At 48.0% G+C, this 71857-nt stretch overlaps 1 protein-coding gene across 3 annotated transcripts; it reads left to right on the top strand.

Moving 5' to 3' along the window:
- The first annotated feature begins 26340 nt into the window (after nt 1-26340).
- chaf1b (chromatin assembly factor 1, subunit B) lies at nt 26341-69129 on the top strand. 3 transcript variants are annotated; one of them, XM_072513339.1, is made up of 14 exons: nt 26341-26437; nt 32779-32914; nt 39061-39193; nt 39878-39998; nt 41290-41393; nt 42619-42715; nt 44987-45065; nt 51364-51457; nt 58066-58135; nt 58223-58314; nt 61316-61472; nt 63185-63628; nt 66697-66782; nt 68683-69129. In XM_072513339.1, exons 2-14 carry the CDS (start codon nt 32789-32791, stop codon nt 68829-68831), a joined length of 1752 nt encoding a protein of 583 aa, XP_072369440.1. In that variant the 5' UTR covers nt 26341-26437; nt 32779-32788; the 3' UTR covers nt 68832-69129. The 3 variants fall into 3 exon arrangements, with proteins under 3 accessions (XP_072369440.1, XP_072369438.1, XP_072369439.1); XM_072513337.1 differs by lacking the exon at nt 26341-26437 and adding an exon at nt 28299-28371; XM_072513338.1 differs by lacking the exon at nt 26341-26437 and adding an exon at nt 31221-31368.
- Nucleotides 69130-71857: the final 2728 nt, after the last annotated feature.

Below are 71857 nucleotides of genomic sequence, written 5' to 3'. Positions count from 1 at the left end.
TGTTTTAATTAGGTCCGCTGGGGGGTAGGTGAACTGCTTGGGGGGTTGATGGTCGGTAGGGGAGATGGGGCCCCACGGGGGGTGGGGGGGGGGGGGGGGGAAGAGGCCTGAGTTGGGGGTAGTGGGACCGGGCCTGGAAAGGGAGCTGCGCCAGGGGAGGTGGGGCTGGGCGAGTGGAAAGCGCGGTTTTTTTCCCCGCGTTTAGGGCTGAAGGGGTGGGGCCGGAGCTGGGAAGCGCGGGCTTTTTCTCCCGTGCTGGGAGTGGAATGGATGTGATCCCGCTGGTGGTTGGGGGGGGGGGGGGGGGGGGGGGGGAGTTCCACACTGGGGGAGGGTCGGGGGAGTGGCCGGGGTCAGCAGGAGTCAGCTGACTTACGGGAGTGCAATGGGGGGAGCAATGCAGCTAGGTGGGGACCGAGCTGGGGGGGGACCGGGTTGCTGCTGAAATGGCCAAGGGGGAGCTGGAATCGAGGAGATCGAGGCGGGGGTCTGCCGCTGTGGGGAACGGGCCATGCGGGGGTCGCGGGCACGTGGCTGGCCTAGGAAGGGATATGGCTAGTCGGCGGGGGAGGGGGGTGGGTAGCCCCCTGATCAGGCTGATAACCTGGAATGTAAGGGGACTGAATGGGCCGGTCAAGCGGGCCCGGGTGTTCGCGCACCTGAAGGGGCTGAAGGCGGATGTGGCCATGCTTCAGGAGACGCACGTGAGGCTGGCGGATCAGGTAAGGTTGAGAAAGGGGTGGGTAGGGTAGATGTTTCATTCGGGTTTGGATGCAAAAACTCGGGGGGTGGGGAAGAGAGTGTCGTTCAGACGTCGAGCATTGTGGCAGACAGTGGCGATAGGTATGTGATGGTAAGTGGCAAGCTGCAGGGGAACGGGTGGTGTTGGTCAATGTATATGCCCCGAATTGGGACGATGCGGGGTTCATGCGGTGTATGCTGGGCCGGATTCCGGACCTGGAGACAGGGGGTCTGATAATGGTGGGGGGGGGGGGAGGGGGGGTGGGGGGGGGGGGGTGGGGGGATTTCAACACGGTGCTGGATCCGACATTGGATCGCTGTAGGTCTAGGACGGGCAGGAGGCCGGCAGCGGCCAAGGTGCTGAGGGGGTTCATGGACCAGATGAAAGGGGTGGATCCATGGAGGTTTGCGAGGCCGGGTGCCAGGGAATTTTCATTCTTCTCCCATGTCCACAAGGCCTACTCCCGGATTGACTTTTTTGTCATGAGCAGGGCGCTGATTCTGAGGGTGGAGGATACGGAGTACTTGGCGATAGCCATTTCTGATCATGCTCCGCACTGGGTGGACCTCGAGTTGGGGGAGGAGAGGGACCAGTGCCCGCTGTGGCGCCTAGAGGTGGGGTTGCTGGCGGACGAGGAGGTGAGCGGGCGGGACCGGAGGTGTATAGAGAGGTACCTGGAGGCGAATGACAATGGGGAGGTGCAAGTAGGGGTGGTCTGGGAGGCGATGAAGGCGGTGGTCAGAGGAGAGCTGATCTCCATTAGGGCACACAAGGAGAGGGGGGAGAGGAGAGAGAGGGAGAGGTTGGTGGGGGAGATGGTGAGGGTGGAAAGGAGGTACGCGGAGGCCCCGGAGGAGGGATTGCTTAGGGAGCGGTGTAGCCTCCAGGCTGAGTTCGATTTGTTGACCACCAGGAAGGCGGAGGCACAGTGGAGGAAGGCGCAAGGGGCGGTAGATGAATACGGAGAAAAGGCGAGCCGGATGCTGGCGCACCAGCTTCGGAAGCGAGAGGCAGCTAGGGAGATCGGGGGAGTTCGGGATGGAGGAGGAAATACGGTGCAAAGTGCAGTGGGTATCAATGGGGTCTTCAGGTACTTCTACGAGGAACTGTACCGGTCTGAGCCCCCACTGGAAGAGGGAGGGATGGGTCGCTTCCTGGACCGGCTGGGGTTTCCAAGGGTGGGGGAGGGGCAAGTGGCGGGGTTGGGGGCTCCGGTTGGGTTGGAGGAGTTGGTCAAAGGGATAGGGAACATGCAGGCGGGGAAGGCACCCGGGCCGGATGGGTTCCCGGTTGAATTTTACAAGAAGTAAGCAGACCTGCTGGGCCCTCTGTTGGTAAGGACCTTTAACGAGGCAAGGGAAGGGGGGGCTCTGCTCCCGCGATGTCTAGAGCACTGATTTCCCTGATCCTGACGCGGGACAAGGATCCCCTAGTGTGGGTCATACAGGCCGATCTCACTCTTAAATGTAGACGTAAAGTTGCTGGCAAAGATTTTGGCCATGAGGATAAAGGACTGTGTGCCGCAGGTCATACACGAGGATCAGACGGGGTTTGTGAAAGGGAGGCAGTTGAATACCAATGTACGGAGGCTCTTGAATGTTATAATGATGCCGGCGATGGAAGGGGAGGCGGAGATAGTGGTGACGATGGATGCGGAGAAGGCCTTTGATAGGGTGGAGTGGGGGTACCTGTGGGAGGTGTTGAAAAGGTTTGGGTTCGGGGAAGGATTCGTCAGGTGGGTGAGGCTGCTATATGAGGCCCCGGTGGCGAGTGTGGCCGCAAACAGAAGGAGGTCAGAGTATGTCCGGCTACACCGGGGGACGAGGCAGGGGTGTCCCCTGTCCCCCCTGCTCTTTGTACTGGTGATTGAACCCCTGGCCATGGCGTTGAAGGAGTCGAGGAACTGGAGGGGGCTGGTGCGGGGTGGGGTGTCGCTCTATGCGGATGATTTGCTGCTACATGTGGCGGACCCGGTGAGGGGAATGCCGGAGGTGATGTGGATCCTTAGGGAGTTTGGAGATTTCTCCGGGTACAAGCTTAATATGGGGAAGAGCGAGTTGTTTGTAGTGCACCCCAGGGACCAGGAGAGGGTGAGCTCCCGCTAAAAAGGGCGGAGAGGAGTTTCAGGTACCTGGGGGTCCAGGTGGCTAGGAGCTGGGGGGCCCTGCATAAGCTTAACTTCACGAGACTGGTGGAGCAGGTGGAGGAGGAGTTTAAGAGGTGGGACGTGCTGCCACTCTCCCTGGCGGGTAGGGTGCAGTCAGTTAAAATGACGGTGCTCCCGAGGTTTTTGTTCCTGTTCCAATGCCTCCCCATCCTGATCCCTAAGGCCTTCTTCAGGCGGGTTAACGAGAGCATTATGGAGTTTGAGTGGGCGCAGAAGACCCCGAGGGTGAGAAGGGTGTTCCTGGAGTGGTGCAGGGATAGGGGGGATTGGTGCTGCCTAACCTCTGTGGGTATTATTGGGCCGCCAACGTGGCGATGGTGCATAAGTGGGTGATGGAGGGGGATGAGGTGGCATGGAAGAGACTGGAGATGGCGTCCTGTGTGGGCACGAGCCTGGAGGCGCTGGTGACGGCGCCGCTGCCGCTTCCTCCAATGAGGTACACCACGGGCCCGGTGGTGGCGGCTACCCTCAAAATTTGGGGGCAATGGAGACGTCACAGGGGGGAGGTGGGGGCCTCGGTGTGGTCCCCGATTTGGGGGTGTGGTGTTGGGTGCTCTGGTGCACAGATGAGCCAACACAGTTGTATGTGGTACAACTCTATTTTATTTTAACTCTTGTATACAGTTCGTTCTGGATACTCAGCACGTGCTGTCTCCCTGAGTGTGTCGTGTAGCAGGTCTGTCCTTGTCCTTGTCTCCAGCTAATACTGACCACCAGGTGTCGTGTTTGTGCTTTTATATCTTTCTGTGATTGGTTGTGATGTTGTGTGTTCTGATTTGTCTGTTGGTGTGTCCATCATGATGTGTGTGTTTGAATATCATGACATCCCCCTTTTTACAAAGATATGTGCCTACGTGGTTATAAATATGATCGTGTCGTGAGTGCATCTAAGAGTGTGTGTGTGTGTTGTGTACAGCGTGTGTATATGACGTAACTATTTACATGGGGCGATGTCGGGTGCGTCACACTAACAAGGTTGTACCATAACAAAACATGAATGCGAGAAAAAAAAACAACTTGAACAGTGGTCCGGTCAGACGATATCTGGAACGATAAACAACAACAGGTTATAATACAGAAGTGTTTGACTTTTTGAACGTATGAACAGCGTTATAAGTCCAGTCTAATGGGTGACCGCCTCAAGAATAGGCTGGTCCTCAAGCCGGTTCAGCTGTGGAGATTTGGGTTCACACTGGTTCACCTTGGACTGTTGGAGGTGATGCTGTTGCCGAAGTCCCTACTTTTCCATTTGTTATACTTCGTGCAGTGCTTGGTTTTTCATTCGTGCAAATATAACATTCAACATCTTTGTTAGTGTTGCCTTGGCTGTGGTTTGGTTTACCAAGTTTTTTTTTGCTGGCCAGGTGTATATTGTAGCGCGTTCTAACAGCCTGTAACACAGTTCCTTCGTGTATTTCTATGTGCTGAGATGTTACTGTAGTTAGTAAGGCCTTAATTATCTGCAACTGAACACCTTCGTCGGTTTGTGGTCCTTGAGAACAACCACATATTGTCTCTATAATTCTATCAATTAATTTCTGTAAACAGTCAGATGATGTGCTGACTATGCGGGGACATTTCGACTGGCATGCCAACTCAAAAGGGAGAAAATACTTGTCTGCTTCAATAAAGTTTGCCCTGGATTTGACAAGTGGCAAGGTCCCAGAAACAGCCTTAGCTTCTGCATGGGGAGGATTTTAGCTGCTGTGGCCTGGTCACGGGTGGCGATGGAAGGGGCATGATCCATGGCATCTCCACGAAGTCATCCTTGGGAACCAGTGGAGGATCCAGCGTGTGCGTACGGTTCAGTTGCGAACGTGGAAGGCGGCGCAAAGCTCGCTGATTGCGCCTACGCCCCAATCCATCCGCCCTGCATGCCAGGAACAAGGTGGAGTCTTTTTTCTTTTTATGTTTGTGGTGGACGGCATCTTGTAGCCGATGGGTCGTTGCCATCGAAGAAGCACCATCACTAATATCATGCAAGGCGATGACTGTGCCAGATGTGGAAGTTGGCCGAGACCGTGCACGCTGGTACCGGCCACCTGCTGTGCCGGAAGGGCGACTCCGCAGAGAAACGTCGAAGCATGTCGCCTTGGAGAGAGATTGTTGCTCGCATCAACGTCTGGCGATGGCGCGAATTGGTGTGTCCGTCTTGGACCGCCGGTGCTGGTCGCCACTGCTGACCCAGTGGGACTGCCACGCGATCCATTCCCTGTCGCCGTGGCATCCGCCGTCACCCTGAGCGTGCCATCACCGAGGCCGCGACACCGCCCGTCCGGAGCAAGGTCTGGCGTGCACGAATCAGAGTCAGCGCTTGGCTGCTCCCCATCTGGAGTCCGGTCTGCCTTCCGTCGATGCTCCCTGTCCGGAGTCCCAACAGGTTCACTGGAGGCAGCCGAGATTCCCTGAAGCTGCAGTTCTGGAGTCGGAACATGCAGGAATGCACCGACCAGTGGCGAGGCTCGAGCCATCGAGGGTGGAAGCGGTGCGCCGCCACCGCAGTTGTCAGTGGTCCCACCGTGATCGTCGAGTGCCTCGGTACGCACTAGGCGAGGTCTGTCACCTTGCACCTTTTGCATGGGAAGTGGGATGCTGTCGTCACTCGTCTCACATCCCGTGGATAGATCCTCATTAGCAGCTTGCTGTTCACTAGGGTTGGGTAAATTGCCAGAGTTTTCATCTGGTGGTGCACACCATGTCGGTGGACTGTCATTGTCTTGCCGTTGTCCTTTATTTGGGCTTTTCTTCTTTGGAATTTTAAATCTTCCCCCAGACATTGCAGAACCTTGTTTATTACCCCCAAATTCTCCCATATGTATGGTCTCGAATATAGGATCCAATGTTTCTATCGACATTGTACTATTTTCCAAAGAACATTCCGTTTCACTTTTCTTCTCAGGTACCTCATATGTATCTTTGTCTAATGTACATTCCTTCATGGTCTCTGGGTCTGATTTTGCTGGGACTGGCATGGTCACAGTCTCTCTTTTACTGTTCTCAATTGCCCACATTATACTCCCCATACATAACTGCTTAATCACTGGGGTTAGTGTGGTTAAACATACAGGTAATTTCTTTAGCAAATCCTCAGTATCCTTCTGTGACCGTGCAGCATTATTAATCTCTGGTTGGCTACAATGATTCTGAAGGTCAGCGCATGAACCTTTTTCCTTCGGGCTTGGAAGATGAGATTCCTTTGGCTTGTCTTCAGTTGGGCTTGAACAGTCATCAGCGCTGTGCCCTTCATTGTAGCATGAGAGACCGTCATGGTCATGCTGCTGTGCAGTGGAGCATGGTAGGCTGTCATAGCCTTCGCGCTGTTCACGTGAGCATGGCAGACTTGCATCGTCTGCCACTGGTTGGTCAGGAGAGGTTGCTAGACCCTCATGGTCTTGTTCCTGCAAGGACTGCGCATCGGAGTCAAGCGTTTCTTCTATCGTGGAGGCTGTCCACAAGCTCTCTGTGGAGGCTTGTGACACTGGAGTCACTTCTTGTTCGTGCAAGGACTGCGCTCTGGAGTCTTGCGTTTCTGCAATTGTGGAGTCTGTCCACGAGCTTGCTGTGGAGGCTTGTGACACTGGAGTCACTTCTTGTTCGTGCAAGGACTGCGCTCTGGAGTCTTGCGTTTCTGCAATTGTGGAGTCTTTCCACGAGCTTGCTGTGGAGGCTTGTGACTCTGGAGTCACTTCTTGTTCGCGCAAGGACTGCGCTCTGGAGTCTTGCATGACTTCTTTCATAGAGTCGGGAACGCTGAGCGGTGCGTGGACCACGCTCTGTGTGGCAGCAGGCCGCTCTCTGTGGGCTTGCACCGCTCCCTGTCTGTTAATGTCAGGCTGCAGCATCATCCGGTACTGATGAGTTGGGACGTCATATCTGCTGGGTTGAAGATCCTCAAATCCGAAAAATGAATCCGCATCTGCGTCGGATTCAATGTGGGGGCCGCCAATGTGCAACACGAAAGGTTCGTCCGAGTCATAGTCGTATAGGACCACGGAGCTATCATTGGGCTCGCGAGGTCCGGAAACACTGTAAAGATCGTCATCGAAGTATTCAAGGTCGGAATCATCGGCTTGTGCGTAGGTAACTGCTTGTCGGAGGGTTCTTCGGAGGTCAAATTCATCTCCTGGGTCAATTTGCGGCAATGTGCTGTCATTCCAGGTGAGGGAAGGTTGTTTTACAGCTTTAACAGATTTTTGTTTTGTTGATTTGGGACGTTTCCCTTTTAAATTGGATTTGGGACGTTTCCCCTTTAAATTGGTGCAGTCTGAGGCCTCTGACATCCTGACGCTCGGTATGTAGCACGTAGGAAGCGACTGCGCATGCTCAAATCGCTGTTCCTTTACTGATGGCCGTTTTCTTGACTGCGCATGCGCAGCATCTCGCGCATGCGCAAACGAAACTTCCGGTTCTGCGCACTGCTCGCGCAACTACGCTAGCGTGATACCTTTAGCAAGATGGCCACCGACCTCGACCCAGCCCTCTCTCAGGCCCGGGATTTCGGCCTCTGGGAATTCGGGCTCCGGGATCCCGGCCACGAGGTGAGTACTGCCGCTTTTCTTACCTTTACTTGCCGATTGGATTGCGTTTTCTTCACAGTACTTGGAGAATTTGTCCAGGACTGCCTGGTAATCGTACCTTTGCTGCCTCCTGAAGAACCTGAACCTTGTGAATATTTCTCTTGCCCTTGCACCGGCGAAGGTGAGGAGAAATTCAATTTTTTCGCTATCATCCAGGTCTTGGAGTTCAGCTGCCACCAGGAACAATTCGAACACTTGCCGGAATCGCCGCCAGTTTTCGCGGAGATTGCCGTGGCACTGGAGCGGCTGCGGAACCGGGAGCTCTATCATTTTGCCTGGGCACTGCTGGTTGTCTGTGTACACGGAGGTATGCCGGCAGGTATCGATCCACTCCTGTACCATGTGGTGTTGGGTGCTCTGGTGCACAGATGAGCCAACACAGTTTTATGTGGTACAACTCTATTTTATTTTAACTCTTGTATACAGTTCGTTCTGGATACTCTGCACGTGCTGTCTCCCTGAGTGTGTCGTGTAGCAGGTCTGTCCTTGTCCTTGTCTCCAGCTAATACTGACCACCAGGTGTCGTGTTTGTGCTTTTATATCTTTCTGTGATTGGTTGTGATGTTGTGTGTTCTGATTTGTCTGTTGGTGTGTCTATCATGATGTGTGTGTTTGAATATCATGACAGGGGGGACCACCGGTTTGTCCCGGGGAGGATGGACGGAGGGTTTCTGAGCTGGCACAGGGCAGGTATTAGAAGGATGGGGGACCTGTTTATGGACGGGAAGTTCGCGAGCCTGGGGGAGCTGGAGGAGAGGTTCGGGCTCCCCTCGGGGAACACTTTCAGATATATGCAGGTAAGGGCGTTTGTTCGGCGGCAGGTGGTGGAGTTCCCGCTGTTGCCGCCATGCGGGGTCCAGGACAGGGTGCTGTCGGGGGTGTGGGTTGGAGAGGGAAGGATCTCGGCAACGTATCAGGTGATGCAGGAGGAGGAGGAGGCCTCGGTGGAGGAGCTAAAGGGTAAGTGGGAGGAGGAGTTGGGTGAGGAGATTGATGAGGGGATGTGGGCGGATGCCCCGGGGAGGGTGAACTCTTCCTCCTCTTGCGCGAGGTTCAGCCTCATACAATTTAAGGTGCTGCATAGGGCTCACATGACCGGGGCAAGGATAAGCCGGTTCTTTGGGGGTGAGGACAGGTGTGTTAGGTACTCAGGGAGCCCAGCAAACCACACCCACATGTCCTGGGCATGCCCAGAGCTGGAGGAACTTTGGAAGGGTGTAGCGAGGACGGTGTCGAGGGTGGTAGGTTCCAGGGTTAAGCCGGGCTGGGGGCTTGTAATATTTTGGGTGGCAGAGGAGCCGGGAGTGCAGGAGGCAAAAGAGGCCGCTGTTCTGGCCTTTGCGTCCCTGGTAGCCCGGCGAAGGATTCTTCTTCAGTGGAAGGATGCGAGGCCCCCAAACGTGGAATCCTGGATCAACGATATGGCGGGGTTTATTAAATTGGAGAGGGTGAAATTGGCCTGAACGGGATCGGTGCAAGGGTTCTTCAGGCGCTGGCAACTGTTCCTAGACTTCCTGGCAGAACGTTAGAAGACGGTCAGCAGTGGCAGCAACCCAGGGGGTGGGGGGGGTGCTCGGGGGCGGGGGGGGTTGGTTCGTTTTTTGTTTTTCTTGAGTGGGCGTGTATTTTGGCCTTTGTGTTGATGAAGGCTGTTAATTTATTATTTATGTATATGGGGGGGGGGGGGGGGGTGTTCTTTTCTTTCTGTATTTTGTTGTTGATATTTTGTGAAAATTTGAATAAAAATAATTTTTTTGAAAAGGAAAGTTTAAGGATTACTTAGTGTTGTGTTCTTTGGGGGGTGTATTTGAATTAACGGTTGCTAAGATGTTCACTGTATGTTTTAAAAAGGTTAACTTGAGTTCATAGAATAAACATTGTTTTGCTTTAAAAAATACTTTTCCATTTCTGCTGTACCACACCTGTAGAGTGGGCCGTGTGCTCCCCATACCACAATCTGTTAAAAGTTGTGGGTCAGGTGAACTCCATGATACACTTTGGGGTTCTCTAAACCCTGGCCCATAACAGAGTTAACACAAAAAAAAATCAAGATTAAGCAGACATTGAAATTTACAACCTCAGTATTTGGAGTGTCAGGCAGCTTTAACTGTTGATGTGACCGTAAATAATAATAATAATCGCTTATTGTCACATGTAGGCTTCAATGAAGTTACTGTGAAAAGCCCCTAGTCGCACATTCCGGCACTTGTTCGGGGAGGCTGGTACGGGAATTGAACCCCTGCTGCTGGCCTTGTTCTGCATTTCAACCAGCTGTTTAGCCCACTGTGTCAAAGTATAAATTATCAAAAGACCACAATCGCTGAATAGTCAATCTCGTCGTCTTTGGGATCACACGCTAATGAGTATGATTGTCCCCTGAGAAACTGGTCAAATGGTTCTGTAGATCCTTGCGTGGCTGATGATCCCGATCCTAGAGCCTCATCTTTGACTGCACACTTGGCAGGTGTTTCCGGGAGATTGGATCGATCCTTGGACTCTCGATCGCTGGTATTCCTTTCTAAGGCTCCTTTTCCAGGCTTCCATTTGCCATTAGGCGTCCTCAAAGAATGTGTCCCTTCAATCAGGAGGTTCCTCCAAGTAGGTTCCTTCTGAGCAAGGGTCTCCCAGGCATTGACGTCCATGTTGCCATTTCTTGAGGTAAACCTTCAGGGTGTTTCCTTTGTCCTCCTCATGTTCAGGAGGCTTCTTTGAGCTGGTCGAAGAAGACTTGCTTTGGCAGTGGGGGCTTTGGCATCCTAAACACAGGGCCGGCCCGGAGGAGTTGGTTTATTTGAATTTTCAAATATCCTTCAATATGGTTCCGCATGACTAAGGTCAGAACAGGTGACATTGGGGCGGAAGCAGGAGAGATAGCAATCTGATGACAAAATAAAAATTAGTGTCGGGCTTTTAACTTGTTCACAGGATGACATCACTGGCTAGGCCAGCATTTTATTACTCATCCCTCATTGCCCTTGAGTTGGTGGTAACCTTCCTTCTTGAGCTGCCATGTGGTGTGGGAAGAGCCTCAGTGCTGTCCGGAATGGAGTCCCAGGATTTTGACCCAGTGGATTGGGAAATGGTGTTCCACAGCGTTCAGTGCTGGAATTATTGTTGTTCACAATTTACAGGAACAAATTTGACTCTGGCATTGGAAGTACATATTTTACAATTTACAGACAACACCAAATTGGGAGGCAGTTAATGTTAAGGGCGATTTCAGTAAGATGTAGGAAGACATCAATAAACTGGCAGGATCGGCATTTAATTGGCAAATCAGTTTTGATGTAGGTAAGTGTGAGGTGGCAGATTTTGGTGGGAAGAATAAGGAAACCGCGTATTGCTTAGATAACAAAGAGCCTTAAAGAGCAAAGAGTAAAAATCCTAAAAGAAGTGACACAACTTAATACGGTCATTAACTCAAACAAACCAAGTATTCAACGCATTTCTAGAAAGAGACCTGGGGCGGGACTCTGCAAACCGAAATTGCGATCGGCGCGGGGGGCGGAGATTGCCCGCGATCGGGTCTGATGCCGAGACGCGATTCTCCGGCGACTGGCGAATCGGCGCCAGTCGCGTGTGCGCGGTCGCCGCGGCGCCGGTCGGGGGCCATTGAAAGAGGCCCCCGCAGTGATTCTCCGCGGTCGACCGGCCGAGTTCTGCCGGCATGGTTCCTGTATGGTTTCATCCGGCGGGAGCTCAGCGTCGCGGCTGTGGGGGCCGTCCTGGTGGGGGGGACGGGGGGGATCAGACCCCGGGGGGCCGTCCAAGATGGCCAGGCCTGCAATCGGGGCAACCGATCAGAGGGCGTACGCATTCCGGATGGGGGGAGGGGCTTGTCTTCCGTGCTGGGCTGCTGTAGGGCTCCGCCATGTTGCACAGGGGCCGGCACGAAAACGGCCGTCGCGCGCATGAGCGGACCCGCGGCCGGAAGTGCTGAGGCCCGTATCGGCAGCCAGAGCTGCGTGAAGCACTCCAGCGCCAAGCTGGCCCCCTGTGGGTTGCAGAATCGCTGGGCCAAGAGGCCCATTGATGACGGCCTGAGATACTCCGGTATTTACACCGGCGTCAACACTTTGCCGCGATTTTGGAGAATCCCGGCCCTGATCAGAGATATTTAAGATAACGAAAAGTTTTAATAGGGTAGATGTAGTGTATCTTTTTCCACTTGTGGGTGAGACCAGAACAAATGATTTTAACTGTGAGAAACGCATTCCGAATTTTAACAGGGAATTTGAGAGAAACATTTTTACCCAAAGAGTGGCCCACCTAGAATATCCCAGAAAGGGTGGTTGTGGCAAATGGCTTAGAAACATTTCAGGGGACAAGCAGATGAGGGGGAGCAATGAAATGATATGCTGATGGGATTAAGATGAAGCAGTGTGTGAGGGATCTTTATGGAGTATAAACAGCACCATAACCATGAGGCCAGTTTTGTGCACTTGATAGAACAGGATAGATGAGGGTATAATTAAGAACCATAGAATTCCTACAGTGAAGAAGGAGGCTGTTTGGCCCATCAAGTCTGCACCGACACTCTGAAAGAGCACTCTACCCAGGCCCACTCCCCCACCCTATCCCCGTTACCTAGACATCCCGAGATACTAAGGGGCAATTTATCATGGCCAATCCACCTAACCTACACCTTTGGACTGTGGGAGGAAACCCACGCAGACACGGGGAAAAAGTACAAACTACACACAGTCACCCCAGGCCGGGACTGAACCTGGGTCTCTAATGCTGTGAAGCAGCAGTGCTAACCACTGTGCCACCGTGCAGCTGTGTTGTGAATGGAGCTGCGCGGGTGTGCCAAGGAGTTACAAGTAGGGTGCCCCAGGTATTAGCGCAGGGTTATTGCCATTTATGGTGTCTATTAATAATGTGGAGTGGGGAAAGAATGCAAAGTCCGCAGTCTGCACACAATTGGAGAGGCAATTCAGGCAGCAGGAAAACGGCAATAAAAATATGATAAGAGATCTGGATAGGTGGGGAAAAGAATGGCAGAATGCAATTAATATGGACGTGTGCAAGGTAATGAGATTGGGGAAATTACATAACAGGAGGTAATAGCTGAACTAACTGGCTCCAGGTTCCAGGACACATCTGAAGAGAATAACTCAGTTTAACTAGGATTTGACAGTTAAATATATTTTAGTGCTTTAGCGAAAACATGTTGAATATAAATTTCAGCATAAATTGTGTAATGCAAGCTATTACTACAGTAATAATTCTGCACCATTATATTTTTTTCTATTCAGTTTTATTGATATGAATTACTTCCAAGCACTTACATCCATGGTTAGTAACATCACAAAATGTGACATTCTAGCTTTCTGTTCTAACCAGGGGCTCAAGAAGCTAATCTCAAGCAAGAAGAGATTTTGTGTCAGTTGGATTTCTGCGAGCATCCTAATGGGCCAACACATTACATTGTCCCCGACACCAGCCCTTACACATTTTTTGTAAAGTGGAAAAGACCTGCCATTGGAATGCTAACATTCATTTTCTTCTATTGCTTTTGTTATGGGCGAGGCGTTTTCCGAACCCCAAAATGTATCATGGAGTTCAACCAACCTCTCCCTTTAATGGATTTGTTGCTTTTCCTAGCACACGGCTTTTTCCCTAGGTGTGGGATTACAATTATGGACACGTGGGGTTTTAAACACAAAACACTGTTTATTCCATGAACTCAACTTAACATCTTAAATAAACATTGGATCTCTAACACCCCTTACTTCAAAGATAACTCAGAAAATATTGCAACAGGAAATAACTCCTTAAAATGTTCCTTCAAACTTCCAAGAGACTTAACACCTTTAAACAGTATCACATCAGGTTAAAGGATATATATATTTTCTGTAGAATGGCAGAGATATATTAGCTTGGGTGACTTCAGCTCCAGCACCTTGCTTTCTTCATGCAGCTCTCTGGAAAACCCACAGGCATACCCACGCTGCTTTCTCAAACCTGGCTTTCTCCCTTCAAGCAGATCACAGCAAACCAGAACTTCTCAAGCTGCTGTCTCAAACTGGCTTTCTACTTTGAAACTGTTCTCAGCAAAACCAGCCCGGCACTTTTTAGCTGCTCTCAGCAAAACCAGCCAGGCACTTTTCAGCTGCAAAACCAAACTGCCAAAATGGCTGAACTGAGCTGAGCTCCACCCACTCTATGACATCACTGTTTTCTTAAAGGTATATTGCTTAAACATCCAATTCTTAAAGGCACTCTCGCATGACACTGTCGACAAACTACACAAAGTTGATGCTGTTACGATTTCCATAGAGGCCAATAACTTTAGAATTCCCAGTGACTGACTCAAAGGAGTCACGTTGTGACGTTTTGAGGCTCTTCTTGTAACAAACGCATTAAAAGCAATAGCAACTAAACTGTACTTTAAGAGGGAACAAATACAATAGATAGTCTCCTTAACTCCCTAACATGACTAAAAGCCCCATGCCGTGTTTATAGACCACAGCACGCTTTCCGCAGAATTGTAGTCTTTTCAGGAACCAGCCCAAAGTTATTCACAGCTTCCAACAGGCTCACTTATGCCCATTTTGTTGACTTATAACATCCAGTGTCCATTGAAAGTCATTTCTCTGAGTCTTCTGAGAATCCCTGATTCAAACTCTCCACTATAACAGTTCTGTGATTAGCTAGGCTCACTCTGGTCACTCCTTCTGGCCACGGCTGGTCAAATCCTCCAGTGTCCTTAAATCTCTACCAGTCCCATCCCTTCAACTAGAGAAAGAGCTTCATCTGCATTCTGACAGGTAGCTAACAGAATTAGCTAGGCTCACTCTGGTCACTCCTTCTGGCCACGGCTGGTCAAATCCTCCAGTGTCCTTAAATCTCTACCAGTCCCATCCCTTCAACTAGAGAAAGAGCTTCATCTGCATTCTGACAGGTAGCTAACAGAATCACAGAACTGTTACAGCGCAGGAGACCACAATTCTGCCCAGCTCTCTGAATGAGCAATTCCCTTTGTACCATTCTCCCTTTCTCCCCGTAGGAAACAACGGCTATCCCTGTTGTTTACAACAGGCTGTTGTTTTCCTGTCTATCTCTCTCTCACTCCAGAACTCTTGAGTCAGTTTGACCATAAGACATAGGAGCAGAATTAGGCCACTCGGCCCATCGAGTCTGCTCCGCCATTCAATCATGGCTGATATGTTTCTCATCCCCATTCTCCTGCTTTCTCCCCATAACCCCTGATCTCCTTACTGGTCAAGAACCTATCTATCTCTGTCTTAAAGACTCTCGGTGGTTTAGCCTCCACAGCCTTCGTTGGCAAAGAGTTCCACAGATTCACCGCCCTCTGGCTGAAGAAATTCCTCCTCATCTCTGTTTCAAAGGATCGTCCCTTTAATCTGAGATGGTGTCCTCTGGTTCTAGTTTTTCCTACAAGTGGAAACATCCTCTCCACGTCCACTCTATCCAGGCCTCACAATATCCTGTAAGTTTCAATAAGATTCCCCCCTCATCTTTCTAAACTCCAATGAATACAGACCCAGAATCCTTAACCGTTCCTCATATGACAGGCTCTTCATTTCAGGGATCATTCTTGTGAACCTTATCTGGACCCTTTCCAAGGCCACCACATCCTTTCTTAGTTATGGGGCCCAAAACCGCTCACAATACTCCAAATGGGGTCTGACCAGAGCCTTATACAGCCTCAGAAGTACACCCCTGGTTTTGTATTCTAGTCCTCCTGACATCAATGCTAACATTGCATTTGCCACCTAACTGCTGACTAAATCCGCACATTAACTTTAAGAGAATCTTGAACAAGGACTCCCAAGTCCCTTTGTGTTTCTGATTTCCTAAGTATTTGCAAGCAGCAAGATCATTGTGACAAATGCAAGTTCATGAGACAACACTGCCACATGTGGTGAATTGCTGACCTGCGACAAATTGCCTCCATTCATTTTTAGAACCAAATAATAGGGCTACGTTAAAATTGCAGTGTTGGGTCTGGGTGTCACTGACCCCTATTTGCTGTTTGTCTTTAATTGAGCAAGAATCAACTATGTTGCTGTTGGAGAGTGGTCGCATATTGGTCAGACTGCAGCTATATTTATCAGAATAATGTTCTTGGGTTTCTAAGCTAAAGTGTCACATTCTCCAGAGGTTGTCGGCCGTTCTGTTTCCGTTTGTCTGGTGTCTCTGGGTGCCTCTAAATGTTGATAAATTTTGACCTGTGGGACTGGTCTGTGGAGTGCTGTCAAGGCAGGGTCGACCTTCGGAATGACAGTGTTCTGATTGCTCTTGAAACTGTCTTGGGGATTCTCGCGATGTAAGGGATGCTAATCAAAGAATTTGGTTTTGTTCAACTAGTGGTAGTTTTTGAGAACCAGTTGAGGTGCATGAGCGATGGACAGCGCTGCATGGCTGCCATTAAGGGCTATATGTTGCAATTTTGGCAAGATGAGGCGGTGCAGCAACATCCAAATGTGTTCCGCTTTCATAACAGATCTGTTGAGACAAGCAATTGAAATTAATAAGCACATTGGCATAAAAGGAGAGATTACAGGAGATTGGCCGTGAGTCAAAGGTTGATTAAGTGTCCACAAACACTCCGTTCCAAAATGGCCGACCGACAAAGAGTAAGCAAGAAGCTAATACGTAGATATTTCTTGATTCTTTCCTCAACCAGCTTCCTAGTGTATAAATTCTGATATAACATGAACATTTTTATTTTTGAAGGCATTCAGATTTTTGATGTTTGTTTGTCAGAAACAGAACACGTTAGTTAACAGGTTGTTACCATTCTTTGAGAGTGTATATGGTAAGCTTGCTTTCTGCTTGATTGCAAAACCCTTTTCAAGCTGCTCTACTGATTCTGGCAATGAGCGTATCAGTTTTGATTGTTGATGGTTTAACTGCTTGTCGGGTGTGTTCGCGGGCATCTTCAACCTCTCCCTACTCCATCCCGAGTTCCCACCTGCTTCAAGAAGACCACCATCATACCAGTGCCAAAGAAGAACCAGGCGACATGCTTCAAAGACTACCATCCGGTGGCCTTGACATCGACCATTATGAAATGCTTAGAGAGGTTGGTCATGAGATACATCAGCTCCATACTCCCAGAATGCCTATATCCACTGCAATTCGCATACCGCCACAACCGGTTCACAGCGGACACCATCTCCCTGACCATACATTCATCCCTGGAGCATCTCAACAACAAGGACTCCTACATCAGACACCTATTCATTGACTACAGCTCTGCCTTCAACACCATAATCTCAGCCAAGCTCATATCAAAACTCCCAAACCAAGGACTCGGTTCCTCTCTCTGCAACTGGATCCTCGACTTCCTGACCCAATCAGTAAGGATAAACAACACCTCCTCCACGATAGTCCTCAATACTGGGGCCCCGCAAGGCTGCGTACTTCGCCCCAAAATGCTCCCTATACACACACGACTGTGTGGCAAAATTCGGATCCAACCCCATCTACAAGTTTGCTGATGACACGACCGTAGTGGGTCGGATCTCGAACAATGAGTCAGAGTACAGGGGGGAGACAGAGAACCTAGTGTCATGGTGTAAAGACAACAATCTCTCACTCAATGTCAGCAAAACTCAGGAGCTGATCATTGACTTCAGGAAGCAAAGTATCGTACACACCCCTGTCTGCATCAATGGTGCCGAGGTGGAGATGGTTGACAGCTTCAAATTCCTAGGTATGCACATCACCAACAATCTGTCCTGGTCCACCCACGGTGACACTATGAGGGGGGAGTTAGGGGGTGCTTTGTTTTTTTGAGGGGTATGGGGGAAAAAAACGAGGCGGACTTATTCACACGAAGGCCTGAATATAAGTTAAAAAAGCAGTTTATTATGTCAGAATTCTGGGAGACAAGGCCTATGAGACTCCGCAGCCTACCACAGCACCTTGTCTCACTTGAGCTAAAGCTCACACGGGTTAATATACGGATTCAAGGGACGGAATTAGTTTGTATTCGCATTTACATACACTCAATCAACTATATTCGCGTCACACTTATTACATGCAGTCAATCAATTTTCCTAGCATCCCAATTATCACATATATGGTAAAAGTGGGTGTTGTTTTACCCGACCCTAACTTCATACAGAAGTCATTCAAAACTAACATAATAATGTGTCCGATCTACAGCTGTAGACCTTGAGCTTTATCAAGGATACATTGCATGTTTTTTTCTGTGAAGCTGTTATCAGCGGCTGTTGGGACACTCCCTAAACATACCCACGCTTGGGTCTCATGAGACAGTTTACAGGGAATGTGGTTTGTTCAGCCATTTTATATCACAAAATAGCTAACAGCCATTTTGTGTCTTTTCTGATATTAACAGCATTGTGTGTACACTATCTATTTCTACAAATTGCCTCTTCTAAACAAGCATCTAAGCCAATGAGTAACTTTTGTTTCATCATAACTATTCAAAAGTAATATAGGAGCACAATGTAGTTACAGGGCCACCTATAATTTATATCACAGTCCAGTATCACAAAATGCCCTCCAACAGGGGGTATGGTGAGAGGGGGGAAAAAAAAACGAGGCGGACTTGGGGTGGCGGGGGATGGGGGGGTGTGGTGGATTGTTAGCTTTGTTACCTGTTGCCGAGGTTTGGCTTATGTAATTTTGTATATATAAAAAATGCCTTGTGGTAGTACCAGGTATTGCGGTACCTAAGAGGCTGATGACCATTGGTTAAACCCAGGAGTTTACCATTGGCTGTTGTTACGTAGCTCCGCCCTGACAGGCGGAGTATAAGAAACGGTGCCGTCCCAGCAGCCTTCACTTTCTGTACCGAAGCTGCTGGGGAACAAGTTCTAGTAGATTAAAGCCTTCAGTTATGAAATCACTTCGTCTTGAGTGATGTGGAGATGCCGGCGTTGGACTGGGGTGAGCACAGTACGAAGTCTTACAACACCAGGTTAAAGTCCAACAGGTTTGTTTCGATGTCACTAGCTTTCGGAGCGCTGCTCCTTCCTCAGGTGAATGAAGAGGTCTGTTCCAGAAACACATATCTAGACAAATTCAAAGATGCCAAACAATGCTAGGAATGCGAGCATTAGCAGGTGATTAAATCTTTACAGATCCAGAGATGGGGTAACCCCAGGTTAAAGAGGTGTGAATTGTCTCAAGCCAGGACAGTTGGTAGGATTTCGCAGGCCAGATGGTGGGGGATGAATGTAATGTGACATGAATCCCAGGTCCCGGTTGAGGCTGCACTCATGTGTGCGGAACTTGGCTATAAGTTTCTGCTCGGCGATTCTGCGTTGTCGCGGGTCCTGAAGGCCGCCTTGGAGAACGCTTACCCGGAGATCAGAGGCTGAATGCCCTTGACTGCTGAAGTGTTCCCCGACTGGAAGGGAACATTCCTGCCTGGTGATTGTTGCGCGATGTCCGTTCATTCGTTGTCGCAGCGTCTGCATGGTCTCGCCAATGTACCACGCTTCGGGACATCCTTTCCTGCAGCGTATGAGGTAGACAACGTTGGCCGAGTCGCACGAGTATGTACCGCGTCCTGGTGGGGTGGTGTTCTCACGTGTAATAGTGGTATCCATGTCGATGATCTGGCACGTCTTGCAGAGATTACCATGATGTGGAGATGCCGGCGTTGGACTGGGGTGAGCACAGTACGAAGTCTTACAACACCAGGTTAAAGTCCAACAGGTTTGTTTCGATGTCACTAGCTTTCGGAGCGCTGCTCCTTCCTCAGGTGAATGAAGAAATCTGTTCCAGAAACACATATATAGACAAATTCAGAGATGCCAAACAATGCTTGGAATACGAGCATTAGCAGGTGATTAAATCTTTACAGATCCAGAGATGGGGTAACCCCAGGTTAAAGAGGTGTGAATTGTACCAAGCCAGGACAGTTGGTAGGATTTCGCAGGCCAGATGGTGGGGGATGAATGTAATGCGACATGAATCCCAGGTCCCGGTTGAGGCCGCACTCGTGTGCGGAACTTGGCTATAAGTTTCTGCTCGGCGATTCTGCGTTGTCGCGGGTCCTGAAGACCGCCTTGGAGAACGCTTACCCGGAGATCAGAGGCTGAATGCCCTTGACTGCTGAAGTGTTCCCCGACTGGAAGGGAACATTCCTGCCTGGTGATTGTTGCGCGATGTCCGTTCATTCGTTGTCGCAGCGTCTGCATGGTCTCGCCAATGTACCACGCTTCGGGACATCCTTTCCTGCAGCGTATGAGGTAAACAACGTTGGCCGAGTCGCACGAGTATGTACCGCGTACCTGGTGGGTGGTGTTCTCACGTGTAATAGTGGTATCCATGTCGATGATCTGGCACGTCTTGCAGAGATTGCCATGACAGGGTTGTGTGGTGTCGTGGTCACTGTTCTGAAGACTGGGTAGTTTGCTGCAAACAATGGTTCGTTTGAGGTTGCGCGGTTGTTTGAAGGCAAGTAGTGGGGGTGTGGGGATGACCTTGGCAAGATGTTCATCGTCATCAATGACGTGTTGAAGGCTGTGAAGAAGATGATGTAGTTTCTCCGCTCCGGGGAAGTACTGGACGACGAAGGGTATTCTGTCGGTTGTGTCCCATGTTTGTCTTCTGAGGCGGTCGGTCCGGTTTTTCGCTGTGGCGCGTTGGAACTGTCGATCGATGAGTCGAGTGCCATATCCCATTCGTACAAGGGCATCTTTCAACGTCAGTAGATGTCTGTTACGCTCCTCCTCGTCTGAGCAGATCCTGTGGATACGGAGCGCTTGTCCATAGGGGATGGCTTCTTTAATGTGTTTAGGGTGGAAGCTGGAGAAGTGGAGCATCATGAGGTTATCCGTGGGTTTGCGGTAAAGCAAAGTGCTGAGGTGACCGTCCTTGATGGAGACGAGTGTGTCCAAGAATGCAACTGATTTTGGAGAGTAGTCCATGGTGAGTCTGATGGTTGGATGGAACTTATTAATGTCATTGTGTAGTCGTTTCAGTGATTCTTCGCCGTGGGTCCAAAGGAAAAAAATGTCATTGATGTATCTGGTGTATAACATCGGTTGAAGGTCCTGTGCGGTGAGTAGGTCCTGTTCAAACTTGTGCATGAAGATGTTGGCGTATTGGGGTGCGAATTTGGTCCCCATGGCTGTTCCGTGCATCTGAATGAAGAACTTGTTGTCGAAGGTGAAGACGTTGTGATCCAGAATGAAGCGGATGAGTTGCAGAATTGCGTCTGGAGATTGGCAGTTGTCGGTGTTGAGTACTGAGGCTGTTGCAGCAATGCCGTCGTCATGGGGGATGCTGGTGTAGAGTGCCGAGATGTCCATTGTGACGAGGAATGTTCCTGGTTCAACTGGTCCATGGGTGCTGAGTTTCTGTAGTAAGTCCGTCGTGTCGCGACAGAAGCTGGATGTACCTTGTACGATGGGTTTCAAGATGCCCTCGATGTAGCCTGTCATGGTAATCTCTGCAAGACGTGCCAGATCATCGACATGGATACCACTATTACACGTGAGAACACCACCCACCAGGTACGCGGTACATACTCGTGCGACTCGGCCAACGTTGTCTACCTCATACGCTGCAGGAAAGGATGTCCCGAAGCGTGGTACATTGGCGAGACCATGCAGACGCTGCGACAACGAATGAACGGACATCGCGCAACAATCACCAGGCAGGAATGTTCCCTTCCAGTCGGGGAACACTTCAGCAGTCAAGGGCATTCAGCCTCTGATCTCTGGGTAAGCATTCTCCAAGGCGGCCTTCAGGACCCGCGACAACGCAGAATCGCCGAGCAGAAACTTATAGCCAAGTTCCGCACACATGAGTGCGGCCTCAACCGGGACCTGGGATTCATGTCACATTACATTCATCCCCCACCATCTGGCCTGCGAAATCCTACCAACTGTCCTGGCTTGAGACAATTCACACCTCTTTAACCTGGGGTTACCCCATCTCTGGATCTGTAAAGATTTAATCACCTGCTAATGCTCGCATTCCTAGCATTGTTTGGCATCTTTGAATTTGTCTAGATATGTGTTTCTGGAACAGACCTCTTCATTCACCTGAGGAAGGAACAGCGCTCCGAAAGCTAGTGACATCGAAACAAACCTGTTGGACTTTTACCTGGTGTTGTAAGACTTCGTACTTCGTCTTGAGTGTAATTGATCGTGCATCAATTTAATCTACTAGACTTAAGCTGGAAGGATGGATCTCCGAATCAAACCGGAGTGCCTTCAACTCAGCCCCCATGCGGAGAACTCGGCTGCAATATTTAAACACTGGCTGGCGTGCTTTAAAGGCTACCTCGAGACGGCCGGAGGTACCCCCTCAGAAGGACAGAAAATGCACCTCCTGCGCTCAACGGTCAGCCCTGGGATCTACCCCCTTATCGAGGAGGCGGAGGACTATGATGCCGCGATCGAACTGCTAAAAGGACATTATATCCACCCTGTAAATCAGGTCTACGCACGTCACCTGCTTGCAACTAGATGACAAAGCCCCGGGGAATCGTTGGAGGATTTCTACCGGACGCCACTGGTGCTGGGCCGAAACTGTGGTTGCCCGCAAGTTTCGGAGAGCGAGCACACGTAGCAGGTATGAGCTGCTGAGATATCCGCCGAAGACTCCAAGAAAAAGACATCCTGGGACTCAGAGAGGCACGGGCCCTGGCAGGGTCCATGGACGTAGCCTACCAAAAAGCGCAGTCCTATGCGCCCGACCGTGTGGCGGCTCCCTGGGCTGCGTTGCACCCCGCAGCGGCAGCCCCACAGACCTTCCCCCTGACCCCGCAGGCCTGTGCTACGAGACGGCCTGCTAACGCTGCCGGGCCCCGCTGTTTCTTCTGCGGGCAGGCGAATCATCCCCGCCCGCACCGCCGCCTGCAAAGGGTGCGGCAAGAAGGGACATTTTGTGGGGGTCTGCCAGGCCCGCGGTCTCCAGCGACTCCGGACCGCCGCGGCAACCCCCCCTTCAGGCCCCGACCGGCCAGCGCTCACCGCCACCCCCCTATCCTAGGGCTACGTGCGACCCACGGGCCCCCCCGGACACCACGCTGGACGGGTGGGCACCGCCATTTTGTCCATCCCCGCCGCCATCTTGTCCATCCTCAGTCACCATGTGCGACCCTTGGGTGACGCCATCTTTGATGGGGACCCAGGCCCCCAGCACCGCCGACTACACACTGCCCGATCAGAACTCGCAACTGCTTCATCTGGCCTCGGTGACACTGGACCAAAGTCGACCCCGGACACTCGCAACAGCAACAACGACGGTCTTCATCAACGGCCACGAGACGTCTTGCCTGATTGATTCTGTGAGCACGGAAAGCTTTGTTCATCCCGACAAGGTAAGGCGCTGTTCCCTTGTTACCCACCCTGTAAACCAAAGGATCTCCCTGGCCTCCGGGTCACACTCGGTGGAGATAAAGGGGTCGTGCCTAGTGAACCTCACTGTCCAAGGCAGGAGATTCGACAATTTCCGCCTGTATGTCCTGCCGCACCTCTGCGCGGCTACCCCCCTGGGGCTGGACTTCCAATGCAATTTACAAAGCCTGACCTTTAAATTTGGCGGCCGTATACTCCCGCTTACTGTCTGCGGCCTTGCAACCCTTAATGTCGACCCGCCTTTCCTGTTTGCGAACCTCACCCCGGATTGCAAGCCCATCGCCGCCAGGAGCAGACGGTACAGTGCCCAGGACCGGACCTTCATCAGGTCAGAGGTCCAAAGGCTGCTGAGGGAAGGGGTCATCGAAGCGAGCAACAGTCCCTGGAGAGCTCAAGTAGTGGTGGTAAAGACCGGGGAGAAACATAGGATGGTCATTGACTACAGTCAGACCATCAACAGGTTTACGCAGCTGGACGCGTACCCTCTCCCCCGTATAGCCGACCTGGTAAACAGGATCGCACAATACGAGGTCTTCTCCACGGTGGATCTCAAGTCTGCCTACCACCAGCTATCCTTCCGTAATAGTGACCGCAAGTACACTGCCTTTGAAGCAGATGTGCGGCTCTATCAGTTCTTACGAGTTCCCTTTGGTGTCACTAATGGAGTCTCGGTCTTCCAGTGAGAGATGGACCGAATGGTTGACCGGTACGGCTTACGCGCAACGTTCCCGTATCAAGATAACGTCACCATCTGCGGCCATGACCAGCAGGACCAAGACACCAACCCCCGCAAATTCCTCCAGACCGCGAAAATCCTTAACCTGACATACAACAAGGATAAATGTGTATTTAGCATCGACTGTCTAGCCATTCTAGGCTACGTAGTGCGAAATGGAGTTATAGGCCCCGGCCCTGAGCGCATGCGCCCCCTTATGGAGTTCCCCCTCCCCCACTACCCCAAGGCCTTGAAGCGCTGCCTCGGGTTTTTCAGCTATTACGCACAGTGGGTCCCCAACTACGCAAAGCCCGACCCCTAATCCAGTCCACAACCTGTCCCCTGTCGATGGAGGCCCGCCAGGCCTTCAGCCACATCAAAGCAGACATTGCAAAGGCCGCGATGCGCACCATCGACGAGTCCCTCCCCTTCCAGGTCGAGAGCGATGCGTCCGACGTAGCTCTGGCCGCCACCCTCAACCAAGCGGTCAGGCCCGTGGTCTTCTTCTCCCGCACCCTCCATGCTTCCGAAATCCGCCATTCCTCGGTCGAAAAAGAGGCACAAGCCATAGTAGAAGCTGTGAGACATTGGAGGCATTACCTGGCCGGTAGGAGATTCACTCTCCTCAAGGACCAACGGTCGGTTGCCTTCATGTTCGATAATGCACAGCGGGGCAAGATTAAAAACGACAAGATCTTGCGGTGGAGGATAGAACTCTCCACCTTCAACTACGAGATCTTGTACCGTCCGGGGAAGCTAAACGAGCCTCCTGATGCCCTGTCCCGCGGCAGTTGTGCCACCTCACAAGTGGACCGCCTCCGAGCCCTGCACGAGGACCTCTGCCACCCGGGGGTCACTCGTTTCTTCCACTTCATCAAGACCCGCAACCTGCCCTACTCCATCGAGGAGGTCAGGACAGTCACCAGGGACTGTCAAATCTGCGCAGCATGCAAACCGCACTTCTACCGGCCAGAGAGGGCGCACCTGATAAAGGCTTCCCGTCCCTTTGAATGCCTCAGCATGGACTTCAAAGGCCCCCTCCCCTCCACCGACCGCAACACGTATTTCCTGAACGTGATTGACGAGTACTCCCGGTTCCCATTCGCCATCCCCTGCCCCGACATGACCACAACCACCGTCATCAAGGCCCTCCAGGGTATCTTTACACTGTTCGGTTTCCCCGTGTACATACACAGTGATAGGGGGGTCCTCTTTTATGAGCGACGAACTGCGTCAATTCCTGCTCAGCAAGGGCATCGCCTCGAGCAGGACGACCAGTTACAACCCCCGGGGAAATGGGCAGGTAGAGAGGGAGAACGGAACGGCCTGGAAGACTGTTCTACTGGCCCTACGGTCCAGGAATCTCCCGGTCTCCCGCTGGCAAGAAGTCCTCCCGGTGGCCCTCCACGCCATCCGTCGCTGCTCTGTACAACCACAAATCAGACACCTCATGAACGGCTCCTTGTTTTCCCCAGGAAGTCCTCCTCCGGGACCTTGCTCCCAACCTGGCTAGCGACACCCGGACACATCCTGCTTCGGAAGCACGTGCGGGTGCACAAGTCAGACCCGTTGGTCGAGAGGGTCCACCTGCTGCACGCTAACCCCCAGTACACCTACGTGGCGTTCCCTGACGGCCAGCAAGATACAGTCTCCCTTCGGGACCTGGCCCCCGCTGGAACCCCACGTGCACCCGAACCATTACCCCCCCCCCCCCCACAGCACCTCACTGTAAGGTCAGTACTCCCGCCACTCCTGCCTAGGCCTGCCCACCCACCGACGCCCCCTACAGGCGTCCCCCCCCGTGTCAACCGTTTGCCCCAACAGCACCACCTAGGGGTGACGAAGCTGCCAGGGAGGCCGAAACCACGCTCCCGGAGTCGCAACCACCGGGACCACCACCAGAATCACCACCGAAGCCCAGACGCTCCAGAAGGACGACCAGGCCACCCGATCGACTGATTGCTTTGCTGTGACTTTAACTATGAACGAACACTTTGTAAATGTCCTTGACAGCAAGGTACCTCCACACTTGAGCATACCATGTTAAAGGCGACTGCTACCACTGGCCACCAGCCCTGCTGGACTCTTTTTTAACAGGGGGTGAATGTGGTAGTACCAGGTATTGCGGTACCTAAGAGGCTGATGACCATTGGTTAAACTCAGGAGTTTACCATTGGCTGTTGTTACGTAGCTCCGCCCTGACAGGCGGAGTATAAGAAACGGTGCCGTCCCAGCAGCCTTCACTTTCTGTACAGGAGCTGCTGGGGAACAAGTTTTAGTAGATTAAAGCCTTCAGTTATGAAATCACTTTGTCTTGAGTGTAATTGATCGTTCATCATGCCTTTAATAAAAATATTTCTAAACAAAAAAAAACTTACAGAATACTGAGGCCTAGATAGAGTGGACATGGAGAAGATGTCTCCACTAGTAGGAGACACTAGAACCCGAGGGCACAGCTTCAGACTGAAGGAATGATCCTTTGAAACTGAGATGAGGAGGAATTTCTTCCGGGTGCTGAATCTGTGGAACTCAGTACTGCAGACGGCTGTGGAGGCCAAATGACTGAGTGTCTTTAAGTCAGAGATAAATAGGTTCTTGATTATTCGCAAGAAGAAGACTTGGTTAAGTTTTAATTTAATTGCCTGTTGTCATGAGGGTACCTTTAAGACATGGATGTTTAAGCAATGTACCTTTAAGAAAACAGTGATGTCAGAGAGTGGGTGGGGCTGAGGTCAGGTCAGCCATTTTGCAGTTTAGTTTTTAGTTTCAGTTTTAAAAAAGTGCCTGGCTGGTTTTGCTGGGAGCAGCTTCAAAGTGCCTGGCTGTTTTGCTGTGAGGTGATTAAAAGGAGAAAGCCAGTTGGAGAAAGCAGGTTGTGTGTGTCCAGAGAGTTTGCAGGGAAAAAACAAGGTGCTGGAGCTGAAATCAACCAAGCTAATATATCTCTGCCATTCTACAGAAAAAAAAAAAATCCTTTAACCTGATGTGATTTTGTTTAAAGGTGTTAACTCTCTTGGAAGTTTGAAGGAACATTTTAAGGAGTTATTTACTGTTGCAATATTTTCTGAGTTATCTTTGAAGTAAGGGGGTTAAGAGATCCAATGTTTCTTCAAGATGTTAAGTTGAGTTCATGGAATAAACAGTGTTTTGTGTTTAAAAACCCACGTGTCCATAATTGTAATCCCATACCTAGGGAAAAGGCCGTGTGCTCGGAAAAGCAACAAATACATTAAAGGGTGAGGTTGGTTGAACTACATGATACATTTTGGGGTTCTGAAAACGCCTCGCCCATAACATTGTGAACATAGAGAACATGTCAGATTCGCCCTCCCCACAACCTCCAAACATGCAATAATTGAAGGTGGAAGTGTGCAGGTGCAAGTCAGGTTTGCGACAGGCCTGTAATTTTGGATGTTTGACCCCCCTCTCCCCTCACATGTGAAAATTCTGTACAGTCTAGAATGACACTATCTGTGCCTGATTTGGGCCTGTATATGATTGCAGGCTCTGCTCATTGTGTGGTGAGGTGGGACACTTTTTTTGAATCCTGTAAAAGGGGTTTGTCACTATCTTTAAACAAGTTACACCATCTGGCTTATCAAAGTTACTCTGCAGCTGGGTAACTCTTTTATTCCAAGAAGAGCACTTGCCTCCATCACAGAATGAGCCGAGCCGGACTGCTTTAATAGGAAAATATATTATTCAAAAATTCAGCATCAGAATTAGAGCTGCCAACTGTGATTAAGTGTATTTCTGGAGGTTTAATCACGACTTGCTCCTATCCTCCAGCCATCTGTGAGCCAACACATTCTTCCTTGTGACGCATTGCCTTTGAATGTCAACTGGAAAATGAAGTCACATCACCCAGTTGGATGATTCTTGGTTGATATCCAAACAGCCTCTTTCCCCCCCCCATTTTCATAATCATAGAATTGTTACAGCGCAGGCGGCCCTTCGGCCCATCATGTCTGCATGGCTCTCCAAATGCACATCATGACTTAGTGCCATTCCTCTGCCTTTTCCTCGTACCCTTGCACATTATTCCTATTGAAATAATCACCTGATGCCCTCTTGAAAACCTCGATTGAACCTTCCGCCGCCACACTTCCAGGCAGTGCATTCCCGACCCGAACCACTCGTTTTTTTCCCTCGCAATCACATTTGCTTCTTTTGTAAGTCACTTTTAAAACGTTCGCCCTCCCGCTTTCGATCCTTTTACCAGCGGATACAGCATCTCCTTTCCTACTCTGCCCAGTCCCCACATGATTCTGATCATCTCTAAACAAATCTCCTCTTGCCCATCATAGAATCCCGACAGTGCAGAAGGAGGCCATTCAGCCCATCGAGTCTGCACACCCAATCCCCACCCTCAGGGGCAATTTAGCACGGCCAAAGCACCTAAACCTGCACACCTTGGGAGCGCCCAGAGGAAATCCACGCAGACAGGGGGGGGGGAGGAAGTGCCGGAGGCAGAAATTGAACCCGGGACCCTGGAGCTGTGAAGCAGCAGTGCTAACCACGGTGCTGCCCTTAGACCTATCCTCAATCAGCTGGAGAGAATTGTCGCACACAGGGCAGGACACCCAGAGGAGCTGGCACCAGGACCCTCCACACACGCACAGAGCGCACAACCCGCCGCCACCTGAGCCCGGCTGAAAGGCGGCGGCGGCGGCGCTGTCGGGGGAGGGCGGGAGCCTGGAGCCTGGAGCCGGGAGCGGCCCATCTTGGCGCTGGAGGAGTGGCGGCTTCCTCGTTGGCAGCGAGGGAGGGCGGGCGGGGGCGGTTACTGGCGCGCGCGGGAAACTCGCTTGTTGCTGGGAAGCGGAGCGCTGAGCTGGGCTAAGGTATCGTTCTCAGATGCGGCTTCCCTACCGGCACACTCTCGGCCTGCAGCTCGGGCCGGGGGGGGGGGATCTTTAAACCTAACTATTATTATTTTAAAAACCTCAATCTGCCGAGACGGGAGGCAGCTCACCCTCAGGGGATCCCCTTGTCACTCATACCGGGGCGGCTGCTGCAAGGCTCGGATCCCCCCCCCCCTGGTTTTCTTTATTAAATGCAATAATTTCCCCCTTCCCTGAGACGTTTTCTGTTTTGGAGTAAGGTCTGTCCCAACTTTATTTAAAAAAAAAAAAGCCTGTTCTGTGCATCTGCCACGGAGTGACATGAAGCTGCCCTCCAGCCCAACTCCAGCTTTGTACAATTCGTGCAAAGTTTCGCCTGGCTCGAACTTTTAACACCCCCCCCCTCCGGTTGTTTAGATCAAGTTGTTGTGGAGGCCACTGTTGGTAATGTGCTGTTAACTTGTTGCTTCCAGGAGCAGAGCTTTCTCCTATCCCCCCCCCCCCCGCACACACACACACACACACACACCTTTCTCTGCTCAATAGGCCCTATCATTTGCAAATCTATGAAAATGTTAATATGCCATTGAGAATTTTGTTTTTAGAGTTGGGTGATGTGCTGTGTATTAATTGAAGGGCTGCACATTGAATATTGATAGCCTTGAGAAGGCTGAACTAATTGTAACTGGGTGTATTGGAAATACAAAACAGGCCAGTCCGCATCTATTGTAATTATATATTGTCACAAGTCGGCTTACATTAACACTGCAATGAAGTCACTGTGAACATCCCCTGGTCGCCACATTCCGGAGCTTGTTCAGGTACACAGGTGAATTGGACATTCTGAATTCTCCCTAACAGCACGTCTTTCGGGATTTGTGGGAGAAAACCATAGAACACAGGTTACTGTTAGGCTGTGGCATCTTTAATTTTATCTTCAGATAATGATCGTTGCAGAGTTTGGCTTTGAATAGTTCAAAATGCTGTTAAAAGGGTAAGATCCTGGCATGGATAGAGGATTGGCTGACTGGCAGAAGGCAGACAGTGGGGATGAAGGGGTCTTTTTCAGGATGGCAGCCGGTGACTAGTGGTGTGCCTCAGGGGTCTGTGCTGGGACCACAACTTTTCACAATGTACATGAATGATCTGGAAGAAGGAACTGAAGGCACTGTTGCTAAGTTTGCAGATGATAAAAGATCTGTAGAAGGACAGGTAGTATTGAGGAAGCAAGGGGGCTGCAGAAGGATTTTGACAAGTTAGGAGTGGGCAGTGAAGTGGCAAATGAAATACAATGTGGAAAAGTGTGAGGTTATGCACTTTGGAAGGAGGAATTTAGGCATAGACTATTTTCTAAATGGGAAAATGCTTAGAAAATCAGAAGCACAGAGGGTCTTGGGGGTCCTTGTTCACGATTCTCTTAATGTTAATGTGCAGTTAGGAAGGCAAATGCAATGTTAACATTCATGCCAAGAGGGCTAGAATACAAAACCAGGGATGTTCTTCTGAGGCTGTATAAGGCTCTGGTCAGACCCCATTTGGAGTATTGTGAGCAGTTTTGGGCCCCATATCTAACGAAGGACGTGCTGGCCTTGGAAAGGGTCCAGAGGAGGTTCACAAGAATGATCCCTGAAGAGCTTGTCGTATGAGGCACGGTTGAAGACTCTGGGGCTGTACTCATTGGAGTTTAGAAGGATGAGGGGGGATCTTATTGAAACTTCCAGGATACTGCGAGGCCTGGATAGAGTGGACATGGAGAGGATGTCTCCACTTGTAGGAAAAGCTAGAACCAGAGGACACCATCTCAAACTAAAGGGACGATCCTTTAAAACAGAGATGAGGAGGAATTTCTTCAGTCAGAGGGTGGTGAATCTGTGGAACTCTTGATAGATAGGTTCGTGATTAATAAGGGGATATGGGGTTATTGTGAGAAGGCAGTAGAATGGGGATGAGAAAATATCAGCCATGATTGAATGGCGGAGCAGACTCAATGGGCCGAGTGGCCTAATTCTGCTCCTATGTCTGAAGGTCTTATAAAAGAAATACATTAAGGATGTAGTAGGCTCTGATATTAGATAGGGTGGCACAGTGGTTAGCACTGCTGCCTCACAGCATCAGGGGCCCTGGTTCAATTCCGCCCTCTGTGTGGAGTCTGCACGTTCTCCCCGTGTTTGAAATGAAAAATGAAATGAAAATCGCTTATTGTCGCAAGCAGGCTTCAAATGAAGTTACTGTGAAAAGCCCCTTTTGTGTTTGCAATGATTTCCTCCGGGTGCTCCTGTTTCCTCCCACTGTCCAAAGATGTGCAGGTCAGGTGGATTGGCCATGCTAAAATTGCCCCTTAGAGTCCAAAAGGTTAGGTGAGGTTACTGGGTTACGAGGATAGGGTGGAGACGTAGGCTTAACTAAGATAAAAGCCAATTACTGCGGATGCTGGAATCTGAAACCAAAAAGAAAATGCTGGAAAATCTCAGCAGGTCTGGCAGCACCTGTAGGGAGAGAAAAGAGCTAACGTTTCGAGTCCAGATGACCCTTTAAAGGATGACCTCTAAAGGGTCAGCTGGACTCGAAACGTTAGCTCTTTTCTCTCCCTACAGATGCTGCCAGACCTGCTGAGAGTTTCCAGCATTTTCTTTTTGGCTTAACTAGGGTGCTCTTTTCAAGGGCCGTTGCAGACTCGATGGGCCGAATAGCCTACTCCTGTACTGTAAATTCTATAATATGCTATTGATTTCTATAGGACTGTAATAAAGCTAGTCTTTTTTTTTTAAAGTTGGTGGAGTGCATAAAAAAATTTAGAGTAGCCAATTATTCTTTTCCAATTAAAGGGCAATGTTAACGTGACAAATTCACCTACCCTGCACATCTTTGGGATGTGGGGGTGAGATCCACGAAGACACGGGGAGAATGTGCAAGCTCCACATGGACAGTGGCCTGGGGCCGGGATTGAACCTGGGTCCTCAGTGCTGTGAGGCAACAGTGCTAACCACTGTGCTGCGGGTAAGGAAAGTAAAAGTGTATTTAGATGCTCAGTCCTGCAACCTAGTATTTCTCAGGCTGGTTCAGAATGTATTTCCTCCCTTGTCCTACTTCCGGTTTTGTCCATTTTTCTGTTCTGCCAGAGATGATGATACCTTGATTTCAACATTGACAGCCCTCCAGTGTCTAGTGCTGGCATGTGTTTGTAACGTGTGAGTCTTGAGAGTGGTGGGGGAGAGGATCACTAATGCCCATGCCTGGCATTACCCTCCCCCAGTGTACACGTTCCAGCAGGATGTCACTGACTAGCATTCAGCCGCAGGAACACTCTTTCCCTTTCACCTAGAAGGTTACCAAGGCTGGTTGACCTTAGCTGAAGCAATAGTCAGTGTGCAATCAACGAGGCAAAGACCATGGCTTATTACTGGCAATTTATGGTTCGCGTGGCTCAGGACCACTCTGGGAGGTACTTTTACACACAGAGCCATTGGGCTGCCGGTACATTTAACAAAACTCTTTTTATTTTATATATATATATATATATATATATATATATAAAAAAGTCTGACGCTTTGAGAACTAATTGAGAAATGTTCAATCTTAAGCTATGCCCAGATTTCATGACGACCAACTATATCTCTGTGCTCAGCTACAATTATTAAAGGTTCTGACTTGCAGACCAGTGAGGGAGTCTATAGCATAAGAAATAATTTTCTCAGGGGTACATGTTGCGCCAACATTGAGAAATTGGTGAGGCAGCCCACTGGAGGATGACCTCCAGGTGCGATACAAGTGGATCTATTTCCCACCTTCACACTCAATTGTTAATCGTTTAACAATGCAGGAAAAGCACCAAAATAAGTGAAACATTAGTCAGTCCAGCAGTGTTAAACCCACAGTATGGCTGTCAGAGTATAAATGCCAAAAGCAAGATCTCCAAATCTGGACTATAGAGTGGAAATATTCAGCAAGTCATTCAGTGTCTGCTGTCAGTTTAACATTTCAGCCAATGGTGTTCCCAGCGCTTTTCTGTATTTTAAAAATTATAACCGTTCTTTTAGTGACAAGGTTTGTCTCATTGCTGAGACTTCACACTCAAAAATCACCAGAAATCCAAAATTAAAACTGATTCAGCATTTCCAAACACAGAATCTCTCCGAACCTTGCATAGAATGCGGGGCTGAGTCGAAAGATCTGCTTACGATGGACCTGCTGAGATTGGAAATTCCCTCTCCTCCCTACTCTTCACTGAGGGCACGAATTGTAACAGGTCCTGTTGCTGCTTCTGAAATCTCTTTGCAGGGATTTAAAAGCATCTCCGAGGCCCACATGCAGTCCAAAGAGAGCTTGCTTTCTGTGTTGTGTTATAATGACTGCTTAATTGTAACTTTTCTCTTCCTCCTCTTTCCCGCCCCACCCACATTCCCTCAGCTTAAGCAGCATGAAGTTTGTCACGTGTGAAATAGCATGGCACAACAAGGAACCTGTATACAGTGTCGACTTTCAGCATGGACCAGATGGAAGGATTGACAGACTGGCCTCTGCAGGAGTAGACAGCGCAGTCCGGGTATGTACTTGGGCGGCTTAGATTTTGTGATGGTCGAGATGGCAACTGGCTCTTTAAAAATGTTTGTGGAAAAACAATTTGGTAGTGATTATGTCCGTTTGGGCTGTAATTGGAGCGGCTTTCTTGTATGTTGGACAGTCAGCATCCCATTGTACTCCCACCCTGGCCCTGCACTCAACACTGAAATACCTAGATAACAAAGACACCTATGTCAGATGCCTATTTATCGACTACAGTTCAGCCTTCAACACTATTATTCCTATGAAACTCATCTCCAAACTCCGTGGTCTGGGCTTCGGCTCCTCCCTCTGCGACTGGATCCTGAACTTCCTAACCCACAGGCCACAATCAGTAAGGATAGGCAATAACACCTCCTCCGCGATCATCCTCAACACCGGTGCCCCACAAGGCTGTGTCCTCAGCCCCCTACTATATTCCTTATACAGATTGTGTGGCCAAATTCCCCTCCAACTTGATTTTCAAATTTGCTGATGACACCACCGTAGTGGGTCGGATTTCAAACAATGACGAGACAGAGTATGAGATAGAGAATCAGGTGAACTGGTGTGACGACAATAATCTCCCCCTCAATGTCAACAAAACGAAGGAGATGGTCATCGACTTCAGGAAGCATAGTGGCGAACATGCCGTTATCTTCATCAATGGGAACGAAGTAGGAAGGGTCGAGAGCTTCAAGTTTTTAGGTGTCCAGCTTGCCAGCAGCCTGTCCTGGTCCCCCCATGCCGACACTATAGTTAAGAAAGCCCACCAACGACTCTACTTTCTCAGAAGACTAAGGAAATTTGGCATGTCAGCTACGACTCTCACCAACTTTTGCAGATGCACCATTGAGATGCAACCATTCTTTCTGGTTGTATCACAGCTTGGTATGGACCCTGCTCTGCCCAAGACCGCAGGAAACTACAAAATGTCGTGAATGTAGCCCAGTCTATGACGCAAACCAGCCTCTCATCCGCTGACTCTGTCTATAATTCCCGCTGCCTGGGAAGGGCAGCTAGTATAATTAAGGACCCTACACACACCCGGACATACTCTCTTCCACCTTCTTCTGTCAGGAAAAAGATACTAAAGTTTGAGGTCACGTCCCAACCGACTCAGGAACAGCTTCTTCCCCACTGCCATCAGACTTTTGAATGGACCTACCTTGTATTAAATTGATCTTTTCTCTACATCCTAGTTATGACTAACATTACTTCTGTAGTCTCTCCTTCCTTCCCTATGTACGGTATGCATTGTCTGTATAGCTGCAAGAAACAATACTTTTCACTGTATACTAATACATGTGACAATAATACATCAAAACAAATCAAAAATCAAATCCTCCCCCCCAACCCCTTTTAAATAATGACAAGATCAACTAATTTAAAGAAAAAGAGCAATAAATTCTCTTTCTCCTCTCCCTTCGTCTTTATTATAAGTTTACTCTGTGACATCACCATGGAACTCATACATAGGGTAGCACAGTGGTTAGCACTGTTGCTTCACAACGCCAGGGTTCGAGGTTCGATTCTCGGCTTAGTTCACTGTGTGGAGTCTCCCGTGTCTGCGTGGGTTTCCTCCGGGTGCTCCGGTTTTCTCCCACAGGTCCCGAAAGACGTGCTGTTGGTAATTTGGACATTCTGAATTCTCCCTCAGTGTACCCGAACAGGTGCCAGAATGCGGCGACAAGGGGATTTTCACAGTAACTTCATTGCAGTGTTAATGTAAGCCTACTTGTGACAATAAAGATTATTATCATTATAACTCACCAAGGTTCCTTTGACAGCACTGTCGAAACCCACGACCGTTACTATCCAGAAGGACAAGGGCAGCAGCTACCTTGGAACTCCACCTCCTGGCAGTTCCCCTTAAGCCGCTCACCATCCTGACTTGGAAATATATCATTGTTCCTTCACTGTCACTGGGGCAACATCCTGGAACTCCCTTCCTAACAGCACTGTGGGTGTACCTACACCACATGGACTGCAGCGGTTCAAGAAGGCAGCTCATCACCAACGTCTCGAGCAATTAGGGATGATTAATAAATGCTGGACTAGCCAGCGATACCCACCCAACATGAATGATTTTTTAAAAAAAATCTCTGCTCGAGTCACTATAACCCAGCCAAATGTCTGAACAGAGAATCCTGGCAGGTAGAAGCCTCACAAACTTATTGATAATCCAGAACTGCACTGCTGCACTAATTAACTAATTGTTAAACATCCTCCACTTGTCTTTTCTCTCCTTTTATTCATTCCCAGCTTGCTGGGTGGTTCCTTATTGTCTGGGTTCTCCTCCAGAATCATCTCCAAAGGGTTTTCATTTATTTCTAAGCTGTGATTGTTGGTCTTGGCGAGATGTCCATTCTGATGGTGGTATCGGTCTTGGTGTCCACATGCAGGCACATTTCTGACGCAGGGACGCGGCAGCATGTTGTAATACTCGGGTAATTTTGCTGCTCGGGATACATAGATACATAGAAGATAGGAGCAAGAGGAGGCCTTTTGGCCCATCGAGCCTGCTCTGCCATTCATCACGATCATGGGTGATCATCCAACTCAATAGCCTAATCCTGCTTTCTCCCCATAGCCTTTGATCCCATTCTCCCAAGTGCTATATATATATTCTAAAGTTTTAGCATCAACTACTTCCTGTGGTAATGAATTCCACAGGCTCACCACTTTTTGTGTGAAGAAGTGTCTCCTCATGTCTGTCCGAAATGGTTTACCCTGAATCCTCAGGCTGTGACCCCTTGTTCTGGACACACCCATCATAGTAACATCTTCCCTGCATCTACCCTGTCTAGTCCTGTTAGAATTTTATAAGTCGCTGTGAGATCCTCCCTCATTCTTCTGAACTCCAGCGAGAACAATCCCAACCTAGTCAATCTCTCCTCATATGACAGTCCCGCTATCCCTGGAATCAGTTTGGTAAACCTTCGCTGCACTCCCTCGAGAGCAAGAACATCCTTCCTCAGAGAAGGAGGCCAAAACTGCACACAATACTCACCAAGGCCCTGTACAATTGCAGCAACACATCCCCGCTTCTGTACTCTAAACCTCTCGCAATGAAGGCCAACATACTATTAGCCTTCTTTACCGCCTGCTGCACCTGCATGCTTACCTTCAGCGACTGGGGCACAAGGTCACCCAGGTCCCGCTGCACACTCCCCTCTCCCAATTTCAGGTAGTAATCTGCCTTCCTGTTTTTGCTTCCAAAATGAACAACCTCACACTTATCCAAATTATACTGCATCTGCCATTGGTTTGCCCACTCGCCCAATCTGTCCAGATCTTGCTGTAGGATCCCTGCATCCTTGTCACAATTCACCCTCCCACCTAATTTGGTATCATCTGCAAACTTTGAGATGTTACATTTTGTTTCCTCATCTAAATCATTAATATATATTGCGAATAGCTGGGGTCCCACTGGTTACTGCCTGCCAATTTGAAAAGGACCTCTTAATCCCTACTCTTTGTGTCCTCTCTGCCAACCAGTTTTCTATCCACCTCAATACACTTCCCCCAATCCCATGCGCTTTAATTTTGCACAATAATCTCTTATGCGGGACTTTGTCATACGACTTCTGAAAGTCCAAATATACCACATCGACTGGCTCCCCCTTGTCGACTATACTGGTTACCTCTTCAAAGAATTCCAACAGATTTGTTAAGCATGATTTTCCCTTCATAAATCCATGCTGACTCTGACTGATCCTGCCACTGCTTTCTAAATGTTCCGCTATGGATAATGGGTTCAAGCATTTTCCCCACTACCGATGTTAGGCTTACTGGTCTATAATTCCCTGCTTTCTCTCTACCTCCCTTTTTGAATATCGGAGTGACATGAGCTACCCTCCAATCTGCAGGGACAGTTCCAGAGTCTATAGAATCCCGGAAGATAACCATCACTGCATCCACTATTTCCAGAGCCACCTCCTTAAGCACTCTGGGATGCAAATTCTCAGGCCCTGGGGATTTATCCGCCTTCAATCCCATCAGTTTTCCCAGCACCATCTCTCTACTAATGTTTTTTTATTATACTTTAAAAAAAAATTTAGAGTACCCAATTCATTTTTTCCAATTAAGGGGCAATTTAGCATGGCCAATCCACCTATCCTGCACATCTTTGGGTTGTGGGGGCGAAACCCTCGCAAACACGGGGAGAATGTGCAAACTTCACATGGACAGTGACCCAGAGCCAGGATCGAACCTGGGACCTCAGCGCCATGAGGCAGCATTGCTAACCACTGCGCCACCGTGCTGCCCTTTCTCTACTAATGTTGATCTCCCTCAGTTCTTCCCTCTCACTACACCTTTCATTCTCCCAACATTTCTGGGATCTGATTTGTGTCCTCATTTGTGAAGACAGAACCAAAGTATGTATTCAGTTGCTCAGCCATTTCTTTGTCCCTTATTATGCATTTCCTTGTTTCTGTCTGCAGTGGGCCTACATTTCTCTTTACCAATCTCTTTCTCTTCACATATCTGTAGAAACTCTTGAGTGTCAGTATTTATGTTCCCTGCAATCTTCCTTTTGTACTGTACTTTCCCCTTCTTAATCAATCCCTTCGTCCTTCTTTGCTGAATTCTAAACTGCTCCCAATCCTCAGACCTATTATTTTCCTTGGCCAATCTGTATGCTTGTTCCTTGGATCGGATACTATTTCTAATTTCCTTTGTAAGCCATGGATTGGCCCTCTTACCCCCTTTGCTTTTGTGCCTGACAGGAATGAACAGTTGCTGCAGTTCCTCCATCCGTTCCTTGAATGTTTGCCATTGTCTATCCACTGTCATCCCTTTAAGTAACTGTCCCCAATCTGTCAAGGCCAACTCACGCCTCATATCCTCATAGTTCCCTTTATTAAGATTCAGCACCCGAGTCTCCGAATCAACGACTTCACTCTCCATCTTGATAAAAAATTCCATCATGTTATGGTCGCTTATCCCCAAGGGGCCTCGTACAGCCAGATTGGCAATGATTCCCTACTCATTACACAGTACCCAGTCTAAGATGGCCTGCTCTCTAGTTGGTTCCTCCACATATTGGTCAAGAAAACCATCCCGTATACACTCCAGGAATTCCTCCTCTACTGCATTGTGGCTAATTTGATTTGCCCACTTTATGTGAAGATTAAAATCACCCATGATCGCCGATATTCCCTTATTACCTGCATCACTAATTTCTTGTTTAATGCCATTCCCAACCCCAGTTTGGGGGTCTATATATGACACCCACTAATGCTTTTTGTCCTTTGGTATTTCTCAACTCTTCCCATACAGACCGCACTTTGTCAGAGCTAATGTCCTTTCTCACTATTGTGTTAATTTCCTCTTTAACCAGCAGTGCCACACCACCACCTCTTCTTTTATGCCTGTCCTTCCTAAATACTGAAAACCCCGGGACATTCAGTTCACCATCCCTGTTCACCCTGCAGCCATATCTCCGTAATCCCAATTATATCATACCCATTTATATCTATCTTTGCGATTAGTTCCATCCACTTTATTGCAAATGCTCCGTGCATTAAGGCACAGAGCCTTTAAGTTTGTCTTTTTCACAATGTTTGTCTTGCTCTCAATATTTTTCTCTACTGCCCTGTTTGAAGTTTGTCCTTGGTTTCTCCACCTATCATTTTTCTTATTCACTTTTCTACCTTTTGCTTTTGTCCTTGCTCTCTCTTTCTCTGACTCTTTGCGTAGGTTCCCACCCCCCTGGCATTTTAGTTTCAACCTCCCCAACCGCTCTAGCAAATAGCCCCGCTCGGACATCGGTTCCAATCCTGCCCAGGTGTAACCCGTCCGGTTTGTACAGGTCCCACCTCCCCCAGAACCGGTCCCAATGCCCCAGAAATCTGAAACCCTCCCCCTGACACCAACTCTTCAGCCACGTATTTATCCTATATATCCTGTCATTTCTACTCTGACTAGCACGTGACACCGGTAGTAATCCTGAGATCGCTACCTTCGAGGTCCGATTTCTTAACTTCCTTCCTCGCTCCCTGTATTCTGCCTTTAGGACCTCATCCCTTATTTTTACCTATGTCGTTTGTACCGATGTGTATGCAGGTGCTCCCTTGCTCACTGGATAAGCTTGCTGAGTAATAAGCCACCTTCAGCTCCTTCAACACCATTATTTTCTTGCAGATATGGAAGGCTGACAAAGGCCAGGATGGGAAAGCAGTTGTAGATATTTTATCAAACTTAATACGTCACACAAAGGCAGTGAATGTTGTACGTTTCTCTCCGAGCGGTGAGATCCTCGCGTCAGGAGGAGATGGTAAGTGAAACCTTTTGATTAAATGAGTGTTTGGACTTTGTCAAATTGGAAAGCCTTGACTTGTGTAATAATGTCTAGCCAAACCATTTATCACAGCTGTGTGACCGTTAAAGGTAGTAGTGGGCACTTGTGTGGAGTGGGTCTTGGTCCGTTAACTGCCCAGGGAATTTGTCGAACTATATGCAGCCTGAGTGCCACCTGTAGAACATGATAAATGTGGTGGTTTCTTGGCTCGATTATAGTGGGACCGCCACTTTCAGGAGGCCTTTTAGCCTCAGGCTCTGGACTGAGAACTGGAATGTTTGCTCTGAGATAGCTTAGTTTTACACAGAGTTGGGATCCAGCCAGGCTATTTTGGAAAGGAACTCTGGCCATTATTCCTCACCAGCAAGGACTTGGGGATGACCCGGCCAAATCTCTGTACGCTCCCACTATCGCCCTGGCGGCATCACTGCAGATCAACAGTTGGAGCAAGGATGGCCCCCGATTGGTATTGCTCACTGCACCGCTGCCTGGCGCGTTTAATCCGCAGACGTACGGGAGGAGGGGGAAGATTGGGAAATTCTGTCTTAATCCTTCGGAATAGATTGTCCCAACTGTTTGCTGATTACGTTCAGAGGTGGTTAAATGGCCAAAATGGTTTTATTGTGTTGACCAACCCAAACTTCTATCTGTGTACCACAGATGCGCTAATATTGCTATGGAAACTGAATGACAACAAAGATGTCAAAGAACAAGAACAAAACCTTTTTGAAGAGGACACGCAGTTAAATAAGGAGAACTGGACAGTACTCAAAACATTGCGGTAAGGATAAATCTCGTTGTCTAGTCCTGCTCTTCATTTCCTGACAGAAACGGCCTTGGTTCGGAGTGCCCAATAAGGGATAATGAGGGCGGGATTAAAGGCAGCAGTCACTTTACGATGGAAATAATTTTTTACCGTCACTCTTTCAAAAAAATTTGAATTGCTTTTGGGTGTGACATTTGGGGACTACGTACCCTGGATGGGGAGTCTAGGACTGGGTAAATGGGGGCGGGGGGAGGCACAGTGTAGAATGAAGGGTGGTCCATTTAGGACTGAGATTAGGAGAAATTCCTTCACTCAAAGGGTGTTTTAAGTTCTCTATCCCAGAGTGTGTGGATATTCAGGCGTTGGGAGCCGGTTTAGCTCAGTTGGCTGGACAGCTGGTTTGCAAGGCCAGCAGCGCAGGTTCAATTCCCGTACCGGCTGAGGTTATTCATAAAGGCTCCGCCTTCTCAACCTGGCCCTCGCCAGAGGTGTGGTGATCCTCAGCTTAAATCACTACCAGTCAGCTCTCCCCCTCAAAGGGAAAAGTAGCCGATGGTCATCTGGGACTGTGGAGACTTTACTATAATCGAGGTGGATACCGATAGTATTTTAAATGCTAAGGGAATTGAATGATGTGGGGATAGTGCAGGAAGGTGGAGTTGAGATTGAAGAGCGCCCATGATCTTAGTGAATGGTGGAGCAGGCTCGAAGGGCTGAATGGCCTACTCCTGCTAATATTTCTTAGCCACTGATGTTCTGAACTTGTGACTCAATGTGTATTACTGTTCCGCACTGTTGGAACCACAACCTATTTGAGAGGGATCATTGTACACTTTTGTTGATTTGAGCTTTCGCTACCATTTAAACGATGCCGTGTGGTACGGTTATCGTTCCCATTTTGTGACCCCCCATCTTCCTGCTCATTTCCGTACCCCATTTTCACTGTTCTCACCCACTCCTTGCCCCCACAACTTCCTCAGAAGAGGTGCCAACTCTGGGTTATGGCTCCACTGGTGCCAGCAGCTTCCCCAGGCGCCCCCTATACTCGTGAGTCTGAACCATCCGCGACACACCGTGGAAGAAGAGCAGAGGAGTTGTCCTGGCCAATAGTCATCCCTCCACCAACGACGTCACCCGTCATTGTAGCGTTGCTCCTTGCGACATCACGTTTCGATCATAAGCACTTTGGGTTTTTACGCCTGACATTCAAGATGAAGATTTTAGATATAATCACTTGGATTTTGTTTTCGTTTATGCTGCTAACCTGAATATTCTTTGTTTTGTGTGTGTGTGTTTTGTTATGTAGAGGGCACATAGAGGATGTATATGATATCTGCTGGACAACTGACGGCAATCACATGGTGTCTGGATCAGTTGATAACACTGCCATTATGTGGGACGTTAATAAAGGTAAATACTAATCAAACTCGTGCAACTTTTTATTGATTCACGCGATGTGGGTGTTGCTGGCTGGGCCAGCATTCCTTTGCCCATCCATATTTTCCCCATGGACCGAGTGGTTTGCTGCGCCATTTCAGAGGGGCAGTTAAGAGTCAGCCACATTGCTGTGGACTTGGGTAGGCCAGACCAGGTGAGGGCGGCAGATTTCCTTCCCTAAAGAGCATTAGTGAACCAGGTGGGTTTTTTGCGACAATTGGTGATGGTTTTCGTGGTCACCCTTTATTGAGACTAGCTTTATGTTCTAGATTTATTAATTGACTTTAAATTCCACCAGCTGCCATGGTGGGATTTGAACCCGTGTCCACAGAGCGTTAGTCTGGGCCTCTGGATTACCAGTCCAGTGACGATACCACTATGCCACCAGCCCGCTTCAATATATTTTCTGATTTGTGCTTTTTTCCACTCCCTATCACGCACTAGCTCCTCTGTGTGGGTGTTTGAGTGCACTAAATGATAATGTGGTGAGACTGCTGTTAGTTCAGTCACTGAGCGATGTGTGAACAGAGCCAGTGTTCCTCCATAAATGGTTAATTGCAGATTGCTACTTGCTCTGTGACGTATTTCCACCCCTTTGCTCCACAAGTGTGATATTTCAGCGCCTGAGTGATTGAAATCGCCGTGTTAATGCCAAATTGTGGACAGGTTGTGTTATGAATTCTCCCTGCGCGTCCACTAGAATTTAAATTGAGGTGATTACCTAATTTTCCGTTGGACCCTGTAATTGAGAGTAGAGACTTTCACCTCTTTGGATTTTCTGGATGTAAAGCCAGGTCTGACAAAACACAGGTGCAGTTTTGCTCTGCCAGGCACGCGTCAATAAATCCCTTTTGTTTTCCTTCCCTCCAAACATCTCTTGTTCCCCACCACACCCTCCCACTCTCTGTGGCACTGATGCTTTCTGACAAGATGGCAATGGTCTGTGCTGACTGTGGAGAATTGCATTTTGGGTTAAGGGTGATGAAGCTCTGATCGACTCTGCCCGCAATTCCAGAGCTTGTGGCGCATAAATGTATCGCTGGGTTGAAAATGCACGATAATCGATGCACATGCTGTGTGTGTTAATTCTAAAACTCGCCTTGAAATACTTACTGTTGGAGATAAGCGGACCGTATTATTTTATACATGCATTGAATTTTTGCTTTGTACTCCAAGTCGTTTGTGTCTTTATTTTCAGGAACAAAACTGTCAATCTTTAATGAACACAAGAGCTATGTGCAAGGTGTCACTTGGGATCCTCTGGGGCAGTACATTGCTACACTGAGCTGTGACCGGTAGGTTGGCTAGCACTTTCCCTATTGTTCCTGTTTCAGGCAAATTCCTGATGAATCTTACAGTGAATTCTGGGGTTTACTGCACCTTTTTAACCTGAAACGTGGTAGCCCGACTGAGCTTTTAAAAATTATTTCACGGGATTTGCCAGCGTTTTACTGCCCATCCCTAATTGCCCGCGAGACCGCCGCCTCGAACTGCTGCAGTTCATCTGGTGCAGTGAGGTTGGGAGGGACATTCCAGGATTATGGTCCAGCGACATTGAGTTATATTCAACTGATGTGAAGATAATTTATCAAGTCAGTTTTTCCTAGATTGCTCAGCTTTGGATTAATGTATACAAAATTAATTTTCTTTCATCTATTTTATTTCTCAGTATTTCCATAATTAACTTTCCGAAAACAATGCAACCTCAACTTCAAAGCAAGGTTAATTAATGTCGGGATAATTGGGGGGATTTTTCAAAGCTAGTTTATGTCGCGTGCCTTTCTTTGTCTGCTTTTTCAGCTGTGGACAAAAGAGCAGTTTGAATATATTCACTTTATTGTTTGCCTGTGGTCTGATGCCGGAAATAGTCGAGTGGACACATTAGGAAAGGATTGAGTCTCTTCTCTGCTGAAAAAAGAAGGCTTAGGGGTGACCGGACAGAGGTTTGGATTGAATGGATGCAGAGAGAATGTTTCCTGGAAAATGGGAGAAGGAGGAGGGAGGCCTGTTGGCCCTTCGAGCCTCCTCCACCATTCATTATGATCATCCAACTCAATATCCCGATCCCATCTCCTCCCTGTATCCTTTCAACCTTTCACCCCAGGAGCTACATCTAACTCCTTAGAAACATACAATATTTTGGCATCAAATGCTTTTTGTGGTAGTGAATTGCACAGGCTGACCACTCTCTGAGTGAAGAAATTTCTCCTCATCTCAGTCCTAAATGGTCTACCCCGTATCCTCAGACTGTGACCCCTAGTTCTGGACTCCTCCAGCATTGGAAACATCCTTCCTGCATCTACCCTGTCCAGTCCTGTTCGAATTTTATAGGTTTCTATGAGATCCCACCCCCTTCATTCTCCGAACTCCGAATATAATCCCAACCTCTCCTCGTATGCCAGTTCCACCATCCCAAGAATCAGTCTGGTAAACTTTCTCTGTGCTCCCTCTATAGCAAGAACCTCACATTTATCCACATTAAACTGCATCTGCCATTCATTTGCCCACTCAACATGTCCAAATCACACTGAAGCATTTCTGCATCCTCTGAGCTAACCCTCCCACCCAACTTTGTGTCATGTACAAAATTGAAGATGTTAAATTTATTTCATTAGCTGGGGTCTTGGCACCGACCCCTGCGGTACCCCACTAGACACTGCCTGCCATTCGGAAAACGTCCCGTTAATTCCTCCTCTGTTTCCTGCCTGCCAACCAGTTTTCCATCATTCCCAATGCACTAGCCCAAATCCCATGCGCTTGAATTTTACACGTTAATCTCTTATGTGGGACTTTGTTAAAAATCTTCTGAAATTCCAAATAAACCACATCCACTGGCTCCCCCTCATCGACTCTACTTGTTACATCCTCGAAGAATTCCAGTGGATTTGTCGAGCATGATTCGCCTTGCATAAATCCATGCTGGCTCTGTCTGATCCTGCCACTGTTTTCTTAGTGCTTTGCAATAAAATCTTTCGTAATGGACTCCAGTATTTTCCCAATTACCGACGTCAGGCTGACTAGTCTATAATTCCCGGTTTTCTCTCTACCTCCCTCTTCAAATAGTGGGGCCGCGCTAGCTACCCTCCAATCTGTTGGAACTATTCCAGAGTCTATAGAATCCTGGAAGATGACCACAAATGCATCCTCTTATAGGGAAGAGGTTAACTAGAGACCACCAATACAAGGAAATCGTCAAGAAACCCAACAGTCAATTCAGAAAAAACCTTCTTCCCCCAAAGAACAGTAGAATGTGGAGCCCTACCAGAGGGAGTGGTTGAAATGAATAGTACAGATGCATTTAAGGGGGAACTAGATAAGCATGTGAGGAAGAAGAGAGTCGATGGTTACAATGGGAGATTAAGATGGGAAGAGGCACGGGGTGGATCATAAACATCAGCATGGCCTGGTTGGCCCGAATGGCCTGTTTCTGTGCTGGTTATCCAATCTAATCCTTTGTGGTTTCACATCCATTATGTGCTCATTAATGTTATGTGTTACAGTTTGAATCGATTTTTGAACAAATGCAAGGTGTTAAAAGTGTAACCTTTGTATCTTTTGGTTGACAGAGTTATGCGAGTGTACAGCACACAGACCAGGCGGGTAGCTTTTAATGTCAGCAAGATGTCATCTGGTTGTGAAGGGGAGGTATGCTATACTGTAAAAGAACTGGTCCTTCAATAACTTTGCATCGAGTGCTGTTAGCGCGGGCTAATTCTTTAGCAACATGCGGGTGTGCAGACCGACATTCCCCTTTCTTCCCCACGCTGCACTCAGTGGGGCTGAGAGAGATTGCTGGCAGCCGGTGTCGGGCCGAGTGACGTTGTCTGGTCTCGTACAGTCCAACAGCAAGGACTTGAACCAGATGTACTTCAGTCATATTATCAAACCAAACATTCCGTCCTTGTTGGAAGTATTAACACCTGGAATTCATGCGCGGTTTTCCCAGTCTCCCACTCTTAACTTCGGCAGACGTCCCGGAGGATTCGGCTTTAGCGGCCTTTTCTCTGGAGGCTTCTACCAGTGTTATGTCAGGAGACCAGGGACCCCCAAAGGAAATGCCACCCCTCTGTGTTTTATTGTAGCACCGTTGGCTTTTGGGACTTGCAAAACCGAGCACGTCTGCAGTTACACCACCCCCAACATCTATAGGCGTGGCTCAGTTGCAGCACTCGTCACAGAATCAAATGGTTGTGCGTTGTCCCACGAAGGTTGATACCGATCCTCCTGCACCGTGTTGAAGTGCTGTCTTTAGTGTGAGGCATGAAATTGAGGCCCCCACCTGCCTGTTGGACACAATAGGAAAGGATTGGGTGTCCAGAAAAAAGAAAGCTGAGGGATGAATTAATAAAGGTTTGAGCGAGTGGAGACAGAATGTTTCAGAGTAAATAGGAGCAAGAGGAGGCCATTCGGCCCTTCGAGCCTGCTCTGCCATTCATTATGATCATGGCCGATCATCCAACTCAATAGCTTGTTCCTGTTCTCCTACACCCTCCTTTGATCCTGTTCACCTCGAGCTGTATCTAACGGCTCTCCCAACATACAGTGTACAATGCAAAGGATCACCTGGCATTATTTCAACGAAGAGGAAGGGAGATAACATAACATAGAATTTACAGTGCAGAAGGAGGCCATTCGGCCCATCGAGACTGCACCAGCTCTTGGAAAGAGCACCCAACCCAACGTCAACACCTCCACCCTATCCCCATAACCCAGTAACCCCATCCAACACTAAGGGCAATTTTGGACACTAAGGACAATTTAGCATGGCTAATCCACCTAACCTGCACACCTTTGGACTGTGGGAGGAAACCGGAGCACCCGGAGGAAACCCACGCACACACGGGGAGAACGTGCAGACTCCACACAGACAGTGACCCAAGCCGGAATCGAACTTGGGACCCTGGAGCTGTGAAGCAATTGTGCTAATCACTGTGCTACCGTGCTGCCCCTTTTTTTTAAACTTGATATTAATCTCCTCATCTGAAATTGAGACTCTCTGAAATAACATAGAATTGTTCTCAGTTTCCTGGCCAATATTTATCCATCAGTTAACATCACCAAAAAGGATTAGCTGCCTGTTGCCACGCTGGTGAGCTCCGATTGGCTGCCCACATTACCACAATGACATGGTTTCAGAAAGTGCTTCATTGGCTCCAAAGATGTTTTTTGGGCATCCTATTTGTCCATTATATTTTCACCATCACCAATTTTTACAGATTGATTTTTTGCGGGATGTGGGTGTCGCTGGCCAGGGCTGCATTCATTGCCCATCTCTAAATGCCCTCGAGAGGGTGGGGTTGAGCTGCCCCCTTGAACCGCCGCAGGTGGTGTAGGTACACCCACATTGCTGCTAGGGAGGGAGTTCCAGAACATGGTTTCCGACATACTGAGGTTGCGCAGGATGTTTTATGAAGGTAAATCTTTGATTCAATGGCACTGACTGAAAACCTGTCAATTCTGGGGAGTATTTTAAAGCCGCACGACCTGCTTTTGGTCACGGGTTCCTTGCTGGCAATTGTATGCCTGTGGGGACCTCTTGTGGCAGGAAGCTAGCACTGATCCTCTATCACATTCCAACGAGTTTGTTGGTCTGAACAAGTTGACATAATCTGTCACAGAGTTGAAGGTGCCACCTTTCAAACGGGAAATTTAACCGCGGCCCTGTCCTAACTTTCTGGGGGATGTCAAAGATCCCATGATAATATTTTGAAGAAGAATTGGGTTGTGGTGTCCTCTTAACCTGCTTAGACCCTCGTGAAAAATAACTACAATAGATTATCTGGTCATCACCTCATTGCTGCAGCGGGATCTTGCTGTGTGCATTCCCCACGTTTCGACAGTGACTGTACTTCAGAAGTATTTTGGCTGTAACGCACTTTTGGGGTGTCCTGAGGGGTAGGCGCGATGGAAATTCAAATCCTTTTCCTTAACGAGGCTTGCGATCCTGCCACCTCCAAACCAGAATACTACATTTGGGATCTTAAAGTCTTTGATAATTAGCCTAGTAAATCCCTCCCTTTTTATACATACTGTAAATAATTGAGGGCTTAAAAATAGTGGTTTCAGCTTCCGGCTGGCTATTGTGAAGCAAGTTCCTCTTGTCAGCATTGCAAAGCCGAATGAGCTGGGGCTGGGCAATTACTTTGTGTTGCCATCTGTCTTGCGTGCAGCCAATTTGTACTGTGCAGAGGCAGAATACTGCGCCTGCTGGAAATCTGAATTCAAACATAGACGATGCTGTAAATCTGGTAACTCTATTACTCGCCCCACAGATGCTAACGTTGCAGGTCAATGACTGTCTGTCAGCACTGGGGGGGGGGGGGGGGGATGGTGTGATTGGCAGACTGATGGACATCTGTCACCCGAACGCAAGGACAAGAGAAACAAGTAAAACCAAAACCTGTGGATATAAATGACACAAAATGGGGGCAGAGTTCACGTCAGAAGTTGTTGAACTTGGTGTTGACTTGGAAAGACTGTAAAGAGCTAATTTGAAGCATGAGGTGCTGTCCCACTCTCCCAGTTTCTCCATCTCTGCCACATCTGTTCTGACGATGCAATCTTCCCAATACCAGTCCTTCTGATGTGTCTTTTTCCCTGAATCGAGGACTCTTTTCCCATCACCGTTGACGGGGCCGTCGACTGACCGTCCTGTTTGTTGCACATCCACTTTCACCTCTTCCCCACCCTGTCAGAACCATGATGGGGATCCCTTGTCCTCACTTTCTACCTCATCAGCCTCCATATTCAATGGACCGTTCTCCGCCACCTCCAGTGTGAAGCCACCACAAAACGCATCATTCCGCCTGTGACACCCTGGACCTTTTCGTAATCACCCCCAACACCTTCTCACAGCCCTATGTAAGCATAAAACCTTCCCTTTTAACTCCATTCTTCTCACCTTCCAAGGCCCCAAACACTCCTTCAGGTCAAACAGCGATTGACACGCATGTTTTTCAGTTGGGAATACCGTATTCGCTGCTCATAATGTTGTCTTCTCTATATTGGGGAGACCAAATGCAGATTGGGTATGGCTTTGCCAGAACATCTCTGCTCAGTTTCCAAGCACGGACTTCCTGTCACCTCTCATTTTAATTCCCCACATTGCATTCCCATTCTTCCCCCCCATTGTCCTCCTGTACTGTTCCAACGAAACTCGATGTAAGCTTGGGGAACTGCACCTCGTCTTTCAATTCGGCACTTTACAGTCTTCCGGACTCGATGTTGAGTTCAACGATTTCGTACTGTAACCTGACCCCATTTTGTGTTTTCCTTCACAGGTTCCAGTTTTACTCTTGGTTTTTCTCTTCTTTCTGCTTTTGGATGCCTACGCCACATCGTTCTGTCTTTCACACCTCTTCTGAACGCATCATTTATTTCTTTATTTGTCCCAATACCACTTCCTTTGTCTCTGGGCTAAAATATTTAATATCTCCTCCCCATCTATCGCAGACCTTGGATCTAGTTCCCCCTTGCCCCTCCCCCCTAGCGTTTGTTTAAAACTGATTGCGTTTCTAGCTTTTCCCAGGTTCGCTGCCAACCTGAAACACAGCTGGATTTCGCAGCAGGCTCCGTAACCCTGACGTTGGGGCCAAATGAGTGTCCCAAGCCTGCACCTAGTAGCACAAGGCGACAAGAAATAGGAGCAGTAGACCACATGGCCCACTATCCCTGTTCCGCTATTCAATCCAATCACAGTTGGGCTTCAACCCCACTTTCCTGCCCACTCCCCATAGCCTCTAATTCTCTGAGACACCAAAAATCTGTCCATCCCAGCCTTGAATGTATTCAATGATGGAGCATCCACAACCCTCCGGGGTACAGGATTCCAAAGATTCACAGCCCTCTGAGTGAAATAATTTCTCATCTCGGTCCTCAATGATCAGCCCCTTACTCTGAGTCTGCGCCTCTGTGGTTTAGATTCCCCGACCAACAGAAACCATCTCACCGCCCACCCTATCAAACCCCTTCAAAAATTCACTGAGATTGCCTCTCGTTCTTCTAAACGCCAGAGGAAATCGACCCAATTTTCTCAGCCTCTGGCATTGGACAACCTCCTCGTCCCAGGGACCAATTTAGTGAACCTTCACTGTAACGGCCTCCAATGCTAGTATCTGCTTTGAACGTGGAGACCAGATCTGCAGTGTTTCACCAAAATTTTGTACAATGTAGCAAGGCTTTATTCTTGCACTCCAATCCCCTTGCAGTAAAAGCTAACATGCAATTTGCCTCCCTAATTGCTTGCTGCACCTGTATGCTCGTGTTCCTTGTACGAGCACAGCCAAATCTCTTAGAACATCAACACGTACAAATTTCTCACCTTTTAAAATATATTCTGCTTTTCTGTTCATATGACCAAAGCGAATAACTTCACATGTCCCTATGTTATACTGTTATATCTGCCATCTTGTTGCCCATTTACTTAACCTACTTGTATCTCTTTGCAGCTACTGTGTCCTTCCCACTGTTACCTTTCCACCTAGCTTGGTATCATCAGCAAACTTTGATACATTATTCTCTGTCTCTTCATTTATTAACATAGTCTAAATAGCTGAAGCTCTGACACTGAACCTTGTAACACTCACTCTTTACTGCCTACCAGCTTAAATATGCCCCATTTATGCCCACTCTCTGCTTTCTATCCATTAACCAATCCCCTATCCATGCATATATATTACTCTTCATTCCATGGCTTGCCTATTAACCTTCTGTGTGGCACCTTTATCTGAATGTCTTTTGGAATTCCAGGTGTATTACATCTACTGGTTCCCTTCATCTACCCTCTTTGTTAAATCCCCAAAAACCTCTTAATAAATTTGTGTCATCATGCTATGTTTTTCTAAGTGCACTGTTAAGACTTGGAATAGATGCCAGACAAATTATGTCAGGCTAACCGGCCAGTTGTTTATTGTTTTCTCTCCGCTTCCTTTTTTAAACGGCAGCGTGACATTTGCTAACTTCTAATCCAATGGGATTGTTCCAGAATCTAAGGAATTTTGGAAAACCATAGCCAGCGCATCCACTATCTCTGTAGCGATCTCTTTTGGAGGAGATGGCCTGGGGTGTAGGCAATCGTGTCTTGGGCATTTGCTGGATTTTAGTTCCCAAGTTTCTCCAATACTTGTTCCTCTGCTGATATTAATTTCTCTAATTTCCTCCCTATTGACCCATGGTTACCAGCTATTTCTGGTCTCAAATGGTATGTTCAATGCCGGCTGCATTTCCTCATGCCCCACAATACGTTATCCTGTGACTCGATAATCCGGGAATGGCTGGTGGGGTGCAGTTTGTGACGTGCAGCGTGAATTGGAATTTTTTCACGTCACCTTTTTGTGGCAAAAAAGTTGTGGGGAATGCATTGGACTCCTGGGCTCACCCCCGAGTGTTGGGTCGTAGAGTCTCTCTTGTTAACAAGCAAAATGGTGGAGAAGAGAACTGGAAAGGAAAAGAAAGTTGAATTAAGGGAGAGGGGGAAGTAGAGTCATTAACAGGGCTAACAAGATTCCAATAAGAGTTGTACATAGTTACAGATCGAATACAGCAATTTTGTGGCACTCGTTTTGGAAGTTGGCTGCGAGGTATAGTTTGTGTGCAGCCAATGGCAGAGAGCGACGCAACATGTTCAGCAATAGGTGGCAATTCGCTTCTCGTTGCTAAGCTTCCTCACCACACACACTGGGCCTTTTGCACATTCATCATGGTGACACCTTCAATCTGCCTTCCAAATAATCCTTTTGGACCATGCTCCAGTCCTCTCCTTAACCTTTTCTCTGTCATGCTGAATGGTCACTCATTATCTACTGTGCTTTATGCAAATCTTTGTAAGTGGGAAGCCCGATGCAAGTGTAAGATGCGGGAAAAAGTTTACCTCGGGATTGTTCAGTTCTGGCGTTGGTGTTTATTCACTCATGTTCCATGTTTTGCTGTTTTCGACGAATGGCAGACCAAGACCTATCGAATGTTTCATGACGACGGCATGAAATCGTTCTTCCGCCGACTCACCTTCACACCAGACGGTTCCTTGCTTCTCACTCCAGGTAAGCAGTCCTCCGATGCTTGTTCACTCTTTGCGGAGTGATGGCGGAGCCTTTCTTTTTGAATTACCAGGGAGCGCGGGGAGCCAGTAGCCCCCCCCCCCCCCCCCCCCCCCCCCCCCCTGTTTTCCCGATGGCAACACTTTGGCCAATCAGGGTTGACTTGCCAACCAATCAGCACCCTTTTCTCCTGCAGCGTAAATGGTTGTGATTGTTTGAAATTTGGCATTCTTGCATTTGTCCTGTATCGTAGAATTTACAATGCAGAAGGAGGCCATTCGGCCCATCGAGTCTGCACCGGCTCTTGGAAAGAGCACCCTACCCAAGGTCAACACCTCCACCCTATCCCCATAACCCAGTAACCCCACCCAACACTAAGGGCAATTTTGGATGTGGGTAAGATGAAAATCTTTGGCAACGTAGCTCTCTTTCCAGCCATTTTGAACAGCAGTTATTTCTAGGGTGTATGAGAAATGCTTGAACAACCGTTTCAAAACTGGTAACAGTACTTCTATTGTTTTTTCACATCCAGTGCAATTTAATTCCAGGTTCTTTTGTTCGATAACTGGGTTGAAGAACTTTAAAACAAAAAACAGGTTTGAATCATAAAGCAGTTTTATTTGAAATGCTACACAAATCACTTCCTATAACCGACATTCAGCAACTTATGTAACTCTTAGAAGGATGGCAGCCATGACGTGAGCTGCTCTAAAGCTGCTGTCTCACTATACCGAAGTACACGCCTAGAATTACCTACAGCATTTCTACAGTCTGATGTCTCAGTCACATGACTGCCATGACGCAAAGTTAAATAAGTTCCTTCGTGGAAGGTCGGCAGCTGATGTGGCAAAACTCACTGCAACCAGCAGGTGGAAGCACTCCTCTCTTAACTTGCAACAGGCAATGAAGGCTGATGAAAATGACATGAAATAAAAATGAAATGAAAATCGCTTATTGTCACAAGTAGGCTTCAAATGAAGTTACTGTGAAATTCCGGTGCCTGTTCGGGGAGGCTGTTACGGGAATCGAACCGTGCTGCTGGCCTGCCTTGGTCTGCTTTCAAAGCCAGCGATTTAGCCCTGTGCTAAACAGATGCTGAATGCGATGAAACATGATTGGTAATTCCAATTTCTGGGACAGCAGGTACAACACGAAGAGGGGCCATTAAAGCCCTGTTACTGACTGGACTCCCAGGCTACATTTCCTCTCCGGGGACCAGGGATGAAGTGTGAGCAGATGTCTTGAGAATGTGGGTGAAGGTGCCAGCGGATTAGAAACCAGCTGCAGAGCACTCCGTTTCAAGAAAGCGAGACAGGCACCAAAATCAGCAACCCGCCCGCCATATTTAACTGACTAATTACAGGCCAATAAGGCATGTTAACAATACACTGCCTACAACATTATACTTTTGGTGTGGAGATCAGGGTGGAATGCTTAACCTCCGATGGTTAAAGGGCTGGGGCAGTAGAGGGGGGTTGTTCTTTGGTGGCTGTCCTTTTGTGATCGTGGGGCATCCCTCCTGTTAGACTGAACCTCCACCCCCACTTAATTCCAACCCGCTATCTCTCCTAACCCCTCTAGGCCCAAGACCTTGAACTTGCCTCCTCTGGGGACCCTCTGCCTTGGTTTCACACGTCACCTGCAGCCCCGGCAGTGACCGCTGCCGGGACGGATGGAGCTGCAGGCTCACCCGATTGGTGGGACCTGAGGCGGAGGTCTCCCTCAGCCCTGGTTAATGAGCCGCGCAGCGCTTCATGACTGGGCCTGCTTGGCTCCACGCCGGTGTGGTTTCCGGCAGCAGGAGTGCTGCGCGCGCGCATGCACACGCGTGCACACACACGCACACCTTCAAATGCGTGATATCTTCAAATATTCTAGCGTGCAGCCTGTGTTACCTTAAATGGGAAAGGTTGTGAAGAGGCTGCGAGGCACATTCCCGATCGCTGTGCGGCCAAGCAGAGGGGACGTTCCATACAGCACATTGACAGGAAAGTTTAACACTGCACGTGCACTATGAATGGTGCAGATATGGCCAGAATTGAAACTGATAATGATGGATGTTAAATCCGAGTGGAACAACAAAGTTTGATGAATTGTTGAATCTTGAGGGTAACTTAGAAGCTCTTGGAATAAAACTATGGGTTACCTTGAGTATTTTGCTCAGATTGAACACAGGGCATGAGAGAAGTATTCACACTACAGAGCCGAGATGAGCCATTAAGCTAATATCAATTGAACGACTGTGTAAGAGTCTGGAAACTGGGGCTCTTCAACCTTGAAAGAGCATGACCGAAACGATCTTGTGGAATTATAGAAGACAATGGCCCATAACGTCCTGGTTCCCCACAGTCACGTTTGGGGGGTACCCCAGTGATGCACTGGGGAATCCTTCCAGGATGGTCCCATGTAAAGGCTCACCCGGCAATTGTCCAGAAAGAGCCAACTTCCTCTGGACAATGGCACTGGGCTGGGAACCATCAGACAAAGCGATTTATAACGCTAACTTCGGGTGTTTCTGCCTGTTTTACCCTGATAGTTACTCTGAAAGAGTTGGAAGGAGAAAAAGCACTTCTAACTCAAGAGTAACTATTTAGACACCCAGACCCAGCCTCTCAACAGTAACCCCCCCCACACACATGCACATATACAGTCTGACTCCCACCCTCCTGGGGCAAAACATAGGTCACAGCCGTGCTGGGCCAGAAATTATTATGCTTTGGATGCAAAGCAATTGGGGAGTGGAATGGATGTCTAATCTGCATGGGTGTTGGCTTCTCAGCAAATTCACGTTCCTTTTTTTCAGGCTTCCTAGGCTGACAACTAATATCGGCATTAAGCCCCTTCAGGATATTCAGTTCGAATGTTTTCTGTTTTCTATTTTTGCTCCTTGGGTGGGAGCTATGTACATATGCTTTCTCTGGCCCCTATGTACAAACCAAAATGTAGCTGGTTTTTATGTCACAAGCAGAACTTAGTTTCAAAAGTTTGAGATGCTGGATAGGCTCGTTGAAAAGCTGCGGCATTCTGATTGCTCTTCTTCCAAGGATGCACTGTCCGTTACTGCACGAGGCTTTGATCAAGCTAAAGCAACATGGACCAAAACACTGCGGCACTTCATCCCAGGCTTGTCGTGTTCACAAAGCATCACATAATTTCTGCTCTACCACGCAAGTGGAAGCAATGGGGGGGGGGGAAGAGAGAGGAGAGAGAGAGAGAGGGGGGGGGGCGATTGAATACGGCAACAGGAAAAATGTGCAAATTCAGAATGTCCAAATCACCTAACAGCACGACTTTCGGGAATGGTGGGAGGAAACCGGAGCACCCGGAGGAAACCCACCCAGACACGGGGAGAACGTGCAGACTCCGCACAGATAGTGACCCAAGCCAGGTATCGAACCCGGGTCCCTGGCGCTGTGAAGCAACAGTGCTAACCGTGCCGCCCCAATATTCTTGACATGGCAGCTGCCTCTGCAGAGTTAGACAGCATCAGGTGGATAAGTTGATCCCGCCAAGGAAAGGAGCTTTTATCGACTATTATGCACATTACTTAAACTGGTTATTCACGTTTTAATGAAATATGACATTTTCACATGAAGTTGGAAAGGTTTATTATGCAGACAATGCTCAGTACATGAGGGAAAACAAATTCCAATGAATCACACCCAACTGTATCGAGGTCCAAAGTCTTGCACATATCGTGAGCCTTGTCGCTGCTCTTGAGAAATCATCTTGGTAATCTGATAATGGTCGGAAGATGTTTGCACTGCCAAGTATTTGAATTGTGCTGTTGCAGGGGAGAGCTTCAACATACAAAAAAACCCACTCCATCTGGGAGGACCCCCTCCAAGGACAGGGCTGGAATGTTAGTTTTCCTTTGTTTCATTGCCAATACGTGGCCTTCCGTGGGAATAGAATGCGCATTTGGTCTTAAGTTGGAAAAACAGTGGCCGAGTGTTTAAATCAAAGTAATTGCAATTTACACTTATTTGATTATAGTAATGGTTGAATTTTTAAAAACAAAATTCCAATTAGGGGCAATTTTAGCATGGCCAATCCACCGACTCTGCGCATCTTTAGATTGTGAGGGTGAGACCCACGCAAAACCTCTACACGGACAGTGACCTGGGGCCGGGATTGAACCCAGGTCCTCGGCGTTGTGAGGCAGCAGTGCTAGCACCACTGCACCACCGTGCCGTCCTTGGTTGAGCTAATGCTATTACACGTGGGAACACTACCCACCAGGTACGCGGTACATACTCGTGTGACTCGGCCAACGTTGTACACAGATATATTGAAGATAGGAGCAGGAGGAGGTCTTTTGGCCCTTTGAGCCTGCTCCGCCATTCATCACGGTCATGGCTGATCATCCAACTCAATAGCCTAATCCTGCTTTCTCCCCGTAGCCTTTGATTCTATTCTCCCCAAGTGCTGTATCCAGCCGCCTCTTGAATATATTCAAAGTTTTAGCATTAACTACTTCCTGTGGTAATGAATTCCTTAGCACGTCTTTGTGTGAAGAAATGTCTCCTTAACTCTGTCCGAAATGGTTTACCCTGAATCCTCAGACTGTGACCCCTGGTTCTGGACACACCCATCATTGATAACATCTTCCCTGCATCTACCCTGTCTAGTCCCGTTCGAATTTTATAAGTCTCTATGAGATCCCCCCCCCATATTCTTCTGAACTCCAGCGAGAACAATCCTAAACCAGTCAATCTCTCCTCATATGACAGTCCTGCCATCCCTGGAATCAGTCTGGTAAACCTTCACTGCACTCCCTCGAGAGCAAGAACATCCTTCCTCAGAAAAGGAGACCAAAACTGCACACAGTATTCTAGGTGTGGCCTCACCAAGGCCCTGTACAATTGCAGCAACACATCCCTGCTTCTATACTCAAAACCTCTCGCAATGAAGGCCAACATACCATTAGCCTTCTTTACCACCTGCAGCACCTGCATGCGTACCTTTAGCGAATGGTGCACAAGGACATCCAGATCCCGCTGCACACTCCCCTCTATCAATTTATAACCTTCCAAAGTGAATACCTCACACTTATCCAAATTATACTGCATCTGCCATTGATTTGCTCACTCGCCCAACCTGTCCAGATCTTGCTGTAGAATCCCTGCATCCTCGTCACAATTCACCTCATGAGGTTGTCTACCTCATATGCTGCAGGAAAGGATGTCTTGAGGCGTGGCACATTGGCGAGACCATGCAGATGCTGTGACAACGGACGAACGGACATCGCGTGACAATCACCAGACAGGAATGTTCCCTTCCAGTCGGGGAACATTTGCAGTCAAGGGCATTCAGCCTCTGATCTTCGGGTAGTCGCACCGTCTGGACCTGTAAAGACTAAATTACCTGCAAAGACTCGCATTCAAAGTATAATCTTGCATCATCGACTTTGTCTTTATATGCTGTGTCTGTGTAACCTACCTCTTCCCTCACCTGATGAAGCCGCAGTGCTCCGAAAGCCAGTGATTCCAAATAAACCTGTTGAACTTTAACCTGGTTTTGTAAGACTTCTGACTGTACCCAACCCAGTCCCCCGCCGGAATCTCCACATCAGAGTTAATGCTCGTTTGTGTTAATAGTGAAACGATTGTTTTATCTAAGAATTACTGTTGTCACACTTTCTTTTATATGTAAATATAGTTGGAATACACCAGGATGTGCAGCAGAAAATGGCTCTGAGATGCCCTAATATTCCAGGATGTTCGGGTAAAGCACGGGTTAGGTACAGAGTGCAAAACAGCTTCTACTTTTTCAGCGCAATGTGCCATAAGTTGAAGCCTGTAGTTCAGAAATGAGCGACTTGCCCTGTGATTTGGGGGGTGTTGAATTTTTCCTGTTTGTCTGAAATGGGATTTGAGCTGAAAGAACAATCTTCTGCCCCAACTTTCTGTTCCATCCGGAGCCTGACAACCTGTATGTTTCAGTCTGCCTGCTCAGTTAGGTTTCAGTTTGGCGGGATGCTGGCGAGTTCGGACCTGCTGTTGTTCCAGCAGCCTCGTAATCCTGGAGCTCTCGTTTTAAATCATGAAAATATTTAGTTCACGTGGGACCGTAATTCCCCCCCCCCCTCATGTCTCTGTGATGTGCTTTGCACTGGATGTACGTATATATATTTATGTATGGAAGCGTATTTATGCCACTATTAGAATAGTCAATTGCAGCAATGAAGAAACGAGGACTGTTTATTTTCTGCTTTGCTGAACTTGCTGGTGGCCCCAATGGTGAAATCTCTGCAGTGGAATAAATATTTAAACAGCTAGGATCTAGTCAACTGTTAAATTGAGTCATGCCACTGTAATTAAAATTGCAGGTTTTTCAATTCACGGGAATGTTTTCCGGAACAAATCCGACGTTTATGGCTGTTCGAGTTGACTGTTAAAAGTAGAAAGAGAACGTTGGAAATGCACGAGAGTAAAAATTGGCGTTGGTTATCTGAAGGGACCTGGTTCTGATGAATTGACCCATCTAAAGTTCGCTCCGCTTGCTTCCCGGCGCCCAAGAGCTTCGCGCCTCCAGCATCCTCTGTTTACTTTTTGTGTTCTGTTTTATCTTGCGACGCGCACTCATTAATTTTCTGCTTCCTCTTTCAGCTGGTTGTGTTGAAGCTGGAGAGAATGTTACCAACACGACACTCGTATTCTCCAGAAAAAATCTGAAGAGGTAGGAACTTAGTTTTATCGTTACAATGCTGAACCCTTGCTTGAAATTTGTGAGGTAACTTCACCAACCCATCTCTTTTGTTTGAAGGCCCATAGCCCACCTGCCCTGTCCCTCTAAGGCAACTCTTGCTGTGCGCTGCTGCCCAATGTTTTTTGAGCTAAGGCAGCAGAAGGTCGAAGGTGAGTCTGATAAAGCAGCATAAGCACTATTTGACAGTATCTGACCTTGTGTGACAATTGTTAGGGGTAATGGAGTTTTTTTCTTTAATCGCCCCAGTCTCAACAATTTTCTGTCCTGTTGTGAAGTCTGTCATTCGTGCTAAGGGATGATTCAATCTGTGCCGGGGATCCCCTAACACTTTCATTTGGGCAGCACGGTAGTATAGTGGTTAGCACAATTGCTTCACAGCTCTAGGGTCCTAGGTTCGATTCCCGGCTTGGGTCATTATCTGCAGAGTCTGCACGTTCTCCCCGTGTCTGTGTGGGTTTCCTCCGGGTGCTCCGGTTTCCTCCCACAGTCCAAAGATGTGCAGGTTAGGTGGATTGGCCAGGATAAATTGCACTTAGTGTCCAAAATTGCCCTTAGTGTTGAGTGGGGTTACTGGGTTATGGGGATAGGGTAAAGGTGTGGGCTTGGGTAGGGTGCTCTTTCCAAGAGCCGGTGCAGACTCGATGGGCTGAATAGCCTCCTTCTGCTCTGTAACTTCTATGATTCTACGATTGGCTGCCGTCGTTTCATGTGTTGGCACCCCCCGCGGCACTGATGTAAACCAGTTCTTGTACAGAAGCTAATTCCCTCATCTTTCCTCTGTTGGTAACAGCTGCTCCCACTTGCAAACTAAAGTGTGCACTTCATTATAACAAGATTCCACCATTTACATTGACTTCCCATCAGGACCCATACAAACTGCTGAGTGAACCTCTGCCATTATCAAAGAAGGTCAGAAATCCAAAGTCATGAACAAGCAATTGTTCAATAACTTTACAATCATCGCAGCATTTAAGCATTGAGGATGCAATAAATAAAAGTAGCTGATTCGGGTTAATTGAGAAAGAGAGTTTGCAAAGTTTATGCCTCGGCTGTTCAGCATTTTTTTTTTTGAAAACATTTTATTGAAGCATTTTTAATTTTAACATTTAGACGTTCTAAACAACTGAGCGGTCTGACACATGCAACAACATCACAATAACATCCCCCCCCCGTACATTAGATTCCCTATCTTTATTCTACAAATGCCATGCCTCCCTTTTTCTTTTCTCCCCCCACCCCTTCTGCTGACGGTCAGTTTTCTTTAGAGAAGTCGATGAACGGTTGCCACCTGTTCCCCTGAACAAGAACAACTTGTGCGAACCCTTGAATTGAACCTCTTAAGGCAAACTTAATCTTCCCGAGCCTGAGAAACCCTGCCATGTCACTGACCCCACCCTGCCATGTTGCTGACCCACAACCCTGACTTTGGAGGCTCCGAGTCCCTCCATCCCAGCAAAATCTGTCTCCGGGACACCAGGGAGGCAAAGGCCAAAATGTCGGCTTCTCTCCCCTCCTGGGCCCCCCCGGATTCAGCAGTTCAGAATTAACTGTGTGCCGATTTAAAATTTATAGGAATTCAGCCCGTCGAGTCTGCCGTGCCAGATCATGGTTGATTGGCCACTTCAGTGCCTTTTACACCCACTCTCTCCATAGCCCTTTATATAATAGTTAATCAGAAATCTAGTGATCAGGTTCTGCGATTGATAAAAATTGGTGAGATTAATTTGGGATGACATTCATAAATTGACTGATAAGTGGGCAGCTTTCTGAATAGATTGAGTGAAGTTCATCCTGGGTATTAGTACCAAAGAGGCCACAGCACATTGGCCGCCTGTCTTACTCTCTGCTGAACCTTTTTTTTCCCACTTGGACACCTTAAAGGCCTGTTTGGTGAGCTGTTTCTGGGCCTGTGGTCTTGATGGGTTATCGGTTGAGGAAGATACAAGCTTTCACTGTTCAGTTAGCATTAGCACTCTGCTTTCCTGATGTTCAGTTGCAACACTAGTTTCATTTTGAGGACAAGTTGAAGGCAATTCTTCGGTTACATCTCTGACAGACTTTGGTATCTGCAGAACGTCGCATCTGAACCATATCCTACCCATAGCTGATACCCATACCAACATGTGTACTTAGCATTGTAGGGGGAGGAGGGGTTGGCGGGTTCATCATCATCCCCCCCCCCCGCCATCCTAAACAAATCACAATAGTTTTGTGAAGGAAATAAAGTTTCATTTCTGGAGATTCCTTCACCAGGATGACTCCAAGCATTTCACAGCTAAGACAGCAGCCTGACTAATTACTTGGTACTGCTGCCAAGGCCAAGATTACTGGTCGCCTCTTGCCAAAAGTTTCTGATGTTGATTATGAGGAACTGTGAGGAGAGGCTAAGACTTGCTTAACAAGGGGAAAAAGAGCTGGGCAAATGTGAGCAGAAACTGCACATTGTTCAGGGCTGACAGTCTCCAGGAAGCCATGGTCGCAGACCTTGCATCTGGAGGAGAGAGACGCTTTATTGATTGATGTGATGGACGCTTCAACGAGAGACCCTCGTTATTTTAGAGTTGTACGCTTGCTTAGTCACCACAAAACAAAACATTTTTCATGACTAGCTAGCGACTCCCCCTTAGGAAAGGACAGATTCAAATCTGGGACCTCTGTGGTTAAGTAGCTACTTGGTGCAACAAAGCTCACTCATGGACAATGACCATTTGGCTGATGTGCTGGAGAATGCCTTGGGCCTGTCCCGCCCAGCAAGATGTTAATCCCTGCGCAGTGGGAGAAGAGGGGACAAAGGGGGCTATAATGATATAAGTATTTGTTTAACATCATGGAAGCTATTTCATGTAATTATTATTGTCACAGGAAGAACTTGAGCACTAATTAACTAGCAATATTTTTTCGGAAAGAATGAAGTAAATTAGAATCTGGAGATTTCTCAACCGGTCAGAAAGAGGTTTAAAAAAAAAAAAAATAGTTTTGGATCATCCCTTCTTCGAAATAGATGCCAAACCCAGGTGTGCATTTTCTGCTTTTTATGTGAGATAGATGGTTGTTCTTGTTAAATTTATGTCTTTATTGGAATAATTGTGTTCATCTACCTCCGACCCCACTCACAGCAGAATTATAACCCGAGTTTTTTTTGATGTTTAGATGAGTCACCAAAGAACACAAATGTGTTCAAGTTGCCATATCGACTGGTGTTTGCAGTAGCTTCGGAGGATTCCATACTCTTGTACGATACACAACAAACAATTCCCTTTGGTTATATCTCAAACATCCATTATCACACCCTGAGTGATATAACATGGTACGGAAAGGTTAACAATGGAAGCTCTCTCTCTCTCTCTAATTGATTACATTTTATCATCTTGTTTATATTGTTTCTGAATCCTAATCTCCGAACGTCATGAGGTGGCACAATGTGATTTGCATTAATAAGGATTTTAAGATCATTTAACCTTACCTTTTGATAATTCCAAACCTTCCATCTGCCCACTAGGGCGTTTTTAAATTAGGGTAGCCTTCTCAGTCAACTGTCCATCATCCTCTTCAAAGTTCTGTTTCCCGGTGTCTGTCACACTCTGCCTTTCACAACACTGAGCCTGAGATCTTTTGTTCTACTACATCCAACACTGTCGGAGGTCTCTTTTTGAGGCTTAAATACCTGCCCCTTTTTCGGGTGTAATCTGTGTCTCCCCCTCGATGTAGCTCGATCGTAAGGTGTTTATTGGCGGCTTTCACAATCTTGAACTTGTGCCTGGTGCTTGGAGTGTCTGAAAATATTGCTTAGGCAAAGGTCATCTCGCCAAGATATCCTCTTAAATGTTATAGACAAACCCTGAAAGGTGTGAGGTGATACACTTTGGAAGGAGTAATGTGGCAAGGAAATATTCAATGGAAGGTCTGACACTGGGAAGTTCCGAGGAACAAAGGGACCTTGGAGTGTTTGGCCATAGATCTCTGAAGGCAGAAGGGCAGGTTAATAGGGTGGTGATAAAGGCACCTGGGACACTCGCTTTTATCAATCGAGGTGTAGATTATAAAAGTAGGGAGGTCATGTTGGAATTGTATAGAGCTTTGGTGAGGCCACAGCTGGAGTACTGTGTGCAATTCTGGTCGCTACATTATAGGAAGGATGTGATTGCACTGGAGAGGTTGCAGAGGAGATTCACCAGGATGTTGCCTGGGCTGGAACATTCAAGTTATGACGAGATGTTGGGTAGGCTTGGGTTGTTTTCGCTGAAGCAGAAAAGATTGAGGGGCGACCTGATCAAGGTGTACAAGATTGAGGGGCAGGGACAGGGTGGATAGGGAACAGCTGTTTTCCTTTGTTAAGGGTCAGTTACGAAGGGACACAAATTCAAGGTGAGGGGCAGGAGGTTTAGGGGGGGTTTGAGGAAAAACCTTTTTACCCAGAGGGTGGTGACGGTCTGGAACGCACTGCCTGGGAGAAGCGGGTTGCCTCATCCTTTATAAACTACCTGGATGAGATCTTGGCCTGTCATAGCATTCAATGCAATGGGCCGAGTGCTGACAAATGGGATTAGGTCGGCAGGTCAGGTGTTTTTCATGCATTAGTGCAGACTCGATGGGCCGAAGGGCCTCTTCTGTTCTGTATTATTCTGTAGAATGTAGGCGCGTTGAGCACACACTTTGTTCCCTACCACCCGGGTAGAACTTAACTCACCACCAGTCTGAGCTGCCCATGGGCGTGTTCATCCGTAGCATGTTTGGAGGGAAGCTTAAAGATGAATTTTAAGATCAATTGTTCTTAACATTAACTTGTTCAGGGATATTCGTGAGAACTTTTTTTTATTGAACTGAAAGTTGAATATGTAATTTTTTGGGGGGGAATTTCCTGGAACATTTTTATTTAAATCTCTGCAGTTCTGGTGGCTTTAAACTGAGACCCATGCTGCCCCCCCCCTTTGTTGAATTATCTTCATTTTAACTGGACTGTTTTGGAAGGAAGTCGTTGAAAATCTTCCTGACCTGTGCCATTCAAATCCTTTCAAATAGGTCGCGAGATGGCACTTTCCTCACTATATCGTCCACGGATGGGTACTGCTCCTTTGTCACGTTCGAGAAAGGCGAGCTGGGTATACCTCTGAAAGAAAAGCCAGTGCTCTCCATGCAGGTCCCCAGCCTTTCGGAGAAGAAACTGAAGAAGGGTCAAGCAAACCGGGTGACTGCTGTGACCCCAAAACAGACAGAGTGCAGCGCTCTGGCCAGGAACGTGGACCAACAGGACTCTGCCACCCCAGTCCAGCTGAAAACGACCAGTGCAGCGGCAGCCCCTGCTAAAGAGACCCCCGGGACCCCCCTCACGACCAAAGCTTCTCCAACCTCGTTGGACACGACGCCTCACCACGCGGCGTCTCATGGCAAAGCTCCTCAACCCAGGAGGCTCACCCTGAGTACCTTGAAGGCCTGGAGCAAGCCCAGCAACACCCCGGTGCCCAGGTAAAGCTGAAACTCCGATCAGTTGACAAGTCATCAACGCAGCATTTTGCTTACGGTTACTTCTCTCAAAATTATTTTTACTTCCTGCTGGCGTTAACTGCTAAGGGTTTCAGGAAATTTCTGTTATTTGGGCAGCACGTTGGCACACTGGCATTGCTGCCTCAGCATGAGGGACCCGGGTTTGTTTCTGGCCTTGGGTGACTGAGTGGAGTTTGCACGTTCTCTCCATGTCTGCGTGGGTTTCTTCCGGGTGCTCCAGTTTCCTCCCACAGTCCAAACATGTGCAGGTTATGTGGATTGGCTGTGCTAAGTTGTCCCTGAGCGTCCAAACATGTGCAGGTTAGGTGGGGGTTACGGGGATAGGGTGGGGGAGTGGGCCTCGGTGTAGAGTGTTCTTTTAGTGGGTTGGTGCAGACCTGATGGGCCGAATGGCCTCTGTGTGCAATGTAAGGACTCTATGGAATGGCAAAATATATACTGTAATGTTGAATGACCCCTTATGTCCATTGCTAACCTCGGTGAGAGAGGAGGGAGGGGACAAGGCCAGACACTTAAATGTGTCCAGCTATGCTGCTTATCCATATGATTCATGACAGGCGTTGGTAGAATAATAATCAAAGAATCCAGGTTTCTAGCCAGTTTCCTATCATCCAGGAAGGTGAAATTACTGAAAATGCAAACTATACTATCAGATCGATTTGAATTTAGTTCCACAATTTGGTGCTACGAACCATCCGCAGCAGAATTATATACAACTACAATCTGTAACTCATGGCCCCGCATATCCTCCATTCCACCATTATCATCAAGTCAAAGTATCCACCTCCTGACTCCCAAAAACCTGTCCACCATCTACAAGGCATAAGTCAGGAGTTAAATGGAATATTCCCACTTGCCTGGATGAGTGCAGCTCCAGCAACACTCAAGAAGCTCGGCACCATCCAGGACAAGGCAGCCGCTTGATTGGGACCCAATCCACCAGTTTAAACATTGACTCCCTGCACCATTGATGCACATTGGCAACTGTGTGTACCACCTACAAGATGCACTGCAGCAACTCACCAAGGCTCCTTTGACAGCACCTTCCAAACCTGCGACCGTTACTACCTAGAAGGACAAGAACAGCTGATGCACACGGCAGAAGCTCCCAGTTCCCGACCAAGTCACTCACCACCCTGACGTGGATATCGTCGTCCCTTCACTGTCGCTGGATCACAAACTCAGAACTCTCTTCCTCACAGCGTTGTGGGTGTTTCTACAAAACGTGTACTGCAGCGGTGCAAGAAGGCAACTCACATCCACCATATCAGTGGCAATTAGGTGGTGGTGTGACCTTCTTGAACCGATGGGCAAAAAATGCTGATCCAGCCAATGGCAGCCACATCCCATGAACAAATTTAAAAAAATCTCCATTGGGGTAAATGGGACTCAAAACACAAACAGATCAGCCATGATCTTATTGAATGGCGGAACAAGTTCTGACGTAAGAGAGAAGTCTAGTCATTTCCCTGTAACAGTCAATGTCATTTCAGTCGCTGAATCCCTCACTATCAACATTGCAGGGGTTACTATTGACCCAAAACTGAACTGAATCAGCCATCTAAATGCTGTGGTGACAGGAGCAGATCAGAGACTCTGAATCCTGCTGACTCCATAAAGCCTGTCCACCATCTACAAGGCACTGCCATCCACCCACTTAAACATTCACTCTCTCCACACACACTGGCAGTCGTGTGCACTGCAGCAACTCATCAAGGCTCCTTTGATAGCACCTTCCAGACCCATAGCCTGTTCCATCCAGAAGGAAACGGGCAGCAGTTACCTGGGAATCCCACCACCTGGAGGTTCCCCTCCCAAGTCATTCACCACCCTGACTTGGAAATATATCGCCGTTCCTTTGCTGTCGCGAGGGCAACATCCTGGAACTCCCACCCTAACCACATTGTGGGTGTACCTATGCCTCATGGACACCAGCAGTTCAGGAAAGCAGCTCACCACCTTCTCGAGGGCAATTAGGGATGGACAATAAATGCTGGTGTTTCATAGAATTTACAGTGCAGAAGGAGGCCATTCGGCCCATCGAGTGCACCGGCTCTTGAAAAGAGCACCCTACCCATGATCAACACCTCCATCCTATCCCCATAACCCAGTAACCCCACCCAACACTAAGGGCAATTTTGGACACTAAGGGCAATTTATTATGGCCTGTAATGTTTTATGTTCTAATCCACCTAACCTGCACATCTTTGGACTGTGGGACGAAACCGGAGCACCCGGAGGAAACTCACACACACACGGGGAGGATGTGCAGACTCCGCACAGACAGTGACCCAAGCCGGAATCGAACCTGGGACCCTGGAGCTGTGAAGCAATTGTGCTATCCACAATGCTACCGTTCTGTCCCTAGTGTTGCCAGTGATGTTCATATCCCAGGGAAAGAATAAGTAAAATTAGTGGAATTGTACCAGTATCAAAGACGTCAGACATCAAAGTCATGAACCAATATTTGTTTAATAACTTCAGAAGCATTAACTATGCAAAAGAATTTAGCCGATAGGATTAATTGACAAAATGAGAGGTTTCAAAGGCTGCTCAATTATGCCCCAGTAATTCAGAATATTAAAGTTTCAGTGCCCGAGATTGGTGCAAACTGAGATTAATTTAGGATTAGCTTCATATAGCTGACAAGTTGATCATATTTAATGGACAGCCCACTGACTAGATCAAAGTCGGAGAATTAAGTTTGCCCCTGGCAGTAGCCCCAGCCAGGCAGCCTCTTTTACACTCTACTCCATTTCAATTGAAGTCAGTGAGTTAGGGACACGGGGCGGAATCTGAAACAGGTGCTGCTACACTCGTGTCCATTGTGTGTGATGACCCGGGATGAATTTCCTCTCATCTGCTTGGAAGCAGTGACGATTCCTGAGCTGGTAGCGACTGATCCCCTGTGTGGAAGCTGCAAAGAGGGAAGCGGTTTGGTCCAGTAGTTGTATGTATCTTGTGAGGATATCCTATGTTTTTTGTCCTACCGGTTCCTTTCAGTAACAAGCTGTCTGGCTCTCTTCTAGGCGAATCTCACTGACTCCTGTGAACCCAGGTTCCTCCCAGGTGGTACCCACGCCACCTGCCACCTGCGCAGAAAAAATAACCCATGGTAAGTAGCGATCCCCGCTGACCACCAACGAACTGAACTCGAAGCATGGTCTTTATCAGTTAAACTCTCATTTTTAATTTAAAAAGGAGAAACGCAAATGAAGATAGGCAGAGGTGCCGATAAGAGGCCAGTAGATAAAGGTGTGTTTGCAAATCCCAACAGGAGCTGGTTTCTGTTAGACCGAGATGACCACTGAGCATGGAATTCACACACTGTTGCCCTTAGTGTCTGAGGACCCGCGGTGGATTGTGTACGGTTTCTGATGTCTTTCACACCAGTTATGTGACTTCTCTTTATTCACTTGTGATTATCTACATTTGAAAATTAAATTGCCAGTTTCATCAGATGCTAACTTTGAGAGTCACTCATGACTGTTGACGGCTGGTTTGCTGGTACATAACGACTAAGTTAATGCTGAAGGGCAGGACAACAGAATTGCACTGGTGAAATTCTCCAAGGGCCCCTAAGAGCTGAAACATCCCCTCCGACCCGGCGTTGCAACCAAGCAAAATGGCGAAGGTTCTTTCGGGAAGACACCAGATGCATCGAGAGACTTGGTCAGCAGCACGCAGAGCTGAAGCTGAGATGCTGGAGAGAGAGCGTACCAATCTCTAAACACCTCATGTGCCTCCACCCTCCAAGCGCCACCTGCCACCGCGTGTGGCAGAGTCTTCAGACCACGCATTGGACTTGTCGGCCACCTCAGAACCCATCACACTGGAGTGGGAGTTGGCCATCCTCACACCTGGGGACCGCCTAAAAAAGAAGATAGTTAATGACAAAAATGTCCATGTTTGGGGGGTCGATTAGCTCAGTTGGCTGGAAGGCTGGTTCGTGATACGGAGCGACACCAACAGCGCGGGTTCAATTCCCGTACCGGCTGAGGTTATTCATGGAGGCCCCGCCTTCTCAACCTTGCCCCTCGGTAAGAGAAGTGGTGATCCTCGGGTTAAAATCACCACCAGTCAGCTGTCCAAGGAGGGAGCAGCCTATGGTCCTCTGGGACCGTGGCCACATTTTTACATTTGATGTCCAGACGTCGAAACCATAGATTTTTATTTTCAACATTCAATTGAAAACAAAAATACATCAGCTGTTTTCTAGTTCAATCCCTAGTTTGTGGTGCTGAACTGCTCTCGGCTAAGCTTGTGGTGGGACAGTATGACCTGAGCCATGGAAGGGAAAATGAATTAACCAGGATTTCTGCTCGCTCTTTACCTTGCTGCCGCGGACCCGTATGTGGATCAGATGAGGACAAGATCGGTCTCGAGATACTGGAGTGCAGCAGCTGCTTCATGCTATTGGCGTGCCATTGGGAAAGGGCTGAGAAAGAGTCGATAGGGGAAAATCTGTGTAGTGGGGGAAAGTTGGTGAAATTTAGTTTTGTACGTTGAATAGTTAGATGTGAATGAACCCGCGCAGGCACCCTTTAATTACCCATCATCTTTGGCGAGAGCCGTGGAACTTTTCACGTTAAAATTGCTGTGGAAACGCAAATGGTTGCTTAAATACTTTTTTCTAAGAGTTGCTAGAAAGAACTGAAGTTTCAACAAAAGGTCTCTGCAAACAAAACATGAGCAAAGAATCCCCATGTGAATAAATGTAATTCTTCAGCAATCATTTGAGGTTTCTCCACCGCCCTGATGGCATTGTCAGTTTGTTGGGAGAGTGATTCCATTGGAGCAAAGTGCTCTCCTGTTGTTTGCTACAGTGGCTATTATTCAAATGTTGGCCTTGAGTGTGAGCATTGCCAGGCTATTCAACATGGTGAGGCACTGCGGCCACACACGCGCGCGCACACACACTTCAGTCTCCCTCTCTGACATCCGCATGTGCGCGTCCAGTTTGTTGGCCAGAGCTACGTTTCTCTGCATTAAACGGCATGTTTTGAATGTTTTAGAGAGATCTTCTCCGTCCAATGATCCTTCATGCAAGTCACCCGATGCTAAACGCTCCAGAACTGATGATAACCAGAGCCTCAAACCCACAGATAATGTGAGAACAGAAGACGACTGCGAGAGGGGGAGTGTGCAAACCTGTAACAAATGAACATGCCTCAGAACTTTTTTAACACACGTACTTTGTATAAAATTCAGCATTGTGATTGGTTTAGCCGCAGTGCTTGGATGTACATGCGAGCTGGGAATTGCATTGTAAGTCATGTAAAGGACCTCTAGCTTTTTTTTTTGTGTTATAGGCTTTAAATATGTCATAACATCCTCTTGATATTAGGCTGTTTCTAAATGTGAATAGTCCCATTTTAGTTAATCACTGTACAAAGTAACCACTGTACAAAGTATCAATTATGTCTCAAAATTAAAAGATTTTCTGTTTATGCTGATAGAAATGGGTGTTTTGATATTCCAGTTCCATTCAAGATTTATCTTTGTCTTCTGTCTTAATTGCACCTCAGATATCTTTCATGCTGCCCATATACTTTGAAGTGCGATCACTCAGAAAATGCACAGTGAAATCACACAAGAAGCAAACAGATGAAGGGCCAGTTAGCCTGCCTAGGAACATCAGTTAGTGGGTGAACTGGAAGCAAACTTCATTCTCATTTGATGTTGCATTTTGCATTTTCTGAACTTTGATTTACAATGGCAAGTGTGGTAAGCTACTGGGGTAGCCATGATACCGGCGTTGGACTGGGGTGGGCACAGTAAGAAGTCTGACAACACAGGTTAAAGTCCCAACAGGTTTATTTGGAGTCACTAGCTTTCGGAGCACTGCTCACCTGATGAAGGAGCTGCACTCCCAAAAGTTAGTGACTCCAAACGAACCTGTTGGACTTTAACCTGGTGTTGTCAGACTTGTTACTGAGCTACTGGGGGACAGCATGGTGGTTAGCACTGCTGCCTCACAGCGCCAGGGAACCGGGTTCAATTCCGGCCTTGGGTGACTGGAGTTGGCATGTTCTCCTCGGGTGCTCTGGTTTCCTCCCGCAGTCCGAAGATGTGTAGCTTGGGTGGATAGGCCATGCTAAAATTGCCCCTCGGTGTGCAGGTTGGTGAGATTTCTGGAATGGAGCGGGGGAGTGGGCCTGGGTAGGGTGCTCTTTCAGAGGGTCGGTGCAGACTCGATGGACTGAATGGCCTCCTGCAACTGTGGTGATTCGATGGTGTAAGGTGGAGGGCAGCGAGTTTGTTCTTTCCCCTCCTGCCTCACCTGCAAATTATTCCAGGCCAGTAGCTGCCACGCGAGTGGAGGAGCAGATTTACATTACTCGATTCCTTTCTTCAGAGGTGTGAGTTAGAACAAAAAATTCAAACGAGGTATGAGCTACAGTCACGTCTCCTGAAAGAGAATGGTAAACTAAGTAATTTGTAAGTATAGCATGAAGCTGCTGCACATTATGCCAATAACCATATTCAGCCAGAAGTGATGAGTGGATGATCCATCTCGGCTCTTCCTGCAATCCCCAGCCAATTCAATTCACTCCATGTGATATCAGGAAATGGCTGAGGCATTGATACAGTAATGGATCCTGACAATACCTCGACTAGTACCAAAGAATTTGTGTTCCAGAACAGATATCACCTCAAGCCAAGCGGCTCCAGTATGCCTCCGATAGTTGGCGTCATACCTAGCACACAGAAAATGGTTTTTTTTGGCGGTAAATCATCTCAGCCCCAGGACATCACGGCAGGGTTTCCTCGGGCTAGTGTCCTAGACCCAACCATCTGCTGGTGACGTTTCATTGAGCGTTCCTCTATAAGAAGGTCAGAAGTGGGGATGTTTGCTGATGATTGTACAATATTCATCACCATTTGCAACTCTGGTACTGAATTCCTGCAGGCAGCAAGACTAGAACAACATTCAGACCTGGGCTAACGTGTGTCACAAATGTTACTTGCCACTTAAGATTCAGTCAATGACTGTCTCCAATGAGAAAGAATCCAATCACCTCTCCATGATGGTCAATGGTACGACCATTGCTCAATCATGGAATCCCTACAGTGCAGAGGGAGGCCATTTGAACATCGAGTCTTCACCGACCCTCCAAAAGAATACCCTCCCCGGGTCCAATCCCCCATATCATCCCCGTAACCTCACCGTTGGACAATAAGGGCAATTTAGCATAGTCAATCCACCTAACCTGCACATCTTTGGATACCCCACCATTGATGTTCTGAGTGTTGATACTGACCAGAATCTTGACCAGCCGTAAAATTATTTTGGCTACAAGAGCAGGCCAGAAGCTGGGAACCTGTGGTGAGCCACTTTGCAACTCCGCAAAGCCTGTCCACCATCTACAAGTCAAGAAAGTGTTGAAATAGCCTCCACTTGCCTGGAAGAGTGAAGCTTCAATAGCACTCAATAAACCTGACACCATCCAGGACAAAGCAGCCCATCCATCACCTGAAACACACATTCCCTCCCTCCACTGGGGCAGAGTGGTTGCAGTGTGTATCATCTGCAAACTGGCCTGCAGTAACTCAGCGAGGCTTCTCTACCACCGAGAAGAACAAGGACAGCAGACGCAAGGGAATCTCACCACCTGCAAGTTTGTTTCCAAGCCGAATATCATCCTGACTTCGAACTTATGTTGCCGTTCCTTTATTGTCGCTGAGTAAAAAACCTGGAATGCGCTTTCTAGAAGCACCGTGGGTGTACCCATGCCACATGGACATCCGTTCAAGAAGGCAGCACTTTCTCAGCGCAATTGGTGATGGGCAACAAATGCTGGTTTTGCCAGCCCAGCCACATTCCATGAATTGATATTTTTAAAAAACAAAGAAGGATGAGTCACAATTAGAGAACAAGAATTAGTGAAAAAGATAGACAAAATACAAATTGCAGCAGAACTTTCTTCATTTCTTTAATTTCTTCATGGGAGGGGTAGACATACTTGGTCAGGCCAGCTTTTATTGCACATCCTTAATTGCCCTTGAGAAGGTGGTGGTAAGAATAATACTTTTGGTATTGTAGATTAATATAGAATACTTACTGAGTCTGCTGAGGTATGTAAAACACTAAGGGTGGAATTTAATAGAAACATTTCAAAGTTCATTTGTTGTGGGTTTTTCAGGGAGTCGGTGAGTTCCCCACCGCTATTGAAATGCCACTTAGTT

This window comes from Scyliorhinus torazame, chromosome 8 (assembly GCF_047496885.1).
Source record: "Scyliorhinus torazame isolate Kashiwa2021f chromosome 8, sScyTor2.1, whole genome shotgun sequence".
Taxonomy (NCBI): Eukaryota; Metazoa; Chordata; class Chondrichthyes; order Carcharhiniformes; family Scyliorhinidae; genus Scyliorhinus; species Scyliorhinus torazame.
This window is presented reverse-complemented; position numbering and strand designations above follow the sequence as displayed.

Bases quoted from the DNA above. Each gene is read 5' to 3' on its own strand.
- chaf1b (XM_072513339.1), top strand. From the start codon at position 32,789: ATGAAGTTTGTCACGTGTGAAATAGCATGGCACAACAAGGAACCTGTA. The intron at 41,394-42,618 runs GTAAATACTAAT...CTTTATTTTCAG, and splicing joins TATGTGGGACGTTAATAAAG to GAACAAAACTGTCAATCTTT. The intron at 51,458-58,065 runs GTAAGCAGTCCT...TTCCTCTTTCAG, and splicing joins TTCCTTGCTTCTCACTCCAG to CTGGTTGTGTTGAAGCTGGA.